The 72,089-nt window shown below is 41.4% G+C and overlaps 1 protein-coding gene and 1 non-coding gene across 2 annotated transcripts; one reads left to right on the top strand and one right to left on the bottom strand.

Annotated features, from left to right (window-relative positions):
• The first annotated feature begins 33,924 nt into the window (after positions 1–33,924).
• TEKT3 (tektin 3) lies at positions 33,925–69,629 on the top strand. Its single transcript, XM_025362743.1, has 8 exons — positions 33,925–34,047; positions 41,473–42,080; positions 45,277–45,360; positions 54,271–54,341; positions 59,175–59,318; positions 60,945–61,167; positions 64,617–64,771; positions 69,289–69,629. The coding sequence occupies exons 2-8, from the start codon at positions 41,502–41,504 to the stop codon at positions 69,503–69,505; spliced, it is 1,473 nt and encodes a 490-aa protein (XP_025218528.1). The 5' UTR covers positions 33,925–34,047; positions 41,473–41,501; the 3' UTR covers positions 69,506–69,629.
• LOC112610538 lies at positions 61,983–62,085 on the bottom strand. Its single transcript, XR_003116417.1, has one exon. It is a non-coding gene; the product is annotated as a U6 spliceosomal RNA (small nuclear RNA).
• Positions 69,630–72,089: the final 2,460 nt, after the last annotated feature.

The raw sequence follows: 72,089 nt of genomic DNA, 5'->3' as shown, positions 1-72,089 counted from the left end.
CAGGTCTAGATCCTACGACTTTTGCTCAAGGTGCTTCTTAGCACCCTCTCTCCCTAGAGTCTATGAAACAATTATTATCTTCTCAGAAGAAAGGAGAGCAAGATCAGGGTGTTCTCTGCCCGTATTCGTCACTCTGCCTAGTGGTGGTCAGCGCTTGAGATGGTATCTGAGCTCAGTTAATGCCTGAGTAGAAAAAGTACATCATTCATCTGACCAGCCACCTTCTGATTGTATGTAATTAACCCAAAGTGACTCAAAATGAATGCATCAGTGCAAATGCTTCCAAGCTGGAAAAGTCTTTCAAAGCTCATCCTATTGATCCTGGCTAGGCTTTTACTCTGTGGCCCTTGACACAATTGAAGTAGGTCCATTTGCTGTTCACCAAGTACCAGGTACTGTTTGTTCTACGCCTGCCACATCTTACATCATTAAATGCTTCCAGAGTCCTGTGCTCCAGTGATGTTGGAGGCACGACCGTCATGTCTATCATAAAGTCGGAAAAGACAAAGTACAGAGATGTGCTTATCTCATAGTTTTTGGGCAAATGAGGCAAGATTCGGCCCCGGGCAGTCCTACCACCATGCTAATATTTCTTTTTAGCAGTAAGGCTCCTGTGTGGTAATGCAGGTAGTGCAGGTAGACAGATCTGGGTTAGAATTTCAGCTCTGCCAGCTGACCTTCATCCAGGTACCTAAACTCTTGGATCTTTCATTTTCCCAGTTCTAAAACAGGAAGAATAATACCTACCTAGTGACCAGGTTTTACAAGTATATCTGTAATTCCAAAGATGTAACACAGTTTTAAGATTATTTAGCTGAATTCACATTTCTACGTGTGTAGGAGAGAACTAAGGATAGGCGTGAGGGTGAGATAAAGGGGGGAAGCGCTTTTCTTTGGCTATATCTATACACCACTAACAAAAACTCACCCAATTTTCTAGATACCAAGTTCTTAGTAAGCAATAAATCCTCAACCATAAAAATCAACTTTTCTGCAAGTGGCACCTTTTCTTGAGGAGGTATTTGCTTTCCTCCTCCTTCAATAGACCACGGTCCATGAATTCCTGGAATAGCTTCACTGTAAAAGCCAAAATCCGGGACATCTACAATCGACTCTCTGGACTGTGTCTGTGTTCACTCCCACTGGCTGGAATTTTTTTATGGGAGTTCGGACAAAGGCCATTTTGTGGCTACTCCCTCTGCCCCCTGCTCAGAACTGGCTCTCCTGGAATGCACTAATTGCAGCTGAACAAAAGGACGCCTTATGTCTCTCTGTACTCCACGGCTGTGCATTGATTCTTTATGGCACTGATATCAACACTGCCAGTGTTTCCTCTCACGGCACCAGAACACGTTGGTCTCCTTGCAGTCCCAGGAAAGTGCTTGAGAAGCTGCAGTCTGCAAGAAATGACAGGCTTCATTTATCCAGCAGCTTGTGGAGAAAAGCACCTTCCATGCGTTGTAAGGATCCTTTTTGTCTGTTTGGGCCCTTGTAGTTGTGAATGACTCAAGTGTGGAGAAGTATTCAGCACTAGTCATAAGTATGAGTTGTACCAGCTTGATGTGGAGCTCAGAAGCAACCTGGCCTGACTCGGAGAGCTTTCAAGAAGTCATTATGAAGAGCCAGGGAAGGGCACCACAAGGGGGTGGAGTGAACATCCAGATAAAAATGACTTGAAATATTAAGTTCATGACAGCACCAAGAAATAAGATAAGTACCATGAGTCAGTAAGGATAGGGAGAGGCAGTTCTCCAAGGTGGGGGCAGACCAGAAGAGCGGAAGATGTAAACCAGAGGGCATCCCAGAAAAAGGCTGCTGTGCAGATGTGGTGGGGCGAGGAAGCCCCAGGCCCAGAGTCTAGGTAGAAACACGGGCACAGGCGGAGTCCTGGGGCTTTCTTCAGGGCAATTAGTTGGAAGGTCAGGCGGCTAAGGCAGCCCCTTCCCCCAGTCTCAACTTCTGCTATGCAGCAAGAAGCCATGACTGCAGATAGTGTGGTGGGTAACTGGGGCTCAGAAAGAAGGAGGTACCCTGGAGCCTACTACTGTAGCCAAAGAAGGATAGAGACCTGTCCATACCCATTAAACCCCTCTGCACATTCACCAAGAGCAAGAGACATAGACAATAAACCGCATCCACAGACAGGCAAAGAGGAAATTTCCAATACAAAGAGAAGAGCAAAAATCACCAGACACTCCAGAAAAACAAACTCATGAAACAAAACCGCTAAACTGGCCGGATTACAATCCCAGCACTTTGGGAGGCCGACATGGGCAGATGACCTGAGGTCAGGAGTTCGAGACCAGCCTGACCAACATGGAGAAACCCTGTCTCTACTAAAAATACAAAATTAACTGGGCATAGTGGTGCATGCCTGTAATCCCAGCTACTCAGGAGGCTGAGGCAGGAGAATCACTTGAATCCAGAGGCGGAGGTTGCGGTGAGCCGAGATCACACCATTGAACTCCAGCCTGGGCAACAAGAGCAAAACTCTGTCTCAAAAAACAAAAACAAAAACAACAACAAAATAAAAACAAAAACAAAAACAAAAAACCCAACAAAACACCAAGCTTAACAAGGCGGAGAAGGAAATTATCTTCTAAGGAAATAGTGAAAATGACCAAATACTTTAAAGATTATTAACATCTTATGATGGGTTACTTGCCGGGAATCGCCACAAAATAAGAATAGTTGATATAAAACAAGAACCAAGTAGAAACTTTACAAATTTAAAATAAGGTGACTTTTAAGAAACTTCAGTATAGTGAATGAATAACCAAATGTGAAAACTAAATCAGTGGGCTAAATGTCCAAACCAAGAAAGTCTTCCTAATTTTTTCTTAAATTTAAAATTAAGCAAGTTTAGTTTGTTGTAAAATATATTACCACCTTAATTACTTTTGAGTGTACAGTTCAGGGGCATTAAGTACATTCATATTGTTGTGTGACCATCACCACCATCCCTCCAGAGAACTCTTCCTAGCTTGCAAATCCCAAACTCTGTACCCATTAAACAACCTCCCACCACAACTCAACCCAGCCCCTGGCAACCACCATTCTACTTTCTATCTCTATGAATTTAACTACTCTAGGTCTCTTATGTAAGTGGAATCATTCAGTATTTGTCCTTTTGTGGCTGGCTTATTTCACTCTGCATTATTCTCTCAAGGTTCAGCCATGTTGTAGCATATGTCAGAATTTCCTTTCTTTCTAAAGCTGAATAATATTCCCTCGTCTGAAATACCACACCTTGTTTCTCCATTCATCTGTCGGTGGACACTGAGTTGTTTATACCTTTTGACTGTTGTGACTATTTATGCCATGTCCCTGATTTTTATGCTATAGAACAAACCATTGAAAGAATATAATAAAAGGTAAGATACGTATAGATTCAGGACCTCCAAATATCAAAATTTGAGATGGTTTGAGGAGAGGTAGAAAACTTGAATAAAATAATAACCACAGAAAAATTGAAAAGGCAGTCAAAAATCTAACCCTTAAAAAGATAGAAGACTCGGATCCTTTTATGGACACATTCTACCAGAAGCTATGTGATATTAACTCTTCCAGAGCATAGAAAAAATGCAAACGTTCTCCATTCATGCCACAAGTGTAACTTTGAAACTGGACAAGAGTAGAAGGAAAAAGAAAACACCTATTAAAACATGGCAGATCAAATATCTATGTGTATCTTTTTCTTTTTCCTACTCTTCACCCAAGACCACTCTAACATAACATCATAGAAACACAAAAGGTACTCAAGCCCAGGAGGACTCAGAAGACAAGACAGGAGCCACCAGTGCATGAGAGATTTAAACCAATTTCTGGAATATGGAAAACAGATGGCAGAGAGCAACTGACTTAGCAAAGAGGCAAAAACTGCATTCTAAATTTAGTTGAGTAGGGGATACTGGAAGAAAACAGGTGACTTCATTCATAGAGTCCATAAAACTATTTAGAGAGTCTGGTCTTGAAAGCATCAGGTCCCACAGAAAGTGGGAGGCAAGCTAGGGGCTGCAGAAAGGCTACAGGAGCACAGACTTTCTCCAGAGTTGGGGGTCTCCAGATTGCTCTAGCCTGACCTCTGCTTCATGTAGAAGGTTGCAGGTTTATTTTACAGACAGATTAGATAGAAGGAGTTCTGGCCTTGGACATTTCAGGTACAATGAGGTGGTGTGGTACAGGGATGAAAATGGGTATGAAATGAAGCTCTGCATCCTTCTGCTCTCTTCGCTGACTCTGCTCACAATATGCCCACAGCCACGTACAAGGACGTGATTTGGAAAATTCTGACCCAGAGAAAATAGCTCCATTCACTGACACCTGGAGGTGCCCAAGTGTGGCAGCTGCTGCTTGACAAGTCTTGGCTGTGTATTTTGAGCCTGCAGTCCTCTTTTTAGTGCCCCTAAGACTCTGAAACATACATGGGCAATCAAGTTTCATCAGACATTTGGGGGAAAGGTCCAAAACAAACATAAGAAACCAGATAAGAAACTATGCAGGACAGAGAAGAAACCTTCAAAAATACTGTAACACTGATGTCTCCAAAGAGGTGAGAGGTGACATTGCATTCATACAATAAGAACCTCATTCTCAGAAAAAACAAATCAGACAATAAAGGTCCTTGGAAATTTAAAGTATCACAGCAAAATAAACAATAGAGGAAACTGGGAAATACAATTGAGAAAATCTTCTAAAATTGTAAAGATGTCATGCAAAGAAATGGAAAATCGTAGAGAAACAATAAGAACATTAAAAGATTTTTGTTTTTTTGAGATAGACTGTCACTCTGTCTCCCAGGCTGGAATGCAGTGATGCAATCTTGGCTCACTGCAACCTCCACCTCTTGGGTTCAAGTGATTCTCCTGCCTCAGCCTCCAGAGTATCTGGGATTACAGGCATGCACCACCACACCTGGCTAATGTTTGTAATTTTAGTTGAGATGGGTTTTCACCATGTTGGTCAGGCTGGTCTCGAACTCCTGACCTCAGGTGATCCACCCTCCTCAGCCTCCCAAAGTGTTGGGATTACAGGCGTGAGTCACTGTGCCTGGCCTAAAGCATCTATTTAAGAAAAACAAAATTCATCTAATGGGAGATCCAGAGGAAATGAACAGGAGGAAATTATCTAAGATATAGTACAAGAAAACTTTGTAGAACTGAAGGACATGACAGTCCAGGTAATAAGAGATAAGCAAGGATCGAGAACTATTACAAGTAAAACAAACAAAGTGAACAAGTAAAAACGACAACAACCAACTCACGACAAGTCTATCTTTTATTAAATTTCAGAACGATAGGAGTTAAGAAAAGACACTGAAAGATGAAAGAGGGAAACCAGGTCTCATAAAGAAAGAATTGGGAATCAATGTGGTTTCACACAACCTTGGAAGGCAGAAGGAAAAATATTCTCAAACTAGAATTTAATAGTGAGACAAATAGCTAATCAAGTGTATAAGTGAAGAATAATGACATTTTTAGAATACAGTTATTTGCCACATAAAGACATCCCAGTCAACAATGAACTTGCATATAACGGACGTCCCATAGGATTGTAACGGAGGTGAAAAGTTCCTATTACTTAGTGACATCATAGTCTTTGTAATGTCATAGCACAACACATTACTCATGCAAACCTATGATAAAAAAGTAAACCAGGCAAATCGCTATGAACATATTTATGAAAAGAGTTACACTTCCTCCAGAAGAGCTTCAGGCACGTCCTCCAGGAAGTATTTGAGAAGAAGACATTGTTATCATAGGAGATGACAGCTCCCTGTGTGTTAGTGCCCCTGAGGACCTTCTAGTGGGATAAGATACGGATATGGGGGACAATGATATTGATGATCCTGACCCTGTGTAGGCCTAGGTTAATGTGTGTGTTTGTATCTTAGGTTTTACAAAAAAGTTTAAAAAATTAAAAAATAAAAAAAAATATTTAAAATGGAAATTAGCTTATAAAATGAGGATATAAAGATAGAGAATTTTTTTTTTTTGAGTCGGAGTTTTGCTCTTGTTGCCTGGGCTGGAGTGCAATGGTGCGATCTCGGTTTGCCACAACCTCCACCTCCCACGTTCAAGTGATTCTCCTGCCTCAGCCTCCCAAGTAGCTGGGATTACAGGCATGCACCACCATGCCCGGCTAATTTTGTATTTTTAGTAGAGATGGGATTTCTCCATGTTGGTCAGGCTGGTCTCAAACTCCCAACCTCAGGTGATCTGCCCACCTCAGCCTCCCAAAGTGCTGGGATTCCAGGCCCGAGCCACTGCACCCGGCCGAGAATATTTTTATATAGCCATACAATGTGTTTGTGTTTTTAGTGTTATTATAAAAAGTTTACAAATAGTAAAGTGTACAAAGTAAAAAAAAAAAATTAACAGTAAGCTAAGGTTAATTTATTATTGAAGAAAAAAATTCTTTAAATGAATTTAGTGTAGCCGAAGTGTAGAGTGTTTATAAAGTCTGCAGTCACGTACAGCAATTTCTAGGACTTCACCTTCACCCACCACTCACTCGGCAACTCACCCAGAGCAACTTCCAGTCCTGTAGGCTCCATTCATAGTAAATGCCCTGTACAGGTATACCATTTTAAATCTTTTGTACCGTATTTTTACTGTACAGTTTCTGTTTTTCGATATGTACAGATACATAAATGCTTACCATTGTGTGACAGTTGCCAGCAGTATTCAGTACGATCACCTGCTATACAGGTTTGTAGTCTGGGAGCAATAGGCTAGACCATACAGCCCAGGGGTGTGCCAGGCTGTACCATCTAGATTTGTGTATGTCACTCTGCTATGTTCTCACAAGGACGAAATCACCCAACAACACATTTCTCGGAACCTATCCCTGTCGTTAGGCAATGGATGGTTCTACGGGAAATCACAAATTTTACTGGCCACAAACCCTTGCATAGGAAGCTATAAGGATTTATTCCACTAAAATGGGAGGAAAAAAAATGAACATGAAGAAGGCAAGGGAGCCAAGAAACAGGGTATTTAATAGAGAAAAAAAAATGGCAAGTGGAAATCCGTGGATGTCATCTGTATAGAGGCCTAATGAGCCTCAAGAGGCCCAAGTCTTGAGAACTTGGGACAAAATAGAATTGACAGATGATCTGATACATTGAGCATTTGGAACACACGGTTCACAAGCGTGCGGCAGATGTGAACAAAATGCAACAGAGTCATATAGGGAAATTATGTGAAGAAAAAATAAGCAAGTAAAAATAGGCAAGTTTAAATATTTTAATGTATTAAATCTACTACTTGGCTTTGCAGTGAACAATATTTGCTTAATTGAAATCATGTAAACATCGATTCTTGGTAATAAAATTCTACTGTGAGACTTTGTGGATGGGAAAGTGGTCCTGAAGATGTAAGACGCAAAAATCATCAGTTACTATTGCAGGACATCAACAAATCACACACAACATTGGCACATTAATTAACAGGTAGAACTGGGAGTTGAAAAGAAATGGGTAAAGGAACTGCTTTTCATTGTTATAAATCTTTTCATAGAATTTTATTTTGGGGCCGGGCACAGTAGCTCACACCTTTAATCCCAGCACTTTGGGAGGCCGAGGAGGGCAGATGACCTGAGGTCAGGAGTTCGAGACCAGCCTGACCAACATAGCGAAACCCCATCCTACTAAAAATGCAAAATTAGCCCAGATGGTGGTACATGCTTGTAATCCCAGCTACTTGGGAGGCTGAGGCACGACAATTGCTTGAACCTGGGAGGCGGTGGTTGCAGTGAGCTGAGATGATGCCATTGCCATTGTGAATGCCCACTCCAGCCTGGGCAACAAGAGTGCAAAAAGAAAAAAAAAAAGAATTTTATTTTTAAACTTTTTATAAACATGTAAAAGATAATTCCAGATAAGAATATTTATTAATGTATTTCACCTTATTAACCAAATACAAGTTAAAAATCAAATGTGTATGCTGAAAAGACATTTGAAATATTCAGTATGTAATCTTCCTAAAAACTCTTAGGAAAATGGGAATTGGTGAACACTTCCTCTATCGGGGGTCCCTAACCCCTGGTTGTGGGGGTACTGGTCCGCAGCCTGTTAGGAACCAGGCCGCAGAGCAGGAGGTGAGTGGTGGGCAAGCGAGCATTAGCGCCTGAGATCAGCAGTGGCATTAGGTTCTCAAAGGAGGGCGAACCCTATTGGGAACTGTGCATGCGAGGGATCTAGGTTGCATGCTCCTGATGAGAATATAATGCCTGATGATCTGAGGTGGAACAGTTTCATTCCCAAAGCATCACATCCCCCCAACTCCCCATTCGTGGAAAAATTGTCTTTCACGAAATTGGTCCTTCGTGCCAAAAAGGTCGAGGACCATTGCAGTTGATAAAATATATTAAATCCACCCTCACACCTAAGAGGATGCATGCATAGTGGTTCAGTGCACAGACTTGGGGCTGAATGTTTCCAGATTGTGGCGCACACAGAATATGGGCTTCTCAGGCTGGCTTAGTCCCACTGGTCACCCTGGGGCCAGAGGTCAGTAGCCATTTGCAACTCTGTGGCTCACTGGGTAGGAAACGCTGGTATAAAGAATGACAAACAAACAAACAACAAAAGACCAGCAACTCAGCAGAAAAGCAGACAAAGGATATGAACAGACAATTGATAAAAGAAAATAGAAATAGGCCTTAATATACTCAAGCTCATTAATTATAAGAGAATGATAAATACAACTACCTGTCATATTGCCAAAATTCTAAAAGTTGAATAACACATAATGTTGGTTATGGGTGGGGAAACATATGTTTAATTCAATCCCAATTACATTATTAACAAATTTGGAGGGAGTGGCAGGTGCAGGCAGGACCAGGAAATCCTAGAGGGAAATCAAACTGAAACAATGTCTTTAGGGGGGAAAAAGAATAGATATCAACATTATGAATGCACACTCCCTTGATACAGAAATTCTACTTTCAGAGGCTCACTCTACAAATATTTACCTAGATTTGTAACATAATTTTAAAGTTTGAAAACAACCTAAATATCTTTCAACCTGGCAGGTTAAATAAATTATGAATGAAATAGAGGAATAGAAAGAATGAGGCTGCTTTATACACATAATGGAAAAAGACTATCAGTCTGTGTGAGAATAAAGATTTGGAGTAGTATGTAGAGAACACTAATAATTGTGTAAAATATGTAAATAAGTAAATACTTATTGGGCTACCTCTGGAAGGACTTAAAAGAACTGATAAAAAATTGCCTTCTCCTTCAAACTGGGTGGATAGTGGGCAGGGAGACAGCTACATTTTGGATTTTGTACTATGCACATTTAGAATATCTTTTTTTTTTTTTTTTTTTTTTTGAGAAGGAGTCTGGCTCTCTCGCCCAGGCTGGAGAGCAGGGTGCAATCTTGGCTCACGGCAAGCTCCACTTACTGAGTTCACGCCAGTCTCCTACCTCAGCCTCCTGAGTACAGGCACCTGCCACCATGCCTGGCTAATTTTTTGAATCTTTTGTAGAGACAGGATTTCACTGTGTTAGCCAGGATGGTCTCGATCTCCTGACCTCGTGATCCACCTGCCTTGGCCTCCTAAAGTGCTGAGTTTACAGGTGTGAGCCAGTGTGCCCGGCCAGAATATCATTTTAAAAGTCCATTAGAATGACAGAAAGAGAAAACAGACGGTTAACAGTGCTCACCTTTGAGGAAGGGGGTGAGAGAGGAGGGGCAGTAATGAGAAAATTTGTTAGATCTTCTTCCACGAGCTTATGTGTCGCTTGACTTGCTGCAAGGAGGATACAGAAACGTACTAAATTTAAATTTAAAAAGAATTAAAAAGTCACAAGGCCAAGTTATTCAAGACAGGGCACCCTCTAAGTGCTTTTTAAACACATTTTATTACTCTGAAGTTTATTTCAAAGTGAACCGACACTTCATCCTCCCGTCATTTCCAGCTAGAGCTACACCTAGTTTGCATTGGGACCTCTTTTTGTGGAGAACTTCTTCAAGAAGCTTGTCCACACATTGATAAATCTGAAACTTCAGAGCAAAGCCTAGATGTCCATCCCCAGGTGTGAAGATGATGAACTCCCACACAGTCTTGATACCATCAGGTGAAGCTCACGTGTGCTCCACGAAAGGCACATTGGATTGGGCTGTGAATGTTCCACCCTGGAGTCGGGGTACCTGGGTTCGAGTCTAGATTCTTCCAATTGTGTGGCTTTAAGCAACTTGTTGAACATCTCTAAGCTTTACTTTGGTTTTCTCGTTTGTAAAGAAATGGGATTGAACTGGATGATTTTTAGTTTCCTTTGATTTCTAATATTCTTCGCTTTGTGGCACAAGAGGAAGAGGTCAGCGATTAATCTTTCCCAGAAAAAAAAGTGCAAGCATGTGTACTTTTCACTTCCTGGGGAACCAAATATTCGTGCCAGAATAAGACATTAATAAAAATAAAACCACTTGGCCTCCTTTCTAGTTCTAAAAGCTTATTATTCTTTCTGTTGTGTGAATAATCATCGACACTAAATAGAGGGTGGTCTATGTGTGTTGCTACTGTGAGACAGAACTAAGTTGAGAAAAAATGTTCTAATTATCAAAATATTCTAATTATCATCTTTCTTGAGGTCCTGAAATGACTATTCTGTGGCGTCCAGAGCCCCCTCTGGGGAAGCTAGCAGACACTGAGGCAACTGTACTAAATATATTAGCTAATATTGGCTGGGAGCGGTGGCTCACGCCTGTAATCCCAGCACATTCGGAGGCCAAGGAGAGCGGATCACCTGAGGTCAGGCGTTCGAGACCAGCCTGGCCAACATGGCGAAACCCCATCTTTACTAAAAAATACAAAGAACTAGCCAGCTGTGGTGGCAAGCGCTTGTAATCTCAGCTACTCGGGAGGCTGAGGCAGGAGAACGGCTTGAACCTGGGTAGCGGAGGTTGCAGTGAGCCAAGATTGTGCCACCACATGCCAGTCTGGGTGACAGAGTGAGACTCCATCTCAAAACAAACAAACAAAAAGTTAGCTAATATTTAATTCAAAAACATGTTCTTAAATATTATTTGTAGCCAAGCAAACACACTTGAGCAGAAAAGCAGGCAAAATGCCCTCTGCCTAAATATATACAAACTCTGAGCCTGTGATATTTCCTAGGTCATGTTAGTCCCTGTAGATTGGTGTTGCCACTTGGAGCCCTGTGTAAGAAGGAAACTGTAGGCCTGGCAAGGTGGCTCACGCCTGTAATCCTAGCAGTATGGGAGGCCAAGGTGGGTGGATTGCCTGACCTCAGGAGTTCAAGACCAGTCTGAGCAATATGGTGAAACCCTGTCTCTACTAAAATACAAAAGATTAGCTGGGTGTGGCAGCATGCGCCTCGGGGGGCTGAGCCAGGACAACTGCTAGAACCCAGGAGGTGGAGGTTGCAGTGAGCCGAGATGGTGCCACTGCATTCCAGCCTGAGTGACAGAGCAAGACTCCATCTCAAAAAAAAAAAAAAAAAGAAGGAACCTGGAACCTGTAGTTTTTGGTGTATAGGTTTTTCACATTCTCGATTATTCCTGGGTATTTTATTCTTTTGGATGCTATTGTGAACGGAGTTGTTTTCTTAATTTTCTTTCAGATTGTTCATTGCTGGTACATAGAAGCATAATGTGTTTTTGAGTGTTGATCACACCTGCAATTTTGCTGAATTGATTTATTTGCCCCAATAGGTTTTCTTCGGATCTGAGATTTTCTATATATATATATAGAATCATGTTACCTGTGAATAGAAATAGTTTTGTTATTTCTTTTTTATTTGGCTGCCTTTTATCGTTTTCTTGCCTAATTGCTCTGGCCAGGACTTCCAGTATAGTGTTGAGTATCAGTGGTGAAAGTAGGCATTCTTGTCTTTTTCCTGATCTTAGGAGGAAAGCTTTCAGTCTTTCACCATTGAATATGATGCCAGCAATGGGCTTTTCACAAATACCCTTTATCCTATTGGGAAGTGTTCTGAGCGTTTTTACGAAGAATATGTGTTGTATATTGTCAAATGTTTTTTAAGCAGCAATTCAAATGATCATGTGGGTTTTTTCCTTTCATTTTACTAATGCAATGGATTATCTCTACTGTCTTTTAAAAAAATGTTGAACCACCCATGAATTCCTGGGAGGAATCCCTCTTAATCATGGTGTATAATCCTTTCAGTACACTCTTGGAATTGGTTTGCTAGTATCATGTTGAGGATCTTTGCATCTATATTCATGAAAGACACTGATCTGTAGTCTTCTTTTCTTGTGACACACACACACATTTTACGTGTTATATGTGTTTGTGCACACAGATACTCTAACACATTTATGATTTACCAAAAATCCAAGCTGCTCCAAGTCATTTGAAACAGAATGTTTGCCCAAATAAGCATATTATTGTAGGACATCCCAGCAAGTATGGGCTTAGCAACTGAGGGCCTAGCAGAACTTTTCAAACCTTCGCTGTGGAGCTGTGCCACGAATGTGATCTCGTTTCCCTTGCCTTTATTGTTTCTTAGTTAAGATTCTCAAGGAAGATCGTGGTTGGCACAATTTTCTTCAAGTCCAGCTCACCCTGAATCTAATGAGCTAAATTTAGAGCAGTGATGCCATGTTGTCAAGTGTTTCTCAAACCTTAATGTGCATACAGCTCACTTAGAGGTATTGTTAAAATTCTGAGTATTGGCCGGGCGCGGTGGCTCACGCTTGTAATCCCAGCACTTTGGGAGGCCGAAGTGGGTGGATCACGAGGTCAGGAGATCGAGAACATGGTGAAACCTTGTCTCTACTAAAAATACAAAAAATTAGCCGGGCGTGGTGGCGGGTGCTTGTAGTCCCAGCTACTCGGGAGGCTGAGGGAGGAGAATGGTGTGAACCTAGGAAGTGGAGCTTGCAGTGAGCCAAGATCGCACCACCGCACTCCAGCCTGGGCGACAGAGTGAGACTCCATCTCAAAAAAAAAAAAAAAAAAAAATTCTCAGTATTTAGATCTGTCATCAAGGCAGAATCTCAGGTTCTGCAGTTCTTATGACCTCTTAGGTGAGGCCATTGCTGCTGGTGCATGACCCATACTTTGAGTAGAAAGAATGTAGCCATGGGGCTGCGCATGGGTCCATTATTGAAGGCAGAACAGGGGAGTTGCTCTAAAAATCAGGGCCTAGGCTGGGTGCGGTGGCTCATGCCTATCATCCCAGCACTTTGGGAGGCCGAGGCGGGTGCATCACGAGGTCAGGTGTTTGAGACCAGCCTGGCCAATGTAGTGAAACTCCGTCTCTACTAAAAATACAAAAAAAAAAGAAATTAGTCGGGTGTGGTGGTAGGCGTCTGTACTTGGGAGGCTGAGGCAGAAGAATTGCTTGAACTTGGGAGGCAGAGGTTGCAGTGAGCCGAGATTGTGCCACTGCACTCCAGCCCGGGAGACGGTGGGAGACTCTGTCTCCAAAAAAAAAAAAAAAAAAAAAAAAATCTGGGCCTATGCAGGTATCCCAAGGGATATCTACCACTTCTACCACAGTCAGGGAATATCTGTACTACTATTTGTGTTAATATCATTATTTCTAAATTTTCTGATGCTTTGATTACTAAATTACTTGTGAACAAAGTTTTCTAATCATGAAGGCAGCTACATGAAAGTGAAATTCTTTAGAATCCATGTGTGGACTATGAATAGGTATGTATGCCCATCAGCTGTGTAAGAAAAGCAAGTATCATAATATAGTACGCTTGTGACTCAGTGCATGACCTAAGCCACCAGTCTGTACAATTTCTACTTTCTTCTACCCGGTTGAGAACACAGAGGGCCAGGCCTCAGCAATCCAGCTGACAAAGTTTTCCTCCAGCATGTCCAACTTCTGCTTTTGGTGGCTTGTTTTGGTAAATGAAGGCCCCTCCCTGACCTCACGAGGCTTGGGGACTGCTGCCTGATACTTCCTGCTCCTTTCTCAACATTGGGATAGGTCTGCTGCCAGCCGGTTGCATTAGCGCTAATGTCCACTTTTTGGCAGGGGTTTTCACGTTGTGGCATGCCCCTGCCCAATGTCAGGCATGCAGTTTTGTCCTGGACCCATGCTTGTTTCCCTTCAAGTTGGATAAAGATCTTATGGTGATGGCCATGCAGTTGTCCTTACAGGTCAAAAGGGAGTCCTGACCCATGGTGACACTGGGGAGAAGGCAGGCTTGTCTGCAGGTGCTGGAGCCCCTGAGTGTGGGTGGAGGAGAGACACAGGCATTGGGAACACCTCTGTCTCTTCTCTCTCTGCTCTAGTTCCCACCCAAGCACAGGTGGATGCCACCTACCTTCTCCCTGCCCCTGAGTAATCTTTTTTTTTTTTTTTTTTTGAGACAGAGTCTTGCTCTGTCACCCAGGCTGGAGTACAGTGGCATGATCTTGGCTCACTGCAACCTCTGCCTCCTGGGTTGAAGTGATTCTCCTGCCTCAGCCTCCCAAGCAGCTGGGATTACAGGCATGCGCCACCACGCCCAGCTAATTTTTGTATTTTTAGTAGAGACAGGGTTTCACCATATTGGCCAGGCTGGTCTAGAACTCCTGACCTCGTGATCCTCCCACCTCGGCCTCCCAAAGTCCTGGGATTACAGGTGTGAACCACCGTGCCCGGCCCTGAGTAATCTTTTCTGCTACCGCAGATGGAGCTCATGTTTCCTAGGAACTACCCTTGTTTTGTCTAAAACCCGCACAACATTTTTGTCACCTCTCTTATCTCAAAGTTATGCCTTGAAAAGCAGCCCCGCAACCACACATATTATTTCTACCTTTTGTAGAAAGATATTGACCAGCAAGTATAATGTGAAAATGTGTCTTCTTCATTAATAGGATAGAACGATATTGACCAGTAAGTATAATGTGAAAATGTGTCTTCTTCATGAATAGGATATTCCTGGGCTAACATCAAGTCACAGAACGGTGATCAGCTGCCTCAAGGTAGAAAGCTAGGATGTGAACCCAAGTTCCCTGGGAGGCAGGAACAGGAGCATCAGGGACAGGAGGAGCCAGGTCACCATTATCTGGGTACATGAGAACTGCAGTCTTCAAAGTTTTGGGCTCTTGCCAACTTAAGAATTTTGCAAAGCTTCGTATTCTCTTTTACTTTTAAGTTTGTTTAAATTGTTTAAATTTCCGTGGATACATAGTAAGTGTATACATTTATGGGGCAAATAAGGTAGTTTGGTACAGATCTCCTTAAGCATTTATCCTTTGTGTTACAAACAATCCAACTATACTCTTTTAGTTATTTTAAAATATATAATTAAATTATTGTTGATTGTAGTTCCCCTGTTGTGCCATCAAATACTAGGTCTTATTCATTTTTCCTATGTTTTCAGTTCTTAAAGTTGACATGTAAAAAATGTTTTACAAGTTTAAATAGTTACAGAGGAATCATTTTCTATGTTCTGCAAATACTGGTATTTAAAACCAAAGCTGTTACATTACTCTTTTCAATGTATTCAGCTACATAGCATAGTGAATGATACCTACCACCATCCACTTAAAAATAAATGACCCACCTTTTCTTAGCAGTCAAAGTTTACATCATTCTTTGAATTTATTTTCTTATTCTACTTCCGCCACAGAATTTCATCTTAATAAAATATATATTTAGGCTTGAAAATCTCCCATTGGACAGCCTATCATAATTCTCTGCTGCAAAAATATGTATATAAAAAAAATCAAAAATATTTAATTCTAAAAAAAGAATTTTAAACAGGAGTCTTTAAGAGGCCTTTAAGTAAGGGACTAAGTGCAACAATCTAGTATTTTTCATTTTCAGTATATTCTGATCTCAAAAACATAAATTTATTTTATTAATAAATTCCCAAAGCAAAATTGTATTATTTACATGCCTCTCAATCTGATGGATGAGACATTTATGAATTTACTTATCACAGTATTGTAACATATCTCTAAACTACCCTTGCTAAACTGAGCTGTGTTTCAGTATCAATTCTACCCCAATGCCTTATTTTTGTAGATGTTGGTGCTTTGAAATTGCATTCAAACAGATTGGTAGACAGTAGTAGTATTATGTCAATGCTACTCAATTTAAAATATCACTCCTTCTGAGTTATATACCCCAAATAACAAGATCATCTGTTGTCAAAAATTATTTCATGAAAGGACAACCGTCTAGGTCTTCTTTCTGTTTTGTAGAAAACAAAGTAGAAACCATTTCATTGGCAAAAAATTTCATAACTAGTCATGACAGTGATATACTTTCTGAACCCATCACTAAGTTTTTGAATTGTTCCTTTGTTTGTCACCCAGGAATGCTTTACACCTGAGGGCAACTTGCAACCATAAGTGGGAAGAAGAGCTTTTGTGACAGGGACAGAGAACCAGGGAGACTCCTGACCCTGCTCCTCCTGAAGCAGATTAGATGTAGGAATGGATATGTACTGAATCTAAACTGTTGCTCCTGAACCTTCCCAGAGCCCCCAGGCCCCTTGGGAGGTGTTCCAGTACCTCCAGTGGCCTTGTGCCATAGCTCAGTAGTCTCCACTGGGCCGGAGAAGGGATGTGCACTGCGTCTCAGATGACTTCCCAGACCCAGCTGAGACTGCACCCCTTTCTTCTCGCTGCCCTGCAGTTCCTAACAACCATCCTCAAAGTCAAGGCAGGCTCATTGTGCCTCTGACCTTTGCAGTCTTTTCGTAGACACTCTGGATAAAGAGTATAGTAGTGGATAAATGAAACCTCCTGGGTATGTGTGTCAGGAATCAAGTGATATGTTTCCATGATTATGTACAAGCCGCATGCTTGGAAGTGCATATAAACTTTAGGAATATAGAACTGGGGGAAGAAAGATCAACTATGTGACTCACACCAGACCCTGATCTAAATTAGACCTTGGGCCAATCTGCCTTAAGCTGAGAGAAGAGAAAGGAAAGTGTTTTGTTTTTAAAAGTCTAGGTATTTAAAAATAGTTGTCACCTTTCAAGAATCCCTGGGTCATTTTCTGTAAGAACCGATGAGCTCATCCAATGTTGCGGCTGCACTACAGCCATGTATAATTAAGTTCTGTCTTGCCGTGGTTCAGCAGCGAGATGACACAGCCTCTCCTTCCCGCCACACTGCTGTGGGAGGAGGAGACCAGGAGAAAATAGTTGCTGTATGTGGCTGTGAAGGTTCACAAACGTCCCCCCGCTCGCCCCAGTTATTCCTCTTTTGTTCCATGGAAACAACAATATGCTCTACCTAGAGGAAGAGAGAGATTATTCTGCCCGTCTTCTTATTTCATTTGCATAGCAACTTGTGATGTTGGTATTAGTATCACAATTTTATAGATAAGGAAACTGAGTCTCAGAGAAGTGCAAATGGCTTGTTCAATGTCTTGCACGAGTAGGGGGCAAAACCAAGGCTACCAGTGCAGTAGATCTGTCTCATTCCTGAGCCTGTGTTCTTTCCTCTATGACACGGGAGCCTCCTTAGATAGAAAGACATCTCCTGCCGCCCTCGTCCTGCTGGAGCATGCAACTCCCTTGCTGCAGTGGGGACCCCAGATGGGGGACTGGGGAGTTGCTACACCAGGTGACTGTGGCCCTCAGGAATGCTTAGCAGATGCCCATCCTGGGCAGCACTTCCCAGCCCTTTCCACACCATGGCACATGGAGAAAAGGAAGCATTTAGTTGGCAGGTTGGGTTATACAGAAAAGAAGAAGTTGTTCAAAACTGGGCGCAAAGGGCTGACCTTGACCTGGGTGCTGAATAACTGGGGCATCCATAAGTCTACACACTTGTTGCCCGCCCATAGCGTGGAAGCTGGGGCTCTAACACACGGCAGAGGGTAGAGTGCACATGCACATCACTGTCTCATGCGGGCAGCCACTGTCATGTCTGGGCCTCTGCGGGACTAGGTTTTACAGGGGCTAAGCAGTAGATCATCCCTTTTGGAATTCACCTGAATGACACGCCTAGTGTCCTCAGAGCATCGGTGACTTTGAAGGATGGGGTAGAAGCAAGGAGAATGACACTTGGCTTGTGGGCAGCTATGAGGAATCCGCTTGGCCCTGGACACGGAGAGGTGGCATAAGATTGCCTACAGATCGTCACAGTGCCCCCTGTGTTTTCTGTTTATTTTTAAATTGAATGACAATGCAAAGGTGGTTGTGCTGGATGAGATAAGAAGAACTAATACAGTGTGGAGTTTATGACTCTTACTTTGGACTCAGACAAATAATTTACAGGGAAGTAGAGATATATATGTAGATATGTAGGTATGTAAGTGTGTGTATATGTGTATATACGTATATATAAATAACCATGGTATTTATATAAATACCTTTTATATATGTATATATAAAAAGAATATCTAGGTAGATATGCTCAGCAGATATGTGTAAGCAGGTCCCAGAGATTTAGGTAAATGAGAAACATTACAGTATTTTGAGGCATGATGGAATTTACTTTTTTTTAAACTTAGAATTTTGAAGGTTCTTCCTTAAGGAAGGCTATAGGCAGTGATGGATAGATCCTTTGTAGCAGATGGGAGATGGAGCTACCTGGATGGGGTGATTTCAGGGATAGCGCACTCACATTTGCTCAATTCGGCCAGAAAGTGTTGTTTGCAGAATGACACCAGAAATAAAATTCCAATGAGACTATTCACACCAGGCCTCCTGGGGATAAGAGTGAGACCAAATGATGTTGGAGACACTTGTCTCAAGCACTTGGCTAACTTTGGGCAAATCAATTAAACTTGTTGGCCTCAATTTTCTCATCTAATGAGGGGACTGAACTGGGGAGCTATTAAAATCCCCCTGGGTTTCACTCTCTGTGATTTGACCAACTTCAATTCTATTATCTGAAACCTCTTCTCAAAGACAATGTGTGCTTATAGAGCAGATGAGGGAGAAACAGGAGAGATTTGAAGATTCCTCTTAGAGACTTTAAAACATTTAAACTTGAATTAGACCTATAAATAACTACTTTAAAAATCTCACTAGCCAAAAATAGGCAACTGTTTATAAGTTATGAACCCATAGAAATATCCACCTCAAACAAAGGAAATCAGTAAAGAAGATAGTTTCTTTGCCTTTAAAAATCCTTAAGATTAACATACAGTAAGATCATCTGTATAAAATTTAAGATCTAGTATCATTGCTCAAATCCAAGTAAACTCCTCATTTGTAATAAAGTTTGTATGGGTTCCCAGACCCCACCCTTGGCTTACTGAGTCAGTTCCTCTTGGGATGAGACCCTGAAATCTACATTTTTAAAAGCTCTCTGGGCAATTTTGATGTGTCATGTCCTGCACTAGGGAATGTACTAGCAGCGGAGATATGTCTGTGTAGTGTGACTCTGATGAGCTAATTATTGGCTTTTGAGGAGCACTTAGGATTTTTATGAGTATTTCAGAGAAGTGCAGAGTGGGAGAGGGGGAGATGATGTTGATTCCAGGCAAACATGATTTTTATTTGTTTGCATGTGCTTGTGGATATAAAATATTGACTTTCCATTTTCAGTAAAGAAAATTGTAGAGTTGGTACCTGTCATTTCCATACCCGACCTGGCCTGATACCCCAAAGATTGTTCGACCTGCATTTCTGAACAGAATATCTGCCCTGAATTCCTGTCTCTTTTTTGCCCCTAGTGACCTGGGCTGGGTCAAAAGCTCCTTTTTAATCTACATAGAGAATAAGCCCTGGACAGCATGCCTGTTTCTGGTGTAGCCTGATTCTTTCATCATTAGAACTAAAGTGCTTTCTTGAGCAAAAGATGTTGAAAGACTTAAAAGGCAAGTGTAAACCCAAGGGCTCCACCACTCCTAGTGTAGAGCCTCTTCCCTCATTGTTTCTACTATCCCCTCCCCACCTTGATAGCCCCATCTTCGCTGCTGCAAATGAGAGGAAGACAGAAGATACGGAAGACAAAAGGAGGTTCAGCTGCTTTTTCTACCTCGGTTAAGAACACCAGTCTGCTTCCTTTCAACGTTTTAATATCTCAAACAGATTCCTCCTATCTTCATTATCCAACTTATTTGAATGCTAATTTGGCTCCACGTTGCTTCTACTCAAATCATTATGGCCTCTTTGCTAATTTCCAGGGCCCTTTCCCTAAATAATTTGGCAATGAATGGCCAGAAAATTGGGTCCTTCAATGAGGTGATTCCTAGCTCATATTTTAGGCTTTTTGAGGACCAGAGACATCCCATTACCTTGAGTAATGAGGACTATAGGAAGGAATCACATAGAATTAAGAAATGCCATGGAAATGGGAGCATGTTTGCAAATGGCAAAGTCCTTTAGAATGCAAGAAGGCTCCAATGAGGGTTATCTCACTGCTTCTTGGCAGACCAAGTCATGAATCTCAGCCAGAGTTTTGCAATATCAAATATGATGACTCAGCCACTCTCTGTATGACTCAATATCAAACCCCACAAGAGAGAGGATCTGCCTAGATTGGCTCTTGAGCTCTGCCACCTCAATCCACTGGCCAGTCCACAGAGGGGCCACCTTTGAGCTGGGTGTTTACCTGTGATCCAAATATTCATGGCCAATAAATGGGAGTGGGGAACACATCATATGAAACATGGCCACTGACTTAGGTCAGGTTCACCAGAAGAAGACTCCAAGGATTAGTGTGAAAGTGATTTGTCAAGAAATGTTCTACTGGGGAAAACTGGGAAAGAAATGGGGAAGTAGGATCTATTATAGAAGGGAAGTTGGGAGATGCAGGAGTGTGGTATCCAGCAAAGTCCCAGGAGGGTAACTTTGGTTCAGTCCCACAGGAGCTCTGGAAACAGGGTAGGTCATGCCTCAGAGTGTCATGCCTCAAGAGAAGAGCATTTGGGGTATTTATACTCCGGAACTCATTAGTCTTTGGTTATGGATTGGCCTGAGGCACAAATTCCCAGGCACTTCCAGGCTTTCTCGCGTAAGCAAAGTAGATTCTGGTAGCCTGAAGACAGTTCATCTTCAAGGAGATGTAGGAATAAGCATACGGGGAGTCTGTGCTCAGGAAAATTATCAAAGGGTCCAAGGAGACATGGGTTGAAGTGTGGACAGCGTCTGCTATAGCTTCGTAAAGAGATAGCTAGAGAGGCTTCCTTCCCCAGGGGCCCACAGTCAGCACCGACACCCTAAGCTGAATAGATTCTTCCATATATAGCCTGACAAAGCATGTTGGATGCTTGCACTCAGGTTGTGGAAGACTCAGCCCACTATCTGCCACCTTCATCTCCACAGCCTGGCAACCTCGGAACTGGCTGACTGAAGTGAACGTAAATTAGACAAAGACCAGCACAAATCAGACTCAAGTTAACACATGCCAGACTCTGGTTGCTTCTAGCTTATAAACAAAAGATAAACTATTTCCAACAGTGTCAACAAAAATAAATGAACTTTCTTATTAAATCACTGAGAAATGACATTTCAAATATTTTATAAAAATATAGCACATCTATCTATATCCAACTCCACTTTTGTTTCCACAAACTCTTGTCAGTTTAAAGATCTACACAATTTTCTCTGTAGCCCATAAATGAAAACTTTCAGGCTTTCCTGGCTGGCAGTGCTTTTTTCCTCTTCTGAGCTCCCAAGAGACTGGGTTTCTTTCTGATGGCTTTGACCACATCAGAGCCTGCACTGTGGGATTTTTGCCTACGTCCCACCAAATGTTAACCTCTTAAGGAGAGAAACAGGGGCCCATTCACAGTGATGCAAACATTTAACAGCTGAATCTCTGGGAAAAAATGTATGCATCTGTATATACATAAGTTTATTATATTTTAATGATAGTAAACAAATTTTTAGTATATCATTTATAAATAGCAATACAATATACAAATACTCTGTATTGTAAATTCCATATAGCCAGTTGGTTTTTACAGAATTATTTTGTTGATTTCTGCCAAACTCTTGTATCTCTAGCCAACCTGTAGTTGCAATTAATGAGTAAGCGGAGTTCAACATGAATGTTGGTTGACAGCTCCATTTACATTAACAAGTAAGACAAAAATGAAGATGTATATGGAAACTTTAACGACACAAGTGACTTCTCTGCTGAATCAGATAATTATGTTCAAATAGAGGGAGAATGTAGCTTCAATGTTTTGTGGGTATGTGTGTGTGCGTGTGTGCCCATCACAATTTCACGGCCACAAACCGGAGATACTTTAATGTGCATTATACTTTCCAACACTTTCTTGAGTCTAGATAATCAACAAAACTATAAATCAAGCCTTGCTTTGTGGCTGTGATCATTTCCATGATGTAAATACTCCCACTGTAATCATTTTCAAGCTACCAGTGTTGCTGATGTCAGAGTTAGGAAGAGATGCTCAGTAGTACATCATGATAGAGTGTTTCCATTATAAAGATACAATAGATGAAAATAAACTTAGGACATAAAATAGTAAAATACTGTGAAATAATTGGAAGGTGATAAATTTTGGGTGTCTGTGGCCATTGTTTTAATAATTTACTAAACAGTAAGTGTATATAATGTAGTTTTTAATAATGGCTGTGCTTAGTGAGCTTTCAAAATTCTTGAAAATTTAACAGTAGTCTTGCAAGCCAGTATGACCCAGTTCCAGTACACCACTGTCACTCACATTTCATAATTCATTGTCTTGCATGCTACTGAGAGTTTAAAAATGTCCGATGATTGCATAACTGATGGTAAATTAGAGATGTTGACTCTCTGATTCTGTTTGACATGCTCTGTCTTCTTCCTGAGAAAATTCTAACATCTTACTAGTGGTAGTAGCTGAGCTCAAAAGGTAATTTTTCTATACTAATAAAGGTCCTATTGGCTGATCTGGATGAAATGCCATGTATCTCTGATAAAAAATCAGCCTCTTAGACCAGTTTGTGTCCTTCTGTTAGTAGTAGTCAACGTTTCTTTGATCATAGAGAGCATATTATAAATGCCCTCAGATCTTAAAATGTCAGATCTTTTTAGGTAGCCTTGGTATCGTTCCTTGTTTTTTAAATACACAGTGCAAAATGCAATCTATAACACAACACTATCCATAATCCAACATTTACCACTTAATGACTCTTAACAACATTAAACCAAGCGTTTTCCCCACTATACGTATCCCATTTATGTCTCTATCTGCTTCTTTAGATTATAAGACTCTCCCTATAATGCTTAATATGAGTCATTTTTGTTGTTGACGATGATTAATTTACGACATAGGACTCTCAGTGAATAATACCAGGACCTTCTAAGTGAAACTTTAAGGTTAAAGTTCAGGGTAGTCCCGGATGGCATAAGAAAGTCTTCAGGCATGAAGACTGATTGTCTAGCCATCTTGGCTGCTGGGGAGGTTGTTGATTACTCATAACACATATCACCTGATAACTCCAACCTAGATTTCTTTTCCCTTGACTTATATTTCTCCCAGGACAAAAAGAGAAGCAGCCAGCTCCTGTAGAACTAGGTGCCATGCCTGATGGGCTCTCCAAGAACCATTCACCAGCGAGCATCCCAGCTTCAGTCTATTTTCTGGAAAAGACTTCAATAAAGCATCTGATTCATTATCTTCCCTTTGGACTAGTGAGGCATTATTGTTATCTTCTTATGATCCAGTTGATCTGGGGATTTGCCCAATACCACACCACCAGTAAGTTCCAGGAGGAAAGCTGGTCATCATTTCCCAAGCTATGGTTCTCATCCATCCATCCATTCATTCAATAAACACATAGCAGAAGTGCACCACAGGCCAAGCCTGATGGTCGATCAGTGCTAAGGACTAACAAGGAGAATGCACAGGAAAAACGTACAGCCATTTGAGGTAAGGGAAAGATCACAGGCTTTGGGGTCAGATATCCTAGGTTGAATTCCAGCTCTATCACCTTCTAGCTAATGCGGCCTTGGTCAAGTTACTTAACCTCCAAGTCTCTGTAAGAGAGAAATACTGTTATAAATCTTGTGGGGTTACTGTGAGAGATATAAGTGAGGTATATGAGGCTTGCACAGAGCAGGTGCTTCAAAAATGGTTCCTGTGATGAAGGCTGGAAAAACACTGTCCTTATTCTCATGGGGCTCACAGTCTAACAGGAGTGGCAATCTATGAAAACATACAACAATAAGATAATGACTCTCAGAGAAACATAAAGAGAGCACTGTGGAAACCCACCACTTTCTACTTGGTCAGGAGACTGATCATAAGCAAAAATGTGACTCTGACCTTGGGCATATCACTTAACGTCTTGAATCATAGCTCTTCCATCCACTAGACACGGGATAGATATTCAGATAAGAATAACCCTGACTGAGTTTACACATCTTGGCTCTCTGGACACATTCCCAGCAAGGCATGCCCTGCAATTTCATGCTCTGAAAAAGTCTATTCAATTGAAAAAGCTGACAGTGATACACACCCCTTTTAATAGCTTAGTAACATAAGCAAAACACAACCGTGACAGCTGATATCACCTTGCCGTTGTAAGTGATAAAAATTCTCAATGAATGCATTACATACCCGGTTGAGGTTCCTAACCAATCTCCCATGAAGCCCTTTTATGTAAATATTAATGTCATATTCTGCATGTTAAGTCCATTCAGATCCCCACATCCAGTTCATAGAATGACATTGCTGTTTCCAAAAGTACTGATTCCCAGCACAGAAATCAAGGAAAATAATACCATTGATATTGATGATGCAAATTTGAGTAAAATACCACTTTTTTTCTAAGTGATTTGCAACAACAATGATAAAAAACACATTTCTCGAACCTATATTATTATAAAATTGAGATGGAAAACATTTCTGTTACCTCTCCTACAATGCAAATATTTCCAGTTTCTCTGTTTAAATAGCTATAAATGTAAGTATGGACTTAAAGGGTTTTAGAAGAAATAAGCAGGTTAGAGACAGTTTGGCTATAAAGGCAGTGTTTTCTTTCTCCACTTCCTAAACATTCCCCTTCCACTCCTCACTCACACCCCCATATACCATCAGCCCTCCCCTTCCACTCCTCACTCACACCCACATACGCCATCAGCCCTCCGTATCTACATGTTCCACATCCTTGGATTCACCAACTGTGGATGGAAAACATTTTTTAAAAATAAAGACAACAATCCAACAATAAAAAACAATACAAATAAAAAATAAAGTATAACAACTATTTACACGGCATTTGCATTGTATTAGGTATTATAAGTAATTTAGATATGATTTAAAGTATATGGGAGGATATATGTAGGTTATGTGCAAATACTATGCTATTTTTATATAAGGGATTTGAGCATCTGAGAATTTGATATTTATGGGATCCTGGAACCAATTCCCCAAGGGTACCAAAGGACAACTATACCTCTTTCACCTCTCTTACTCTTTTTTTCTTTAATTTTCCATGAATCACCTTTACGCACGCACACACACACATGTGCGCACACTTCTAGACAAGGTACTTAATAGGGAAACTGTCATCAAATCACAATGGAGTTTTCTATATTGTGAAAGTCAGTTATTTCTATATTGCTTTAGAGAATGTCTGAAATTAGCTAGATATGGGCAAACGTTTCTCTTTTTCTGACTGAAATGTATTTTTAGGGCACGTTAATGCTAAAATTTGGAATTGTCTCATTATGCTAAAGCAGGTTCCTCAGACTGTGTTCCATGAGTGTCCTGGGGGATGTTAAAATGTTCTGAGTTTTAAAAACTCTGTGGTTAGAATTACACGGGAAAAATACAAATTGGCACATTACAGACTCTGAGGATTCTTGTGTTAAACAAACGTGTTTAACGTTTTTTTGTGTTCGAAATTCACAAATTTATTTGATGATGGAACTATTGTTTTATTAGCGATCGATTGATTGAATAGTTCAGGAAACACACTTCGGTAAACACCAATCTAATGCAGTAAGAATTTTCTTTTTCCTGTGCTGAAGAACGGAACTGGCTGACTCCATTTCAGCCCCGAGTACCGCCCCTCTCCTGATGGAAGCAGACTGTGCTGGGACTCCCTGCTTGCTTTCTCATCCACTTGCGTGTCTAACAAGCTTCCCATTCACTGACTCCTGCTCTGCCATCCAGAATGAGCAGAAGTTTTTCCATTGCCCTGTTAAAATCTTGCAGACCTTTAAAGGATCTCACAGAGTGATTGTGACCACCTTCAGCCATCTCAGCCAGTATTCTTGTGGTTCCATTGGACTTTGTGTTAACAGCAAACATCGCCTGTAAGGACTCCAGTCCTAGAATCTTGGGTGGGGCGGGGGAGCGGGGGGGAGGACGAGGGAGGGCGGCGGGGGCGGGGGCGGGAACGGGGTGGGGAGGGCGGGGGCGGGGTTTGTTTAAACTCTCTTGGACCAGCCACCTGCTCTGTGGCCACTCTGTGGACGACTCACTCTCCTGTCTGGAGAGTGTCATTATTCTGACTGCCTTTTTAAAGGTTTTTATCCCTACAAAAGTTGACTTTAGGACCTCCGAACAGGGGACCTCTGTCCCAGTACTGGCTCTATCTGCTGCTGTCAGTCTCACACAAAGTAATTCAACAAGCCATTAGTATTTATTGACTAGGTGCTGGTGCAACAATACCTACCTCTCAGGGCTGTTGAAAGAGTTGGAGGAGTTCATGGATGGAATGAGTGGTTCCTGGCAGGGCATAATCGTTAAAAGCTACTTCTTCATGGTTGGTGCTTTGCACTTATAGTATAGAGGTGAGGAGCACAGAATTTAAAGCCAGAAAGAAGTGGATTCAAAGCGCGGCTCTTCCTCTTGCTGTCTATGTGGCACTGGTCAAGCTACCTTACCTCTCCAATGGAATCTCCCCTTCATTTAGACAACGGAAATGATGGTGGCCTATCCTATCGTGGTATTGGGAGCCATAAATGAAATACTGTACGTAAAGCTAGCATAATATAGGATATATGGCACAGAGTGAGGGTTTAATAAATAGTAACTATGATTTGTATTAGTGCAGAGCAATGGTGGGGTGTGTGCATCTGTGTGCAGATGCAAGGATTGCTCACTATGGAGACAGAAATATCAGTAAATAAGTATAACATCAAATGGATTGTACATGCTACACAAACATATGCAGGGAAAATAAATTAATTTTGACAAACAAAACAAACATTTTGGAGGTAGCATTTGACATTGACATAAAAACATGAGTAGATTCTATAAATTTGGGGCAATATGAAGAAGGAAGAGGATGCTAGGTACAGGGAACAGCATGAGCAAGTCAGGGGTCAGAAAAATCACAGGATGTTAGAGGCTGAAGCAGGGTTGTGTGTTCACTCATGTTTGGGATCATGGAGTGGGGAGTGTGGACACGGGGCTGCACTGCCAGGCTAGGACCAGATCATGGAGAGCTCTGGATGCTGATCTGAGGAGTTGAGATCTCCTTTTTTAAACTCTGAGGAATCAGCAAAGGTTGGAACAGGATAATTATAAGATTCATCCCTGAATGAACTTGCTCCCCATCTCACCAGCAGCGCTGTGGTGGAGCCACTGGGGTTGTGACCCTACTTTGTTTCTGTTCCAGCAGTTGAAAAAGGGCCAGATGTGTAGCAAGGACGTCACATAAATGTATAGGGGGCTCCTGTCAGAACATTTGGGTGTTGGGAACACTGGAGCGGCTGTGACAGAGCTGGGAGCTTTCCTCTCATTATCCACATCAGGGTTTGGAACCAGAAAGTCTGGCTTCTAATCCCTCTGTTGAATTGTGAGCTCAGTTGTGGGAGAGGTGTTTTCGGTTTTCTGTTTTTGTTTTAATCCCCCTTAGGAGTTGTCAGAGGTGCAAGGGGCCTCCTCACAGTATTCTGCCCTCCTCAGCACCGCCAGGTGAACTGCTGAGTTTTCGGTGGTTAGCAAAACAGCCCTGCTTCCTCCCCTCCCCTCCCCTGTTGACACTCATATTCTGGAAGGGAACTCAGACATTAATTAAATAATCACACAAAATAAGTAACTGGAAACTGTAATGTCACAAAGGAAAGGAGTTAGGGGAGTATAGCAGGGCAGCCCAGTTGAATCTGGGTGACCAGGCATGACATCTCTGAGGTAATGACATTTGAGGGGGGAAGAGGGGTCCAGGCAGCGGGAACAGCACGTGCAAAGGCCCTGAGGTGGCAAAGAGCTTAGAGCATCAAGAAACTTGAATAAGAGCCAGTGTAAGCCAGGTGCGGTGGCTCACGCCTGTAATCCCAGCACTTTGGGATGCCGAGGAAGGTGGATCACCTGAAGTTGGGAGTTCAAGACCAGCCTGACTAATGGTGAAACCCCATCTCTACTAAAAACACAAAATTAGCTGGGAATGGTGGTGCATGCCTGTAATCCCAACTACTCGGGAGGCTATGGTAGGAGAATAGTTTGAACCTGGGAGGCACAATTTGCGGTGAGCAGAGATTGCACCGCCATTGCACTCCAGCATGGGCAACAAGAGTGAAACTCTGTGTCAAAAACAAACAAACAAAAAGAGCCAGTGTAGCTAGCACGCAGTGAGTGAGCGGGAGAGAGGCATGGGGTGAGGTCAGGGGAATAGGAAGAATGCGATGATTAACTTTAGTGCTGGAGGAGAAACAGAGAAAGCAGGCAGTGTACGTGAGTTGCTGTGAGGATGGGAATGGGGGTGGAAGTCCAGGGGTGAAGATGGCCCACACTTGGTTTCTGATAAGGATAGACAGTTGAAAGGGGCTGATAGCATCTTGATGAAGGGTGATGGCTGAGTGATAGGAAGACTCAGAGAGACTGGAGAGGAGGTTTGGTGACTCTAAATAGGGTGAAAATGTAGCAACTAAGGAAGTTATAAAAATGACTTCAAGTTACAAAAATGACTAAGGCAAAGTTATAAAATAGGCAAAATCTGCTTTATTGCTTCTCCATTTCTGTATCTTTGATAATTTCCTACCCCATAAGCATCACACTTCATGCTTTCATTCAACAAGCATTGACGGAGTCCCTTTTTCATGGCACGTGAAGCCCTATGCTAGGGATACAGAGATGAACAGAAACAGACACATTCCTGAACTTGTGGAGTTGCTGAGAAAGTAAGGTTGAATAGCTGAATCCAGGTGGTTTTGCTTTATTTTTCTTAATAAGCTTTGTAGGGGGTCTTCAGTATAGTGTAAAACAGAAGGGTGAGAATTAACCTCTTAATTCTGGCAAAGACTTGATAATCATGGAACAATCTTTTTTGAGAGGGTATCTAAATGATTTCCAAAACATCATTCAATCCTTTCTGTGGAGAGCAGAGTTGATCAATTTCACCTGAAATTTTAATCAGGAGGTTTTTGAAATTCACTGACTCAATGTGTCGTTGAAAAGATCAAACTCTGCTATAATTTCACCTGTTTATTTTTAAATCAGACATTGAATGAATTTCATCTTCAATTAGCAATGCTTTTGGGCATCTGGATGTGTGCAAAGCACAAAGACTGCTCATTATCTTGAAAGAGTTTGCGGGCAATTAGATCTACTTTAGAACGGTTGCCAGCCTTTTGGCCCAAAGAATGAACATGGCATCGTTTACTGTGCTGTCTACTGATTCTAGGCATCTGCAAGGCCCGTCCTGAATACTGAAAATACAAAATGCAGAACACTATGCATGAGAAAAAAGTAACAAAAAAAAAGACAGCTCAGAGTGAAATGTTTCTTAGGCTGAGTGTAGAAAAAGTTGCTGATAAGGAACATAGTGGGAAAACCAGTCAGGATTTGCAGTGCCCTGGTGTGGGGTATGGGAGCCTTGTCTAGTCTAGTCTTGTGTCCAGGCAAGTGAGTAGTCGCTGAGCGCTGGGTGGTTTCTGTGGTTTTCCTCCTCGGGGAAAATACTCTGGGCTTATCTCCACAGTTAGAGGGGTCGTGTTGCTTAATGTAAACACTTGAGGCAGCATTCTAACTTTTCTACTTTAGGTTCCCATGAGTTTGGTTGGCCTGACTCAGCCTCTGATAAACCCAGGACACTGACAGGACCAAACGTCTGAACTGGCAAAGCTGAGGACCAGCCCCCAACCTGAAGTCACTTCACTGAGGTCCCTTAGGGGCTGGGCAGCCTGCCTTATCCTGGCAAGTCCCTCAGCCTCACCCTTGGGTGGAGTGCCACACAGTGATTCCCAGAAAAGCCAAAAATAATTAAACTGAGGGCTTTATTTTCTTTAGCATTACTAGTTACTAAAGTAACTCAGTGAATTCTCTTGCTGCTTACACGGTTAGACCGCTGCCTCATGGAAAGATGCCTTGAAGTTTGACTGATTTGAGTTTTAGTGTTAGCTCTGCCCCTGAGTCACACTGTCTAAGTCCATTAACTTCTCGAACTTCAGTTTCTTCATCTGTACAATATAAACCCTCTTACAGGGTTGGAAAGAGCTTGCATGGATGAGCAATGATGTATGTATTTAAAAATGTGGATCAGCACCTGGAAGAAACAGTCAAGGGCTGCTGTTTACGGAAATACTTGCTGGAGAAAGAGAGGGAAAGCCCAAACCATTTTCTTAGAGTGAGAAAGGAGGGAAGGAACACTAGATAATCCGGTCACAGGAGAAGCCCTGCTGGAGAGAAGAGAGGCTTGTCAGGAAAGATGGGGGCTTGTCAACACCTAGGCAGGTGATAAGGTTCCAGGCAGCCCTGATGTGCCTTAGAACCGGCCAAGTTCTTCGCAGTTGGAAGAGTTCCAAATCAGGCTTCAGGGAGAGGCGGGGAAAGTACCGAAGCCTCTCTCTTGGGCTACTCTTCACCCCTTTCACCTCCCGGACCCAGCAGGTCTTCCAGAGGGCGAGGAGCCTCGGTTACTAAGCGTGAACGCGTCCATGGTAACCGCTGCCCGACTAGTTTCCCTCCCAGCCCGACAGCTCCCGCCTCTCCTCTGACTGGCCAATCAGCTCCCGGCGAGCCGCAGGGACGGCCGCTGAGTGGCCCACAGGCGCTGCTATCGTCACAGATAGGAAAGGCGGGGCCAGGGCCGGACTGGTCTGGGCCCCAGTCGGGGGCTGCAGGTGGCAGGCTGCGACCCCTTCCTCTCACCGCCCCTTCCCGCCCCTCGCCGGGCATCCGCCGACAGGTGAGTGGTCTCGCTGACTCCAGCCTGCCTCTAGGACGACCGCAAAGGATCCCCCTTCGCCAACCAGGACTCCAATCTCTGGCCTCCGTATCGCGGGAGGTCGCGGATACCCTGCAATTCCTCCCTCCATCTTCACTTTTCTTTCCAAATAAAAACCATACGAATCCACAGGCACCTCCCACCCAGACGTCTATTTCCTCGTAATTTACCTTTCTGATGCTTTTCAAGGTTTGAGAAGTTATTTCTAAACGCGGAACCAGGGAAGGGGCGTCCGAACCCCCTGCACTGTGCTAACTCATTTAATTTCTTAATTCTAATTATTACCCTTTAGCAGCGCTGTGCCTTCCCACTGCGGTGCTGGCCGCCCCGCACGGTGTTCCTCGTCCCCTCTGCTTCAGTAGCCGATCCTTCAGATCTGCAGTCACGGGGAGGAGAGTTCAATCACCTGGTCTTGTAGTCAGAGCTCCTGAAATTCAGATCAAAGCTGTTCTCTCACCGCCCAAAGCCATTTCTGTTTAGCTATGGCTGCAAAGCTTTCGGTTGTGTTTGGGCAGTTTAGACCAAACCCCTTTATGTTTTCTCCTGGATGTATATGGTGTTGTAGAGAAATAAACATCCTGGAAATGGGTAAAATTATTTGTTTGATTATTGTGAAAAAAATACATAGTTTTACTAATAGGCAAAAATGTTTTGAGGTAACTGACAAAATATTCTACTTTTTTCTTCTTTAAAATAAAATACTTCACACAATAAGTAGAGTGAACCCAGGGGTGAATCCATGTACCCAGTCCAAACTTAAACCAACAAAAAATCGATTACAGGCACAGTTGAGGCCTCTTAGGTAACCCTTGGAAATCCCATTCTCCTCTCTCCTTCCCTATTCCTATTAACAAAATTTAGCATTTACTTATGTTCTGCATATTTTTATACTTTTACTACTCATATGTTTATCCCAAACCAATGTATACTTTTTTTTTTTTTTTTTGAGACGGAGTCTCGCTCTTGTCGCCCAGGTTGGAGTGCAATGGCGTGATCTCAGCTCACTGGAACTTCCGCCTCCCGAATTCAAGCAATTCTCCTGCCTCAGCCTGCTGAGTAGCTGGGATTACAGGCACCTACCAACACGCCTGGCTAATTTTTTCTTTTTTGTGTGTGTGTATTTGTAGTAGAGACGGGGTTTCACCAAGTTGCCCAGGCTGGTCTCAAACTCCTGACCTCGTCATCTGCCCGCCTCGGCCTCCGAAAGTGCTGGGATTACAGGCATGAGCCACCGCACCCAGCCTACTGTTCCATTTTGAATTGATAGAATGGTTATGCTGTACGTGTTTCAGGTCATTCATTTGAACTGTTGTGTGGTGATTCTTGTATGAATTTACCGCATATTAGGTATGCATCCTCCTGTTGATGGACTTTTAGTTTGCTCCCTTTAAAAATATTAGAAAGGAATTATTGTACATTCTCATTGTAAACATATTTGAATATGTTTGAACATATTCAGACATATTTGAATATGACATTTCAACTTTACTGGATACCACCGTGTAGCTCTCCAATGTGTAATAATTTATACACCATCAATGAATAGAGTTCCTTAACCAAACTTTTTTTTTTTGAAGAGATGAAGTTTTCCTGTATTCTTATGTAATATATGTATAAAGAGAAATTAAACATTGATGTCTGATATGATTTCTTCTACTTCTGGTATTTGTTAGTGCATTGGCAGCACTGTTTTATTTCCGCTCCAATTTGGAACTGTAATTAAGTGGCTACAAAGGAACTAAAGGGGTTTGTACGTGAGCCATTCAAGCCTATGCTTGCCCCTGATTTAAGGCAGGGTGTGGAGCAGGTCATGTAAACCTGTGTCTTCTGCAGAAAATGGTCTGTAGATTTTTGTACTTTAAAATATCTATGATCTTCAAGTCTTGCTTAAATATGCTAATAAAATGTTTACCCAATATGTAGCCAACTTTTGGATTGCAAATAGAGCTTTCCGGTTCTTAAAATCTCTGTGTGATTGATTCTATATTTAGCATGTTAATATTTATAGAAGACTATTATAGCATTTTTTTCAGTATATAAATAACTGTTGACCGTAAATTAAGTGCACCTAGTTAAACATTGTATTTGACTTTGTAGCTCATGTCTCATTTCTTAAAATTCTGTTTGGTCATATGTCTTAGTTTTCTGCTACTATAACAGAATACCAGATACTGGGTGATTTATAAAGAACAGAGATTTGTTGGACTCACAGTTCTGGAGGCTGGGAAGTCCAAGATTCAGGGGCTACACCTCATGAGGGTCTTCTTGCTGCATCATAATATGGCAGAAGGACAAGAGAATGAAAGAGACAGAGACAACGGAGGTGAATTTATTATTTTATCAGGAACCCAATTCTGTGATAACTAATCCACTCCCACAATAATAGCATTATTCCATTCATGAGGTCAGACCCCTTATAACATAATCACCTCTTAAAAGTCTCACCTCTTAATACTGCACAATGGTAATTAAAGTTCAACTTGAGTTTTAGAGGGGAGCATTCAAACCAAAACATCATGATTAAATGTACAATAAAAAACAATTGCCTAATTTAGGGGATTTTTCCATAACTATTTTCAGTCATTTTTCCAAATAATTTGCTCAGTTTCTTTGCGAATATGAGATATTTATAGCATCAGTTAATGATCTAGTATGTGCTGCACATGCTCTCTTAAGAATTGACTGGAAGGGCATGGTAGCTCACGCCTGTAATCCCAGCACTTTGGGAGGCAGAGACGAGCGGATCACGAGGTCAGGAGATAGAGACCACCCTGGCTAACACGGTGAAACCACGTCTCTACTAAATAATAATAATAAAAAATTAACCGGGCGTGGTGGTGTGTGCCTGTAGTCCCAGCTACTCGGGAGGCTGAGGCAGGAGAATGGCGTGAACCCGGGAGGCAGAGCTTGCAGTGAGCCAAGATGGCGCCACTGCACTCCAGCCTGGGAGACAGAGTGAGACTCTGGCTCAGAAAAAAAAAAAAAAAAAAAAAAAAAAATTGACTAAGTTAGAATTTAGAGAGTAGGTTAATCATTGTAAAAGACGCACACCACCAAAGTAAGCCATAGGTTTTTAAAAACTGAGGTATTTCTTCCTTAAAAGTTTGATAGAATTCACTAGTGAACCCATTGGAGCTTGAACTTTTCTTTGAGGAAAGTTTTTAAACTGTAGATTCAATTTTTAAAAAATACTACAGGGCTACTCAGGTTATCTAACTCTTCTTTAATCAGTTTTTGTTATTTGTACATCTTTCAAAAATTTTGTCCATTTCACCTATGTTGTCAAATTTCTTGCCATAAAGTTGTTAGTAATATTGCTTTATTCACTTTATATAATGTTTGTGGGAATATTGCCTCTCTTGTTGCTGATATTAGTAATTTGTCTTCTCTTTTTAATTTTGATAAGCCTATCAAGTGGTTTATCAATTTTATTGATAGAGTTCTATTGTTTTTCTTTTCTATTTGTCTATTTTCTATTTCATCGATTTTTTTTTTCTCTTTATTATTTTCTTCCTTCTACTTTGGGTTTATTTTTTTTTTCCTAGCATTTTAAGATGAAAGCACAGATCACTGATTTTACCTCATTCTTATTTACTAATGTAAACACTTAAAGCTATAAACTTACCACTAATAACGATTTTAGCTGCATCTCACAAATTTTGTTATGCTGTTTTCATTTTCATTCAGTTAAGAATATTTTATAATTTCCCATGTAATTATTGACTCATGAGGTATGGAGTGTTGTTTCATTTGCTACTATTTGGGGATTTTCCAAATATCTTTCTATTACTGATTTCTAACTTACTTCTGATATGGTCAGTTAACATACTTTGTATAATTTTGATATTTTAAGTTTATTTAGACTTGTTTGTGACTCATGATATGGTCTACGTTGGTGAATGTTTTCTAAAACACTCTAAAGATGCAAATTAGGTCCAGTTAGTTGTAACGTTGTTCAAATAGTCTATGTATCAACCAATTTTTTGTTTACTTGTTCTATGATTTAGTAACAGACAAATGTTGAAATATTCAAATATAATGTGGATTTGTCTATTTCTCACTTTAGTTCTGTCAATTTTTGCTTTAGGTGTTGAAAGTTAGGTAAATGATTACATAAACATTTAATATTGTTATATCTCCCTGACTGATCCCTTTATCCTTATTTTTCTCTCTATCTCCGATAATATTTCTTGTTTAGAAGTCTACTTGATTTGATATTAATATAGCCACTTCTGTATTCTTTTGATTAGTGTTTAAACAGTTTATCTTTTTTTCATACTTTTATTTATTTTTTTTAATTTTTATTTTTTTGAGATGGAGTCTCACTCTGTTGCCTAGCCTGGAGTGCAGTGGCATGGTCCTCCGTCTCCCGGGTTCAAGCAGTTCTCTGCCTCAGCCTCTCGAGTAGCTGAGATTACAGATACTTGCCACCATGCCTAGCTAATTTTTGTATTTTTAGTAGAGTTGGGGTTTCACCAATTTGGCCAGGCTGGTCTTGAACTTCTGACTTCATGATCCACTCGCCTCGGCCTCTCAAAGTGCTGGGATTACAGGCGTGAGCCACTGCTCCCGGTCTATACTTTTATTTTTAACTTCTTTGTGTTTTATATTTAAAATGAGATTTTTCCTAGACAGATTATAGTTCAATATTGCTATTTAAAAACCATTTCTAACAATTTGTGCCTTTTAACTGGATTGTTTAATTATCAGTATAGTTGGATTTGTATTATTTTTCTATTTGGTTTTTCTTTGTCTTATTTTTGGTTCTCTTTTCTCTTGGAATAATTGAGTCTTTTTTGTCTTCCATTTTTTTCCCCTTCATTATTGGTTAAAACTCTTGTTTTTTAGTCTTAGATACTGCTCCAGGTCAGTGGTTCAAAAACACTTTTATCTCAGGACCCCTTTACATTCTTAAAAATATTGAGGACCTCAATGAGCTTTTACTTATGTGGATTATACCTATTGTATTTATTATACTAGAAATTTAAAACCATAAATTATTTTAAAATAACCATAATAACCCATTATATATTAGCATAATGTTTTTATTAAAATATTTTCTGGAACAAAAAATAATTTAGTAAGAAGTATTTAGTATTATTTTATATTTTTGGCATAGTGATTTTTAGCTTAGTAGCTGGGCTCTCATCTTCATTCAGTCTGTTGCGATAGTATGTATCATGTCGCCTCCGAAAAACTCTGTTGTAAATTTGTGAGAAAGGCAAATAGCATCTGAGTATTTACCATGAAAACCATTTTGACCATTTCACCTCCCAAGAGGTCTTAGGCATGCCCATGGGTCCTTAGTTTACATTTTGAGAACTGGCTACTCTAAAGTTTGCAATACATATTTTTAACTTATCACAGTGTATGTTTAAATGACATTATTTCATTTCAGTTATAAGACCCTTATCATCTAATATGGCCATGTAAGCCCTCCTGTCATTTGTGCTATGGCTACCATATAATTTACTTCTATTTTATTAATGCCACAATTTTTTAATTTTTACTTTCAATAATGGTCTTTTAAAGAAATTTGAAAGTTAGAAAGATTTTGTGTTTCTTATTAACACACATGCTTACCATTTCTGACATTCTTCATTTCTTTGTGTAGATCCAACTTTCCATCTGGTATAATTTCCTTTTCTCTGAAGAATTTCCTTTAACAGTTCTCTTATTGCAGGTCTGCTGATGATGAATTCTTCTGGATTTTGTTTTTATGAAAACATTTTATTTCAGCTTCATGTTTTGAAGGATATTTTCACTAGCTACAGAATTTGAGGCTTTACACTTTCTTCCAGCCCTTTAAAAATGTTGTTTGTCTTCTGGTCTGGGTAGTTTCTGACAATAATTCAGCACTGATTCTTATCTTTGTTCTTTTTTTCCAAATATGTCTTTTCTCTCTCATTTTCAGATTTTCTCTTTATCACTGGTTTTCAGCAATTTGATCATGAGCCTTGGAGTGGTGGTGGCAGCAGGGGGTTGTGTGTGTGTGCACATGTGTGTGTGTGTGCATGTGTGTGTGTGTGTATTTATCTTCTTGGAGTTTGTAGAGCTTTTTGACCTAGGTATTTATAGTTTTCAGAAAATTTGGAAAAAATTCGGCCATTATTTCCTCAAATATTTTTGTCCTTCTCCTTTTTTTTATGACACTGCAAAACCTTAATATTAGAACCTTTGCTGTTGTACCATAGGTTACCAAGGTGCTTTTCAATTTCTTTTTTAGTTAAAAAAAAAATCTCTGAGCTCACCAATCTTTACTACTACAATTTCTAATATGCTGTTAATCTCAAGTGGTGAAGTTGTACAAGTATAATATTGTATGTTTTATCCCTAAAGTTCATTTGGTTCTTCTTTAGTCTTCCATTTCTCTCTTCTCAATGTCCTTGTATCAAATACTTTAATGCAGTTTACTAGTTCCATCATCTCTGCCATTTCTAAGCCTCCTTCCATTGACTGAGTTTTCTTTAGGGGTTACATTTTTGTGCTCCTTATTACGTCTGGTCGTTTTTGACTGGATGCTGGACATTGTGATGTTACATATTCGAGTGTCTTGATGTTGTAAGGTAGTTACTTGTGGATTAGCTTGATATCTTTGAGACCTGTTTTCAAGCTTTGCTAGAGTGAGTCTTCATTACCTTCACTCCAGGCATAGTTAAGCCCTACCTCTAATGTATGGCCTCTCTGGTGTCTCCCCTGAATGCTCCAGGTGGTTGCCAGTGACCCTCCAATCTAGTTAGTTTGTGTTCATAATGTATCTCCACCCTCTGTCAGTTCTAGAAATTGTTCAGCTAACAGCTCTGCCATCGCTCTTTGCCAGGGTTTGTGGAGTGTTCCTTGATGCCTGTGCAGCCTATTCTCAGCAAAGACAAAGATCCCCATGTAGATTTCTGGATCTCTATGTCTGCATAGCTCACTTTATTCCATAAACCTGCTTTACAGTTTCTAGCTTTCTCAGCCTTCCCGAGTTCTGATCACTTTCTCAACTCACAAAGGCTGCCAGGCTCTGTTCAGTTTTCACGTTTTTTCTCATTGTCTGAAAATTGTCTTTGGGTACAATGCCTTGACAATCAGAGGGCTCACCTTATTTGTTTCCCTTCTTTCAAGGATCAGAGTCTTATGATGCCTGTTGTCTGAGGTCTGAATGCAGTTATTTCATATATTTTGTCTAGGTTTTTAGGTATAAGAAGCTAAGTCTGGTTTTTATTATTCTCTCACGGTTGGAGGTAGAAGTCAGTTTTCAGTTTTTAAGTAGTTTTTAGTTCATGACAGTCTTGGTTTTCTTGACCATTAATGGCCCAAAATGCATGACAGTGGAATACTTTGGTGAAACCATCCCCACGTGATGTCTTTTATTCAGTCTTCCTGAATGACGTACGAGATGGCTGGTAGAACTAGAACTTCAGTTGTGGCTGTAAAATATTATCTCTCCATATGAAACTGACTGCCGTACGTGAGAAATTCTACTTCTGTGATCTCTAAACCACTATGCTTTATGCTTTAGATCCCAGATTCTGAGACAAATCTCACCTCCAATTAAAAAACAAATCACCAGGTGCTTTTGTAAACTATATTTGTTTTTCTCAGTCCACTTATCTCATCTGGTGTATAAACCCTTGCATCTTCAGATATCACCCCCGGAGCAGATGACTTATGGTTCAAACATGGGTTGAGATGTCTCAAGATGCCAATATAACAAATGCTGGGAAAACTCAGATGGCATTCTACACGTGAAATTCCATGGTTGAAGGATGAAGTGAGCTACTGGTTTCTGGATCTCTCATTGTCAAGAATTCAGCAGGCTGGCCAGGATGGCTCATGCCTGTAATCCCAGCACTTTGGGAAGTTGAGGTGGGAGATCACTTGTGGCCAGAGTTTGAGACTAGCCTGGGCAACATAGTGAAACCTGCTCATCTCTACTAAAATAAATAAATAAAATTAGCCAGGCATGGTGGTGTGTGTTTGTAGCTCCAGCTACTTGGGAGGATTGCTTGAGCCTAGGAGTTCAAGGCTGCAGTGGGCTGTGATCATGTCAGTGCATTCCAGCCTGGGCAACACAGCAAGATTCTGTCTCTAAAAATAAAATAAACCAGCCCAGCGTGGTGGTGGCTCATACCTGTAATTCCAGCACTTTGGGAGGCCGAGGCAGGTGGATCACGAGGTCAGGAGATTGAGACCATCCTGGCTAACAAGGTGAAACCCTGACTCTACTAAAAATACAGAAAAATTAGCCGGGTATGGTGGTGGGCACCTGTAGTCCCAGCTACTCGGGAGGCTGAGGCAGGAGAATGGCATGAACCTGGGAGGTGGAGCTTGCAGTGAGCCGAGATCGCACCACTGCACTCGAGTCTGGGTGACAGAGTGAGACTCCGTCTAAAAGTAAAATAAAATAAAGTAAAATAAAATAAAGCAAAGTAGGAGTGGTCTATCACCACTTGAAGTTTCTTGCTAGAAGTAAACCAGATTATATATTGATCTGACATGGGGAAGGGGTTGAAACTGAAGATAATCTTAAGGACCCTAAGGTCTCAGTACTTTAAATTTCCTTTTTCAAAAAGTAATAGTTAAGTTTCAAATTGAAGCAAAGAACTGCAAGTGGTCACTAAGGCTTTTGTTTTCACCATCAGTCTGTAAGTTTGGCCAGTATAACATGGTTGGGGGCTGTAGGAAGAAAGAATTTAGCAGAAAGAGAACTAGGGTTGTATAAGCACAGGGCCATGGGTGGATATTTTATCATATGATCTGTGGGGATTGTGACTTGAGCACAATTCTACAGATAGATTATTTTGTATTTGGGTACCAAAGTCCTCAAGACATAGCTATTTTAGTAGTCACTAAAGAATGTTTATTTTTCTGAGCAGTGCATAGAATTGGATCTGATTGTATTTTTCCTTTTTAGTAAACAAGTCCATAGACATTAACCCCAAAACAGAATGACATTTAAATGCTAAAAGATATGTTATGATCTGTGGCATCCTTGACTTTCTGGAATTATAAGGATCAAAAGTTTCAGACAATGAAACTGGTAAAAAGAATGAAGTAGATCAGTAGATCTGTGTGTTCTAACAAGGGCAGTGGCCCAGAAAATATACTTAAGTTAAAAAAAAAAAGCATGATCTACAATGATATATACAATGATTAGGATAATTCAATTTTTGTATTAAAAAGCTTTATATACAGGTATAGATGGTATATAGGTAGAGGTATATAAAATATAAATAATACATATGTTGGTATATGAATAGGAAAAATCTGGAAAGATACAACTATTAATGAACTATTTAGTGGCTACTTCTGAGGAGTTCACCTTGCGAGGAGGAAGGATATTTATCTTTTACATTATCTACTTCTCTGAGGTAGCAATTTAAGAAGTTAAGATCTATTGCACACTTTCTATGTGCCGGACACTGTGCTAAGCCTTCTAAATACTTAGCATTGTCTTAGCCCTCATAACCCCATGGCTTCCCTAGGATTTCTATTATACGTTGGAGGTGCTTACAGGTTGCAGGTTGCCAGGAAAGGAGATCCAGGTACTTGCCTTGAGCTGTGTTTGCATATGAACCACACCATTGTCATCCAGAAGGAGTGTTTATTTAGGATGACTTGTGGGGGCAGGGGTGGGGAGTTGCCAAGCAATCCCCTGCTGCTACCACTGCTCACAACAGTCCAAAGAAGGAAGTGCTATTATTATTCCCTATTATTTATATATAGTGAAGCAACCAAGGCACAGAGAGGTTAAGCAATTTGCCCAATGTCACATAGCTAGTAAATAGGTGGACTCACCTTATTTGTTTCTCTTTTGTCATGGCTCAGAGTCCTGTGCTGTCCATTGTCCAATGTCTAAAATCAGTAGTCTAGATTTTTAGATATAAGAGGCTAAGTCTAGTTTTCACTACTCTATCATGGTTTGAGACGGAAATCTATTTATTTATTTATTTTTTAGACGGAGTCTCTCTGTAGCCCCAGGCTGGAGTGCAGTGGCGCGATCTCAGCTCACTGCAATCTATCTGGCCCCCACCCCTGCCACTGGGTTGAAGCAATTCTCCTGCCTCAGCCTCCTGAGTAGATGGGATTGCAGGTGCCTGCCACAACAGTTGGCTAATTTTTGTATTTTTAGTAGAGACGGCATTTCGTCTAGTTGGCTAGGCTGGTCTCGAACTCCTGACCTGAAGTGAGAATGCTGTTTTTTGAATCCCTATCCGTTAAGATGCATAGTTTAGGCTCCTAATTTGAATTTGTTACAATAAGACAATATTACTCTCATAATTTTTATAAAAATTCAAAAGTTCAAATGGCCAATAAAAATGTGATCTTAATACATTCTAGAGACACGGAGATTAAAAAAAAAAACTTTGTTGGACTATATTATCAATGGTGAATGTGAATAACAAATGAGAACAAGCATCTAATGTGTTCGGAGCTGTATGTTTCACCAGAGATTAATTTATGTGACTGTCTTATTTTACTTTTCATTTTTTAACAGGAGAGATTTACAAATAGTGTTTTGGCATCATGGAACGCGTAGGTTGTACTTTAACGTCAACTTACGCCCACCCTAGACCAACACCAACCAACTTTCTACCAGCCATCAGTACCATGGCCTCAAGCTACAGGGACCGCTTTCCCCACTCCAATTTGACCCATAGCCTGAGCCTTCCTTGGAGACCCAGCACATACTACAAAGTGGCCTCCAGTTACCCAAGCGTGGCCCCGTACTGCACCAGATCACAGAGGGTGTCCGAGAATGCCATGCTTCCCTTTGTTTCCAACAGAACCACCTTCTTCACAAGATACACACCAGATGACTGGTACAGGTCCAATTTAACCAACTATCAAGAGTCCAACACTTCCCGACATAATTCGGAGAAACTAAGAGTAGATACATCTCGCCTGATTCAAGACAAATATCAACAAACAAGAAAAACCCAGGCAGACACAACCCAAAATCTGGGAGAACGTGTCAATGACATAGGGTTTTGGAAATCTGAAATCATTCATGAGTTGGATGAAATGATTGGAGAGACAAATGCACTTACTGATGTGAAGAAAAGACTGGAGCGGGCTTTGATGGAGACTGAAGCCCCTCTTCAGGTGAGACCTTAGGATAGAAGGCACTGCAGTTTTATGATTTTAACCCACTGGTTGAGTTACTGTGGTTATTTATATATTGAATTATGTTTTAATTCTCTGTAGAAGCCAACTCCCGTCAATAAATCTGCGACTGGTTTCAGCAATGGCAAAACCACGTCTATTTTTTTTTATGCATTATACACTGTAAGAACAACCACTTTAAGAAATAATTCTGAATGCAAAGCAAAGAAGGCCAATTACAGAGACACCATTAGGATACACAACGTTTTGAGGTGAACATGCCATCTGTATTCTGCCATTCTCACATTGCTATAAAGAAATACCTGAGGCTCAGTAATTTATAAAGAAAAGAGGTTTAATTGGCACCTGGTTCTACAGGCTGTATAGGAAACAGTGGCTTCTGCTTCTGGGGAGCCCTCAGGAAGCTTCCAATCATGGTGGAAGGCAAAGGAGGAGCAGGTATCTTGAAGGGTCCAGCGGCAAGAGGGAAAGGGGGAAGGTGCCACACACTTTTAAACAACTAGATCTCCAGAGAACTCCTTCACTATCCTGAGAACAGCGAACAGCGCTGAGTGGATGGTGCTAAACCATTCATGAGGGATCTACCCCCATGATCCAATCACCTCCCACCAGGCCCCACCCCCAACATTGGGGATTACAATTTGAATTGAGATTTGTGCAGGGACACACATCCAAACCATATGACCATCTTATCTCTTAAATAGGCTGCTTCATCACTGTTGTCCCTAAATTAAAATAAACAATATTTGATTATTTATACAACCAAAAACTTTATTTTACAACCAAAACTTTATTTATACAACCAAAAACTTAATTTTTTTAGTCTGTATCATGAAATGCATCCTGTGTATGTGTTACGATTCCCTTTCAAGACGTAGTGACATCATCAAATGAGACCATCTTAGAACATGGAATTTGCTTGACTAAGTAGAAAAATGGGGCTGAGATTAGGCCAGTTGCCATAGTAATGTAGGGAGCATTTCAGTTGGTTACTGGCCTCTGACCAGGCTTCTGAATGGGCTTAAGTCACCTCTAGCCCTCAGGCTATGCAATGGGCCCTCCAGCCCCTCTCCACCCTCCTCCATTGAAAGAAGACATTCATGGTGAAACCCCGTCTCTACTAAAAATACAAAAAACTAGCCGGGCGTGGTGGCGGGCGCCTGTAGTCCCAGCTACTCGGAGGCTGAGGCAGGAGAATGGCCTGAACCTGGGAGGCGGAGCTTGCAGTGAGCCGAGATCACGCCACTGCACTTCAGCCTGGGTGACACAGCGTCTCAAAAAAAAAAAAAAAAAAAAAAGAAAGAAGACATTCCATGTTTGAAGATGTGCAAATTATAGAAATTATTTTAGAAGTATACATTTTGATGAGCACAGCTAGCACCATTTTTCTTCATGTTTGCATGACTTACTCCCATGCGATGAGCACTTCCCGTAGGTCTCTACCATGGCGTCTGTAGTAGAAGAGTTTAGAGAATCAAGGAACTGGAAGTCTGGTGGGTGGAGGAGTTTCTTGGGGCACTCTGCGCACTGTCACTTCCTATTGCAACCCCTCCCCACTATACAGAAACACACACAGAGGCACACAATCCCCAGGAATCCTGAGAACAGTTGATAGTTCACTAATGATCTTTTTGAATTAGTTCATCATAAAATTTTGTTTAGAATCAGAAGGGATTCTACACCTTCCCTGAGCCACAGATTCTTCTGAAATATTGATTTATTCTACAGTTCATTCTACCCCCGATTGCCTTTAAGAATTGAAAATATCCTTAAAATGATAGCTACTTTCTTAATTTCCAGTGCAGATTCAGTTTCTTCTCTTAGTAACCCTTTCAGTGATGACTACTTTCAGAAAGATGGTTCTAATTGGAATTTTTTCTGCAGCTTTTGTGCAGATGTTCTGTGTGTTTGAAAATTTATTGTCAACACAGTATTGGAAAGTCCTTTTTAAAATGAGTCACATGAACAGATAAGCTTCCAAAGAGAAAATACAGGCAATCAACAAATATAGGAAAAAATGTTAAAGCTTAATGATAAAATACAAATTAGATCAATGAAATAACTACCTTTGGCCTATCAAACTTGCAATAATGAAAATGTGTAACATTTAGAGCTGCCATAGGAGGAGAAAATGGACACTTTCATATATTACTGGTGGGGCTATGGATTGGTAGAAATTTCCTGGAAAGCAGTTTGGTAATATATATTAAGATAATCAGAGTTTCCCTCTACCTTTTAATTCTTCTTCTGGTAAGTGATACTATTAAACAATTAGAGATTCGCTCAAAGATTTTGTTCAATGATAGTATATCTGGATTATAGTATACATATCATTATATTTTATGCTTTTAAAAATTTAATATTATTTGGGAGTCCTAAGTGATGAAATAGTCTTTGAAAAAAGCATTTTAACTGCTGCATAATGTTCTTTCATACATAATTTATCGTTAGAAATTTAAGCTGTTTTCCATTAGAGCCACTAACATACTTTGTCTCAAAGAATATTTCATGATTTGGGTCTACTATTTAATGTCAATACTAAAAAGCATAATATAAAGCTGTATGAACATTATAACCTCTATCTTGTTAAAACAAACAAACAAACAAAGTAGTAATAGGAGTATGGCTAAATCATATTTTCTACTTTTCTGTATTTTTTCTCTTTAGTGAGTAAAGGCATATTATTCTGATAATTGGGAAAACAATAAATGACACTTTAAAAATAGTCACTGGAACTTTTGGCAACACAAATATTTTGATGTTTTTAGAGATAATCATTCATTTCTACCTATTCTCAGTAGAAAATATTTAGAAATAATATCTTGAAGACTTGTGTCTCATGTTATTGAACTGTCTCACCTGAAGAAACTAATGCCAACTAATGCCCTCAGATGCTAATTTGTGGGGATCAAGTAAATGCCATCTGCTTCGTTTTGTCAAATTTCCAAATTAGGAATATTTTCAAACTATTTTGAAGAGCTACCTCTTTAACTTTGAACTAGTAGCAGAGATTCATTTAGTTGTTACAGTCTGTTTCAGGCTAGATTTTCATAAAAGGGCTGGAAAAGTTGGTATTGGAAGTATCTATTGCCTTATTTTTGAAACAAATTATTAGAGCTGCTAGTCATGGATTGTCAATTTTTATTAGTGCTTTCCATTATCTGTGTATCTGTAGGTAGCCCGGGAATGTCTATTTCATCGAGAAAAGAGAATGGGAATCGATCTAGTTCACGATGAAGTCGAAACACAACTGCTGACGGTAAATATGGGGGAAATGCATCAGTCACAAGCAGCTTAGTTGTAAATGTGTGTTGAATATGTAGAAGTAAAAAAGGATGTTACATAAAATGACTTATAAGTAAAGCATTATCATATCAGATGTTGACAGCATTTAGCAAAGACATGTTTTTCTTGGTTATAATATATATTCATTGAGAATATGAAAAATGCAAACAAGAGTAAATAAAGATAAAAATCACTTGAAGCTGTATTAGACAGAAATCACTATTAATTTTGGAGTATTTCAGTTTTTTTTATTAATCATGCTTTTTTCCCTACCATTCCGTTGCATCTTTTTATTAATCATTCTTAGATAGGCACCACCTAATTTATACAATGATGCTCAGATATGTCTTCAAGACTCGAATCATTGTATTTATAAATTTGAATAGTGTATAGTCATCTAAATTTATATTGGGGTAATTTTTACTATATCATTAGATATGCCTTCTTTTTTTTTTTTTTTTTTTTTAAGACGGAGTCTTGCTCTTATTGCCCAGTCTGGAGTATGGTGGCATGATCTCAGCTCATTGCAACCTCCGCCTCTGAGGTTCAAGCGATTCTCCTGCCTAGCCTCCCAAGTAGCTGGGATTGCAGGCACCTCCCACCATGTCTGGCTAATTTATGTATTTTTAGCAGAGATGGGATTTCGCCATGTTGGCCAGGCTGGTCTTGAACTCCCGACCTCATGATCTGCCCGCCTCAGCCTCCCAAAGTGCTGGGATTACAGACGTGAGCCACCACACCTGGCCTAGATATTCTTTTAAGACATGATTTTTAATGGTTATGCAGTGTTCTACAATGTAAAGGTGCTATCTTTTTTTTTTTCAATCAATCCTTTCTTATATAGTTAGACTGTTTCCTTATTCCACTCCTTTGTTTTCCTATTTTAATGGCACTGCAGTATACAAAAATATTATTGATAACTGTAGGTACTTCTGATTGTTTCCTTAGAATATATTTTGGGAAGTGTAATTGATATGCCAAAGATTCTATGCATTTGAAAGCTTTTGATATATAGCCAAATTGCCATCCAGAAACTCACAGTTGCATCTGCACTACTCTGCTGATTCTCACACTAATCTGTCTTCCACCTTCCACCAATTAAATCTGGTTTAGTTCTAATTTCTCTAATCTTCACTTCTTAGACTTGTTACCACAGATCTCTATCATTTCTTAAGACTTCAGGGATCATGTACCTGGAGCCCTTCCCAATCTCTTTTTTCAGCCCAGGCACTTTATAAAGCATTAGTTCTGCGTTCCTAAGTACTTGCCAAACATTTTTTAGTTTGGTAACTTTTTTTTTTTTTTTTTTTTTCTGGTTCACATTCATAAAGCCTGCTTAGCCTATTGCCTGTCCCTTTCTATTGATGGTACCAGTGTTCCTTCATCATCATGGCTTGCTGCCTGTTGTCTCCCAAACTCCTTTCATCAATTTCCAGCTCTTTTAAAAAAATATCTGGTTAATAAGAAATTCCAAAGCGCCTTTCCTTCCCCAAGTTTCCCTTGGATCTGTCCTATATATTCTCAAGAGTTTCTTCCCTCTGCTACGAATTCTTCCTTGACTCCCTAATTTCTGCAGGAGAAAAATCCGCTAAGGCCTCCCTTGACTGACTCCCTCATTTCTCAGCTTCATTTCCATCTGAATCACAGAATTTCCACTGGAGTGAATCCATCTTCTCTGTCCCTGAACAAGCTTTGCAGATTCCTACCTCTTTGCCTTTTTTTAATTGGTCCTTGGTGAGAATTGAGTCCTTGGTAGGAAAGTAAGTATGACAAGGTAGCAGCCCAGTCCTCAGAGTAATTTTATCCCCACATGGCATCAATGCTCTCCTTTAACATCACTTAAATTTTCTTAGTGACCCATGACATTAAAGATGACAAGCAGACTTTTTTTCTTTGCTCTCTCCTTTCCTCTACTGTCTGCTTCTCTGAGAGAACTCTGAGTTGAAATAATATACTCGGGAAAGCTTTGGCTACTACCGAAAGGTTTTGTAAATCTACTGTAAAAGTCACTGTCCCTGTGGCTGGACAGGAGTGGTTAGAAATAGAACATTCTGCAGTGGGCTGTGATCATGCCAATGCATTCCAGCCTGGGCAACACAGCAAGATTCTGCCTCTAAAAATAAAATAAACCAGTCTGGCATGGTGGCTCAAGCCTGTAATCCCAGCACTATGGGAGGCCAAGATGGGCAGATCCCGAGATCAGGAGATTGAGACCATCCTGGCTAACATGGTGAAACCCCGTCTCTACTAAAAAATACAAAAAACTAGCCGGGCGCGGTGGTGGGCGCCTGTAATCCCAGCTACTCAGGAGGCTGAGGCAGGATAATGGCATAAACCCAGGAGGTGGAGCTTGCAGTGAGCTGAGATCCGACCACTGCACTCCAGCCTGGGCGACAGAGCGAGACTCCATCTCAAAAAAAAAAAAAAAAAAAAAAGAAATAGAACATTCTGAATGAAATAGTTTTGCAGTGATGGGTCTCCGCTCTCCTCTTTCTTCTTTCCCAGCCTTTGATGAATCTCACAAGCCTTAAAATAATCTGTCATCTACTTTGTCATCCTAACTGGATAGGAATTTACCATTGTCTCTCCTTTGGCCTTTTGTTCTCACTAATCCTGAGATGTTCTGTATGAAATAAATTTTAAGGCAGTTCTAACAGCTGAACTTCATCAGCTTGCCCACAAACACACTATGATATTTCCAACAGATATTTTGTTGGTACTTGGCTACATTTAGTGTTTCCATTACTTGAGTAGTGGCTCTCAAACCTGGCTACACATTAGAATCACCTGGCAAAGGTTTTAAAAATATCAATGGCTGGGTCCCACACCCAGAGATGCTGATTCAAATCTGTCGTGGGGACTAGGCACTGATCTTTTAAAAATATCCCCCAACTAATCTTAATGACTAGGCAGAGTTAAGAACAAGTTGGGCATATCATGTCTATGGATGGGAACATCCATAAACCTGGATGTTCGTGTTAAGATGGTAATATTTCTCAACTTGATTCATAGACTCAGCACAATTCCTGTCAAAATCCCAGCTGACTTCTTTGTAAAAATTGGTGACCTGATCCTGAAATTCATATAGAAATTCAAAGGATAACGAATAGCCAAAATAATATTGAAAAAGAAGAAAGTTGGAGGACTCACACCTCCTGATTTCAACACTTACTATAAAGCTGCAATGTGTAAGACAGTGTAGTACCTGCATAACAATAGACACAATTTGAGAGTTGAGAAATAAACTATCACATTTACCATCTATTGATCTTTGACAACGGTGCCAAGGCAATGCAATGGCAAGAGTGTCTTCAACAAATGGTATTTGGACAACCGGATATCCACATGCAAAAGAATGAAGTTGGATTCCTACATCACAACATACAAAATAGTTAAGTCAAAAGGGATCAAAGACCTACACATAAGAGCTAAAACTGTAAGACTTTTAGAAAAGAACATAGGCATGAATATTCGTGACCTTGGAATAAGCAACAGTTTTTTAGATGTGATATCAAAAGCACAAACAACACAAGGAAAAGCAGGTAAACTGGACATCATCAAAATTAAAAATGTGGTATGTTTTGAAGAACATTAGCAACAAAGTGAAAAGACTTGTGTCTAGAATATATAAATAACTCTCACAATTAAAAAAATATCAACCCAATTAAAAATGGGCAAAGATCTCACAATGAAATATGACGGATAGTTATAATAGAAAATAGAGAAAATAACAAGTTGGCTGGAATGTGGGAGGAATTAGAACCCTCATACATTGCTGATGGGAGTGCAAAATGAGGCAGATCCTTTGGAAAATGGTTAAGCATGAATGACCCTGTATGATCCATAGGATCCAGTAGTTCTACTCCCAAGCGTCAGCCCAGGAGAAAAGAAAACATATGCCCAAACACAAAAATTTGTGCATGGGTATTTATAACACCATTATTCATAGCAGCCAAACAGTAGAAACAACCCAAATGTCTATCAACTGATGAGTGGATAAGTAAAATGTAAGATAGCCATACAATAGGTTATTCTGCCAAAAAAACAAGTAATGATGTGCAGATCCGTTGCTATAACATGGATGAATATTGAAAACATTATGCTGCATGAAAGAAACCAATCACAAAGGACCACATATGGTAATTCCATTTATATGAAATTTCCAGAATAGGGAAATCTATAGAGACTATAAGTAGATTTGTGGTTGCTTATTATGAAAGGAGACTTGGGGGATTGGAAATTGTGGGTGACAGCTAATGGGCACAGGATTCATGATTTCTTTGGAAGTTGATGGAAATGTTTTAAATTTGGTTCCGGTGATGATTATACAACTCTGTGAATATACTAAAAGCCATCAAACTGCACATTTTAAACAAGTGAATTATATGGTCTATGAATTATATCTCAACAAAGCTGTTTCTTAAAAACAAGAACCACTGCATGAGAGGTTTCTGGTTTCTAGGTCAGTAGCAGGGGGGGCTTTATCTCAAAAAACTGAATGTGCAATTAGAGTAATGGTTCATGAATTGAGAGAGGTGCTTCGGTCATTGCCAATCAATTCAAGTACTGAATGTATTCTGTGGCTTACTCAAGGTAGTGACATTGGCATATGTTTTATTTTTTTACCAAAATAGGTCTTAACTTTTAGAATAATTAAATGTGTATTAGCCAAGGAAAGAAGTAGCCTTAAAAGGCCTACTTTTGAAAAACATGGATGCAATGAAATATTTTCTTACGAATTCTGTTGAATTCTGTTGGCTATTATATTCAGTCAGTGATAGTTGATGCATTCTTACAGAATGGCTTCTGTTGGGGAGTCAATCATGGTACTGTCTTCTTAGCCCTCCCAGACCGTGCTGACTCCTTGGACTTCGGAGCCAAATGAACCTGCAAAGTCATCTACCCTGCAGCCTGCCCTGGTCCGGCTCTGGGATGGGGGCTGAGACAGCTGCTCAGAACTCAGGCTGAGGCTCTGGGCCTGGCCCCAGCTGGCCAGTTTCCTTCCCACAAGAGGCTTTTCCTTCCTCCGTGTTGCAGAAGCAGAAAGCAAAAATACTCCAGCCTCAGAGATTTGTTGAGAATGCAGTCAATGAGTTCCAGAGATGGCAGACCTGCTGCTGGAGAGTTTCAGCATTTCAGCCCAGTCCGGCCCAAGGACAGGACTGAATAGAAGCCCTGCAACCAGCATGCAGCCCAGTCCAGCCCAAGGGGCTTCTCCTCTAAGGCAGGATTGAATAGCAACCAGCACGGAAAGAGGATCTGGGTGGGCTCTGACCCCCAGCAATAAGAACTACCCTCCTCACCTAGGTTTCTGCCTCTAAGCAGGTTGTGGGACCAGAAGCTTCTCACCTGCAGCCATGCCAGAAAGGGTAGCTGATAGGTCACCTTGGCCGAACTCAGGAACAAATACTGAGAATGCAGATCTCTAATGAAAGGAAACGGCTCTTCCCACTAAACTCAAGGATAAATGAGAAGACAAGAATATTTGGTGAATCTATCATTAAAAAGCATTGTATATGGAAATGAACGGTCTGCACCTATATGTGGTATTCGCTTATTAGCTAGATTCAATTCAGGCTTGCAGCTTGATTTTGAAGATTTGATTTCAGTAGCCCGTTCACCTGTTAGGCTGGCAGTTTACCCACTTTCCCAAAACTTAAAAAGACTCAGTTAACACAGGTAAACAGAACCACATATAAAGCGTCAACCTGTGGAAGCAGGGTCTGAGTTTAACAAGGACATCCGAGTAATGATTTTATATCCACAATTCAGACCACAGCACAGGGTCAGCACTCGTCCATATTTGTGGCTGAAACTTATAATGTTCCTGTGATGTGGTGCATATTCCTTAGCTGAGAGTAGAGCAGAGCCCACATCTTACATGAGGATTCAGTTCTAAAGTCATGAAAATCACCCATGTTACAAAATTACGAGACCTAATGCTTACTGAGCACTTCGCATGTGCTGGGCACCTAATTATCTACCCAACAGCCTGGAAAGACGGGTATTATTACCATTAGTTCATAACTTGCCTCTGGTCAGGTTTAGCAAGTAGCAAAGATGTTCGAACAGGGGCTGTCTGATGCTGAAGCCTATGGCTTTTGTTAACATTTTAATTTTGTAAAAAATGTGTATGTATTCATGGGGTACAAGTGCAGTTTTGCTTCATTGATATATTGCACTGTGGTGACATCAGGACCTTCAGAGCATCTATGACTGGAGCAACGCACATTGTAACCACCAAGCAATCTCCCAACATCCCACCCTCCTCCCTCCCCTCCTTCGAGTCCCACTGTTCATCCTTCCACACTCTCAAGACATATGTTTTCAACCCTGTTCCAGCCAAGACCTGGGAGTGTGCACGAGCAGGGATTTTCACTTGAGGTGATGGGAAGTAAAAGGCTGTAAAGTCTCTATTCCACCTCCCCAAGTCCCACCTCCCAAGAGGTGTAACAACAGATGCTTCATGAATGTTTCAGCCGCTCAAATAGTAGGATGCATTCCACGTTCTTCAAACAACTGGACGTGATTCCATGTCTTGTTTTCATCCGAAGCCCCACAAGTGAAACTGCATTTTAATCACTTTGGCCATTGCAATCTGAGAATCTCAATGAAGTCAGTGTGACCTTGTAACTCATGGGGCCTGTAATTTCTCCCTAAGTCCAGGATCTGGAAATGTTGGACCCACCTTTCAGGGTCCTAAATGTGCATTTCACTTCCTTAGGTGTGAGGCAGCGGCCAGAGATCTAGTTAGACGAAGGCTCTTCCTACGCTTCTGCTTTCTGTGTGTATCCACCACCTTCTTGCAAACTTTCTTCTCATGGGCAGGTGAGGGAAAGATTTGTCCTGCTTTTGCTCTACTGTGGTATTTCAAGGCCACCTCCATGTATGGGTACAGATGGATGGATAAGTTAGCATTGGGGACAGTGTCAGAGACCTTTGGCTTTGGGCTTTTTGTATTCTCATGAACCCTTCTGCTCCCAACCATCCGACATTCATCATATGACATTATTTAAATTCACATACAAAAATTATTGTTGTAGAAATTTTTTACAGCAAGAATCCCACTAAATGCATTTTTTTTTTGCACTAAAAGTCCTAAGACTTTCCACTCTGTGCTTTGTGTACACAAAGGATGGAAACACAATGTGGGGTTTTAAATGGTCCTTTCTGAGCAGAACTCCGTGCATCTTTTGTTAAAACCTCATCAAAGTACACACAGGCACATGCATACACGAGGTGTTGAGAAAGATAAAAACTAAACACAAAAATTCTAAGACTGATGCACAACCCACTCTGAGGCTGGGAAATCTTGCCTGCTTGTCAAGGCAGGGAGAATGTTGGTGTCAGTGTGTGAAGGGAATTTAGCTCTTCCTTTATTCCACTAATTCAGATACCAAACACTAGACACATTTGATATTTTTATGTTAAACGATTAAACAATAAAAGAAGACGACTACATAGGTGAGTAATACTTCATATTGGAGTGGTGAAGGTCTTTATTATCTAAATGACAAAGGCAGAAACCCAAAGGAGATACCTTTGATAGATTCGACATCATAGAAATCAGAAACATCTATATCAAAAGCACCACGCACATGTATAAAAGCAAAGGCAACTTGATAAAATATTGTGACATGTATGATAAAAACGATTGAATTTTAAACATGCTTATAACGCTCACACATGAAAAAGAAAAAAATAAATGACAGAAAAAGCGGACAAGCACATGAACAGGCAGTTCACACAAGCAAAAAAGGCAATGGCGAACAAATGAATACTCATAATATCAGCTTGCAAATTTAGGCAAGTTTGCTGTTTTCGGTGGGGCGCTGGGGATGTGGTTCCATCACATTGGTGAAGATGGAAAGGAGTGACAGTGACCACTTGCTGGGCAAGACAAGAAAACACATGTTCATTTGTTGTTGTAAATGCGTACCACTTTTCTGAAGGGCAATTTGGCTGTACTTGTCAAAACCTTTGAAAAAGGCATAATCTTCGGTGATGTCTAAATATTGATCAAGGTCATTCATCACAGTGTTTTTTAATGTCATGGGAAAATGTTCAAGTTGAAAATGCCCCAAAACAGGATGCATAGTATGACAACTTTTTGGCTGAGAAAATGATAACAGTAACGATGTGCACTTTTGAAATATCTTGGTGCTATTTTGAGTTCCCACATTGGCTAATGTGCATCGAAATTTCAAGGGGGAAATAAATGTTGATTTAATAGTCTGACATGTTATGGACTAGTGGATACGTCCTAGCAGCATCAAAAGGCAACGTGTGTGGTCCAGTAGAGAGGCCTGGCTAGCACAGGTGTTTGTACAAGCACAGACGCTGGGCTGCAGTACACAAGCAGGACCGGAGGGCGACCTCCCAGGATGGAAGTCAGCCTCTATGTTTGGACCCAAGCACTGTCTTCTGGAGGATACATGTACTGCCAGAGAGAAGCTTCTTTTGATTATGCTTTTTTCCTCCCTGACTTACTTTGTCTTGGAAGCATAGCCATTATAGAAGAAGCTATGCATTTAAATTTGACCTTGTATATTACCAGAATTTTGATTTTTTTTTTTAAATTTCTGTTTTAAATAAGGACAGGGATAAAAAGAGAGAAAAATCCTAAAATTTTAACCATGTCCCCACTAGTTCCATAATATAATTTCCCCATAGACCTATAAAGGCTGCATCTTAGTGTGATCTTTAGATTGCAGTATCACGGAGCGTGTAGACAAATAAGTGGATGCAACATTGTTTTCTTGTTTAACGTCACAGTATTTTAAGAAACAAAATTTTCCTTCATTGGTGTTTTGTTATATTGCTGATTTTGAGTGTTATATTCAATAACGAAAACATTAATGTGTTTTTTTTTCCAATTGAGTAGGAAGTTGATACTATTCTGTGTTGTCAAGAAAGAATGAAGCTACATTTGGATAAGGCTATTGCCCAACTTGCGTAAGAGCTTTATGTCTCTATACAATTCAAAATCTATCAGTGAACTATACTTTCATGCCTCTCATTCAAATTTCTCTTGATTTCTTATAAGGGCACACACACACACACACACACACACACACAGGCATATACACACATTTTTATTCAAAAGCTAAGATGATTACTTGATACCCCAGCTACTCTGATGTGATTCTTACACGTTGTACGCCTGTATCAAAATATCACATGTACCCCGTAAATGTATATACCCACTATGTACCGGTAAACATTTTTAAAAATAATACAAATAGACACTTTGGGAAATTAAGGCAGGAAAATCGCTTGAGCCCAGGAGTTCAAGCCAGCCTGGGCAATATAACGAGACCTCATCTCTACAGTTAAAAGTTAAAAATTAGCCAGGCATGGTGGTGGGTGCCTGTGGTCCTAGCTACTTAGGAGGTTGAAGTGGGAGGATTGCTTAAGCCCAAGATTTTGAGGCTTTGAGGCTGCAGTGATGGGCTCTGATTGTGCTACTGCACTCCAGCCTGGGCAACAGAGAGAGACTCGGTCTCAAAAAAATACTTTTTAAAAAAATAAGCACATGGAGTACTTGCTTTAATTTTTTATTTAAATAAATAATTCTGAGATGCAGAAGGATTTCTGCCTTCACTTGAGTGTAACTAAGATTTCTTTTAGCTCAAAAGACTGGCATTTTTTTATATAAGAGATGACTTAGAGTTGTTCAGCTTTAACATTTGAAAAAGTAATACTTGAATGTTTATTTTCCATACCTCCTTAAAGATCCGGTCTCTGTGACCGGGCGCGGTGGCTCACACCTGTAATCCCAGCACTTCGGGAGGCCAAGGTGGGCGGATCACGAGGTCAGGAGATTGAGACCATCCTGGCTAACACAATGAAACCCCATCTCTACTAAAAATACAAAAATCTAGCCGGGCGAGGTGGCGGGCGCCTGTCGTCCCAGCTACTCGGGAGACTGAGGCAGGAGAATGGCGTGAACCCAGGAGGCGGAGCTTGCAGTGAGCCGAGATCGCGCCACTGCACTCCAGCCTGGGCCAGAGAGCGAGACTCCGTCTCAAAAAAAAAAAAAAAAAAAAAAAAAGATCCGGCCTCTGCAATGATTACACGCTTGCAATGCTCCCTGCATCCCACAGCATTGTAATTGTTAACCCATCCTATTCCTCACTAGAATACACATTCCTCCAGGGGATGGGCTCTCCTTTCTTGGCGATAGTAGGTACTTAATATTTATGGTTGGGGGTGGGATGAGGAGTGAGAAGGGGTAAGAATAATAATAAAGAAGGTCTCAGGCAATGATCACAGCTGTCAGCATAGGAAAAGTATTGGCTGAGACTGTTGGTTAACATTAAGTAGAAAGATCAGTGCCATTTGCTTATGGCCACAGAAGGAAGTAGTGTCGAATATGCCACCCAATAGGAGAGAGGTGGTTATGTGTGTTATAAAAGCATCCGTGCTGCCCATTTCATTTGCCCACCCTGTGCGTCGGGATCAACACCACGAAGGTTGGCGAGGTTTGTATGCTGAAATTCTCTTGAGCGGTGACTGGAAGGGTTTTTTAATTTGGAAATTGGTGAGGATAAGCAAAAAAGTAGTTGAGGATGACTGCATATGGTTTCTGCTCCCCAGGAATTTTAGAAACATGTTTAAGAGTGGTTCGAAGCATTGATTCTAGTTCCTAATTCACATTTTATTTCGTAGTCTAAAATTTGCTGCCCATCTTTTGCGTTCTTGGCCTAGAATGTTCTACCATGGAACAGCCTCATCTGATATAAATCCCTGTTACAAATCGCCTCAATACTGGCTGTATTGCAGACCTTTGCAGAAAGTTCTGTGTGTATGTACCTGTTTGGAATCTTCGTTATTGATCCTTTAAAGAACTTGGCTTTCCTTTAATACACAGTGGGTAAAATGCCTACCTCACTTCCTGGGATGGCTTCTCCAGGATTTGTGGGGGGCCACTGTGCTCTGTCCAGGGCAGGTGACTAGAAGAGAGTTTATCAACTACACTTGTTTCAGAAGGAGCAATGAAACCCTCAGCTTGGATCTCAGCTTAAAATAGAATCTCATTAGGCACTCACAGGGCAGCCAAGGTCTTCTCATCTTGGGCTGTAAGACGTGTTGATGGGATGCTGCCTTAAATGCCTGCCCAAGCAGACTCTGAGGCCAGATCAGAGGGCATCCAGGCAGCCTCAGTTCTAAAGTCATAAAAATCACCCATGTTACAATATTATGAGACCTAATGCTTACTGAGCACTTAGCATCTGCTAGGCACCTAATTATCTACCCAACAGCCTGGAAAGACGGGTATTATTACCATTAGTTCATAACTTGCCTCTGGTCAGGTTTAGCAAGTAGCAAAGATGTTTGAACCGGGGCTGTCTGATGCTGAAGCCTATGGCTTTTGTTAACATTTTAATTTCGTTAAAAATGTGTATATATTCATGGGGTACAAGTGCAGTTTTGCTTCATCGATATATTGCACTGTGGTGAAATCGGGACCTTCAGAGCATCTATGACTGGAGCAACGCACATTGTAACCACCAAGAAACTTTCCAACATCCCACCCTCCTCCCTCCCCTCCTTCGAGTCCCACTGTTCATCATTCCACACTCTCAAGGCATGTGTTTTCAACACTGTTCCAGCCAAGACCTGGGAGTGTGCACGAGCAGGGATTTTCACTTGAGGTGATGGGGAGTAAAAGGCTGTAAAGTCTCTATTCCACCTTCCCAAGTCCCACCTCCCAAGAGGTGAACTGTAACAACAGATGCTTCATGAACATTTCAGTCCCTTCCCTAACAGGGTCTCAGCTTAAGACAGGAAGCTTGTGGGACATCTTGGTCCCAGACCAAAGGAGAAAGGCCTTCTAGTCCTAGAATTTCAACATAATCACCTAAGGCAAGTGCCTCAGCACAGAAGTAGCAAGGGAAGGGAGCTTTCTCATTTTTCATCCTTCGCGCTTGTATACTGTCTTAGAATTCACAAAGTGCAGATCATTTGCATGCTGCTACTCTCATTTCCACTTTACAAATAAGAAAAACAGCTTTGAGAGGTCAAGCGATTTGCTTGAAAGTACAGGCTAAGTTGAGGGGAACCTGCAGCTAGAATGGACTCATTCCATTCAATGCAGCCTTTACTGAGTGAATGGCTTTGCTCTACCAAAACCGTTTTTAGATGCTGAGAAAACAGAGAGATTCCCAAGCTCATTCAGCTATCCTACTTTTTCAAATACTAGTTATCTGCCAGTGGCTCTCCACTTTTATCTCTAGCCTAGACGTCTCTTTCAAATTCCAACAACCTCCTTCACGACTCCCATGTAGATGTTCAGTGAACACTCAAGTTTACTATGTCACCTGAACTTCCATCTTCTCCCCTAGCTTCTCCCTCCCCAGCCACCCCCCCTCCTTAGTTGATGGAATTCCATTATTCCAACAACTCAAGCTCTTTTTTTTTTTTTTTCTCACTGATGTTCAATTTAATAGGATATTGTCTTGGTTCTATCTTCAAACCATATCCAGAATCTGAATACTTCTTGCTTCCTTCACCTTCATCCTCTTGGTCCAAGCTACCTTCATCTCTCACCTGAGTAACTGCAGTGGCCCCCTAATGGTCTTCCTGCCCCCGGCAGTCTGTTCTCAGCCCAGCATCAGAATGAGGTCCTTTTAAATTGTAAGTCAATGGCCTCTAATTTTACTCGAAGGAAAACCTGACTCATTCCCATGTCCATTAGGGCCCTGCATGATCTGATTCCCCCTTTTTTATGTCTTTGCTCACTGTCACCTGGTGAGGCCTATTCTGGCCATCCTCTTTAAAATCATAACCACAGTCCTGGTCTCTTTTTTCCTGCTTTGCTTTTTTAGCATTGTTCTTCAAACCACACAAATTGCCCATTCACTGAATGTGCTGTCTCCTCCCAGAAGCATGTCGGCTCCTTAGAGAAGCAATGTTGGTGTTGTCCACTGATGCATCCCAGGCTCGCAGAATGGTGTCTGCCATATAGGAGGCACTCAATAATTATTTGTCGAACGAAGTATTCCATGTGGCTCACCTGTCACCCATGCCTGCCCCCAGGGTCTGTCTTTGGTAATAAGCTGTGGGTCCCCCGTCTGCCTGGCAGTGCAGGCAAGACCATGCATCTCAGAGCTCACCGAGGCCTCTTCCTTCCAGCAGGGTGGCTGCTGGAGTGTGTGAGCCTGGGGGGACCATCAATTCCTGATCTCTGTTGAAGTCCTCTCTCACTCCTGTCCTAGAGGTTAATTTTGACTCTTGGTTTTTATCTCCTGGCAAACTTCTGAGCCGCAGCATGACCACAAACCAAGGTTACCAATGAATGGCAGGAGGCTTGGCTATAAAGGCCTCATGATTTCTTGGGGGTTTATATTCAAATAACAGAGAAAAAGGGAGCTGAGATGTAGAAGAGAAAAAGGAAAAGGAAAAGGAAGGAATGGAAGGCACAGATGTGGACAGATTACTTTGAACCTGTGTCCTGTCTGGAAGACTGTGTGTGTGTTAGGAAGATGGGCCCCAGCTGGGGCTGCAGATCCTAGACCCCTGTTTATCTTCACCTGCTCTCCCCACTTCCATCCCACCCTATGAAAGGAGAAGTGTAGACATGGTGGGAGTTAGGGTCGCAGTGACGTAGATGTATGGCCAGATCCAAAGAGTGCTCGTTTTGACTGAGAAATTGAACATTGTGTGAAGAGGGAGAGATGGCGAGAGCAATAGTGAGAGAGGTCCTAATATGGAAGGGCACTCATGTGTCCTTGCAGGACATTGCCACCTGAGTGTGAAGCTCCACTTCCCGACTCTGTGTTGCAGAGCCGACAGAGCGTCCCAGCATGAGCTGGAGAAGGACCTGAGTGACAAACAGACAGCTTACCGGATTGATGACAAATGCCACCACCTGCGCAACACGTCAGACGGTGTCGGCTACTTCCGCGGAGTGGAGAGGGTTGATGCAACGTAAGTCAGGCACACGCCACTGCTGTGATTTTGATGTCATTTAACTCTTTCTCCTTTCAAAAGGACACAGCTTACAGGTTAAAACGGAAAGCGTGGTAAGATATCTGAAGGTGAGAAACACACCCAGCTTTTGACAAGTCTCCAGGAAGCAAGCACGTTCTGTGGTCAGACCTTGATAATCACATCCTGAATTCTTTTGTAAAGGAATATTTGTTGTTTATATTTTCTAACTATGAAAATAACCCTACCTGATGCAGAAGTCCTAGAAAACCACAGACAAGGCTGGGCACGGTGGCGCACACCTGTAATTCCTGCATTTTGGGAGGCTGAGGCGGGAGGATCAATTGAGGTCAGGAGTTGGAGACCAGCCTGACCAACATGGTGAAACCCTGTCTCTACTAAAAATACAAAAGTTAGCCAGGCGTGGTGGTGGGCGCCTGTAATCCCAGCTACTCAGGAGGCTGAGGCAGGAGAATCGCTTGAACCTGGGAGGAGAGGTTGCAGTGAGCCGAGATTGTGCCACTGCACTCCAGCCTGGGTGACAGAAGGAGACTCTGTCTCAAAAAAAAAAAAAAAAAAAAAGAGAGAGAGAGAGAAACACAGACAGGCCACACGTTGCCATTGTATAGCATGCCCTGGATGCTGTGGGATACAGGCTGAAAATAGTTCGATGCCTTTCCTACCACAGCTTGCTCCACTTACCCCATCACTGGTTTCTTTGCCAGGCCCCTGGATGCAATTTTGGGCAGGATCCATGGTCTCTTCCAGCCACTCCCTTAAAAATTTTAACTTGATTGAGGTGAAATTCACGTACCATACAATGCACCCAGTTGAAAGTTGAAATATAGCCTGTCTGATTTTTCAGCAACATTGTTTGTAAAATAAATGTTCTACTTTAACATGAATTTGCCTGGTATATGGATTACTTTTTTGAATGTACCACAATCAACCTTTTTGGTTTCAACTTCTGAGCATTTAGATTGTTCCTCATTTTTCAGGGATCAGCATAAATATGGCTGAAATGAATGTCCTCACACATACATCCTTGGATACATTGTTTCCTTATAATACATTTCTAGAAGTGGAATTTCTGGGCTTTCCACATTTGAATGACAGTCTCTTGGTTTGTGCTACCTTTTTACCCTCCAGGAAGGTTGTACTAATTTAACATTCTCATCTGTAGGATACCAGAGAAACTTTTTCTAAATATGCTCTCCAGCCTTGCTAATGATCGTTCTCTCTACTCGTGCTAATATTTCCTTAGTAGGCTGTTTTCATTAATGCTTCTTTGATTACCCTTGAGGTTGAATATTTTGTCATATGCTTATCGATGTGATGTGTGACACATTTGTAATGAACCTACACATTCACATCATTCATTAATCCTTTTGCCCCCTGAAACTGGCAGAAGAACTAGCTTATGCTTTAGATATATAGAAAACGGATTAGCAGTAAAATAAGAAAGAATTAAGAAAAGTTTAAAATAAGCCTCACTCTGATATTTATATAATGAAGCTAGGATCAGCGACCTGGGGGTTTCTCTCTCACAGGATACATGGTTGCCTAGCGATCCTGTAGGCTGATTCATCACTCTCAGGGTTGTCTGCTCCTGCTTCTCTTTTTCAGTGTCTCAGTGCCCGAGTCCTGGGCCAAATTTACAGATGACAATATTCTCCGCTCCCAGAGTGAAGGGGCAGCTTCCGCTAAGCTAAGAGACGACACTGAAAACCTCTTGGTTGTGACTGCCAATGAGATGTGGAATCAATTCAACAAAGTGAACTTGTGTTTCACCAATCGCATTGCTGAGACTGCAGATGCTAAGAATAAGATTCAGATGCACTTAGCAAAGGTAAATCAACCACCAGTGGTACCTCTTAGCTGACCTGGACAGAGTGGTGTGCTCTGGGACCACAAATCTCTCACCACTCCCAGAGAGGCACCATAGGCATGTGACAGCTTGGCCACACAGAGCAAGAAAAATTTAAAACAGCACAAAGCATGCCATTTATTTCAGCCAGGTAGCCAGGTGTCAAAATGAAATTGGAATCCACTGGTATTTGGAACACAAAGAAGGCACTATGTAATGAAAGGTTCTTAGTCTTTAATAGAAACAAAAATATTATTATTAAAGTTTAATGAATCACCGTATATAACTAGGAAGTGAATTTATTATTAGAACATATGGCAGAAATGTCTTCTGTTAAATTATTTCAGACCCCTTTTCTGTAATACAAAACCAAATACAGGAAACTGTTAGGTAGTTCAAAGTGTTTCTGATATTGAAAAATTTTAAGTGCTCTAAGCATAAGAGTTTTACAATGACCATAAAAAGAAGGAGTACAGCAGAATTTGTATGTTTCAAGATAAACGAGGAGCTCTTTCTTTCCTTAATATCAGTCTTAGAGCTCTTACTGTTTTTGTGGATTATGCTGAATATAGTTTGTTGTGTCTTTTTTTTTTAAATTGACAAAAAAAAATTGTACATATTCATGGGTGGACAGTGATGTTTTGATACATTTAATGTATGGTGATCAGGTCAGGGTAATGAGCGAGCATATCCATCCTCTCAAACACTGATCATTTCTTTGGGTTGGAAACATGCAATATCCTTCCTCTAGCTATTTGAAACCATATAATGTATTGATGTTACCTACAGTAAAAAAAAAAAAAATGGAACGTTTCATGAATTTGCATGTCATCCTTGCTCAGGGGCCATGCCAACCTTCTCTGTATTGTTCCAATTTTAGTATACGTGCTGCTGAAGCAAGCAATGTTGTTTCTTATTTTTAAGAACCTTGAAGCATGAGCTATGTTGCCTACGATGGTTTTACCTAGTTGAGGGAACCCCATTTTCTCAGGCTGCAACGATTTACCTTTCCTTCTCGTGGTGCCTGCTTTAGGCGACAAATATTAATTGAGCCAGACAGTGTGCTCCATACTGTGAAAGGTGGAGAGAAGCATCAAATGTAGTTTTTGTTCTTAGGAAGTTTACATTACAGAGAAGAAATACTTGCATATGAAAAGCTCATAAACAATATGAATAGAATAGAATATTACAAATCGTGATTATCAAATAACAAATACAAAAGTGTTTTTGGGATTTGGAGGGAGAAGTGAACATTCCAGGTGGGGCCACATCTTGAAGAAAGCCTTGGAGACAGCAAATCAGAGGATGAGTTGAGGCCTGTCAAGAGACTGGTGTGTGGCTGGTGTAGATGGTTTGTGTCCTGGGAGAGAAACGTGGAAAAGTAGGTTGAAGACAGTTTGTAGAAGACATTGATGAGAAGGTTAATGGGGTCAGACGCTACGAATTGTAAGAAGACATTCTAAAGGCCTTTTTAGAAGGCCGGTGTCACAGAGTTCCTTCTTTAACAAATTTTTATTTACTGTTATGTTAGTTTGCCAGGGCTGCCCTAACTCAAAGTACCACAGACTGTGTGGCTTAAACAGTAGAAATTAATTTTCTCACTGGAGAGAGAGAAAATTAATTAACAGAGGCTAGAAGTTTGAGATCAAGGTGCGGGGCAGGATTGATTTTCTCTGAGGCCTCTCTCATCAGCTTATAGATGGCCACTTTCTCCCTGCGTCTCCACATCATCTTCCCTCTGTGTGTGTCTGTGTCCAAATTTCCTCTGCTTATAAAGACACCAAAGTCGTATTGGATTAGGGCCACCCTAACCACCTCATTTAACTTAATCACCTCCACAAAGACACTGTCTCCAAATATGGTCATCTTCCAGGGCACTGGGGATTCGTACTTCAACATAGGAATTTTTGGGGAAGAGGCACTATTCAGCCCTAACAGGTACACTCAAGGTATTGTGCTAGGCACTCAGGGATGTACATATGTCTCATGTCTTAGAGACGAGACATGCACATAGAAAACAGGAAGTTGCATTAGAAAGGTGCAGAAAGAACTTGGAAACACAGATGAAATGTGAATACAGTTTACAAGAAGGAGCAGTTGTTTCCACTGGCAAGAGATCAGGATGGTTTCATGGAGCACATAGTATCTGAAGAAGGCCTTAGTGACAGAAACAGGGAAATGATTTTTATCTTGGGAGAGAGATCAAAGCTCAAGTGACAGATTGAAGAGTGCCTGGATTACACAAGTGCTAAATCTGTGATTGCATGAGGTCTCTGTAGTGTAGAAAGGATATTGCACAGACATCACCCAAGGACAAAGCCTTGCACTGGAAGGGAATGAGGAGTAGTTGGAAAGGAGGGAGTTGGAACAACACTTGGCCAGAGAAAACAAGATGAGGGTCTCAAGGAGAGGGAGGTTTCAGAGAGGTCTCAATGTCGGCTTTGAAACTGAAGTTTCATGACAGCAACTAGGGCCAGAGACAGAATCCAGGGGCCACCAGGAGACTGGGTGGGTGGGAAGTGAAGGGAGTGGGCACAGCCGTGGTTGAATACATTTGGCAGAGGACTCAGTTGGGACTGGATGGGAGAGTGGTGGTAAAAACATAGGGTTTCAAAAAAAAAAAAAGATGATTCTTGGTTGTATCTCCAGGCCATGGAAGGGAACCCAGAAAGAGGGACAGTAATGGGGAGGATGTAGAGTTACGGGAGTGCAGAGATGTGAGGAGAAGGGAGGCTTTTCAGAGCACAGGACAGGGACTCTCTTTACAGAGAAAGAGGAGGGGGAACCAAGGAGGGAGCCATGTTTACGCAGTTTGGGGGAGTGGCCTCTTTAAGAGAAAACGAATACAAAATCAGGAATACAAAACTGCCAGTATTCCTCTGTTGTAAGTAAGGTACCCTGAAGCTTAAGCCTGATTCGCTGCAAGGGAAATCCTCTGTGAGGAGGAAGGCAATGCTCAAGTTGGCAGGAAGAGAAAGTGGGAAGAGACGCATGGACATATGGATGTGAGGAGGGAGATCAGGGCCACTCAAAGCCTCACTTTTACCAGAACACAGATGTGTGCTGGTCAGTAATTAACAACGGCCATTGGGGGTGGCATGCAGGGAGCCCTTGATTTGTAGTATTTGCCAATTTCTGTGGTTGAAATACTCCCACCTTGGCTGATTTCCAGCTACCAAAATGAGGTCACTGAGCCTGGGGTTGGGGAGAGAGGCACCGCCCACTCTCCAGAGCAGGTGCATGCCAGCTCCAGTGAGACACGTGGGTTCCCTGGGGCAGGGCTGGGACGGACAGATGGTCTTGGTGAAGCGACCTTCTCATCAGCGAGGTCGAGGCAGGTGCTGGTCATGGAGTGGACAGGCAAGAGGTGGGAGGCGGGTTGTTGAAGGGACCGCACCAAAGCTTCAGGCAGTTGCTTCTCTTTGTCACAGACCCTGCAGGAGATTTTCCAGACTGAAATGACCATAGAATCCATCAAGAAGGCCATCAAGGACAAGACTGCCTTCCTGAAGGTGGCTCAGACCAGACTGGACGAGCGCACAAGGCGGCCGAACATTGAGTTGTGCCGAGACATGGCTCAGCTACGGTAAGGTGGGAGGGGATGGCTCGGGGCTCGCTCGGAGGGCCACCAGACTGACTGTGGCGCTGGGCTCTCTAGAAAGCTGCTCTCTGCCCATACACATCGTGTAGGAGCCTTCTGTGAGAATGGTAGCAATGGGGAGATGTTGAATGGGGAAGAGTTTCAGTGTGGGATGATGAAACAGTCCTGCAGATGGATGGCGGTGACGGTTGCACCAACAGTGTGAATGTGTTAATGCCACTGATCTGTACACTTAAGATTGGTTAAAGTTTTATGTGATGTATATTCTACCACAACTCCTTAAAAAAGGAAGGGACATCAACACTACGCACAAAAAAAGTGCTATTAAGCATTTAACTCATTCAGGGAGGCAGCGTGGTGTTTGGGTTCTTTTACATGTCCTTGGAGTCTTCGGAGCTTCTAGAACTCCTGTCTTATAAGCAGCAGTTTGTGACTTTCTGTGTAGTTCTCAGCATGGGGGACCTGACAGAAAAGGGACTTTCAGTGCCAATTCCACTGACCCCTGTCTACTCATGTGCTGTCTTTGTGACTGAGGGTCTCATTTAAGTTTACTTCAATGTGTTTCATTCTCAGTAGCAATCAAAGCCAGCTGGTCTTCATCGAGCACAGCTCCTATATATACACAGCAGGAGGAATCTGACCCCACAGTTTTATCTACCAAACACTACATGAGTTTTATTATTATTTTCACTTTGAAGATTCATTTTTGGGATGGACTTGTAAGGAACTGGCCAAGATTCCCTCCCCACCCCGGCCACAATCTGGCTTCATTTCCAATTTCCCAATACCTGTGAGTCTGCCTTTTCTGTCTGGATTTCATCATTGCTGTTCTTAGGCCTTAAAATGCTCCGTGCAGAAGTAAATCAACCTGATAGCAACTGGAGGAGCCACGTGGCAGTGCGTGAACTCCAGAAACCTTTCTGGTGCAGTGGGGGAGATGCCACTCGCTCTGCTTCCACGATAAAATTCTCTCATCTTGAAGGATAGATCCTAAGGATAAAATAAAGAAATAAGTGGTGGTTTGAGACAGTGGATTTCCTGAAATGGAAGGAAGGGGGATCTTGTGAGGCCAACATCGATGATAATAATAATAATAAAGGCAATGATGGCGATAATCAATGCAATGATAATAATAGCTGCTACCATCTCTTAATCTGACTCTATGCTGAGCACTGCCCTAAGCACTTTATACGATCTCATTCATTACCTTCATATTACAAGTGAGGAAACTGAGGCAGGAGTGGGCGAGTGGCTTGGCCCAGGCCACATTTAGTGGTAAGAGAGAGCTGCAGTTTGAATCTTTGCCTGTCTCACCCCAGAGTTCTATTCCACCAAGCCATTTGCTTCTCCTTCTCCTGTCTTTTACGTCGTGTAATGCTTTTACCACTCCCCTGTCAGGTATCTGATCTCATTTGAGAAGAGTTGGCAAAGTAAAGGCTGCATCCTCATCTCTCTCTCACACAGAGGATGAAACTGGAGGTCACAGAGGAGATCGTTATGACAAAACACCTTACATATGTAGCACGCATGTTGTCTGCGTTGAGTGCCATGAAGCGTGCTTTAGGTTGTACGCACATGATCTTCATTTCCAGGATGAGCTGCATTTCTTCTGGTGGAGCTGTTATCTAGGCCATAGCCACAGAGGAGGTCACTCAGGCTGCATATTTTTCAAAGTGGGTTCCATAGAGCCCCTCTTCATGCACAGCTCCTTATTCAGGATAAGCAGCTCTCCACTCCAGAGACTAGATGGGTCCCTAGACAGCCAGCTGGAGGCACCTCTCTGCTTTAGAAGAACCCAGCAGTGAGTGCACACCCACTTGGCCTATTAGGATTAGATCACCAGTTTTGACTTTATGTAAATGTTATTAGGAGAAGCTGAGCTGATGTTTCATTCTCCAAAAATCGCTGCAGAGTCATCAAAAGTGGAGATGGGAACAAATAAATTGTTTATACTGCCGTTAGACAAACACAGGGTTGCTTTTAGAATGGGTTTTGGGTAGTGGTCTAAGAGGACTTTAGAATTATCAAACAATGAGGCATTCACAGCTTCTCCTCAGGAGCTGAATGATTTTTGCTCTTTTTTTTTCCCTTTTCCTGGCTATACAGAATTTGCTTTTCTTTCACTTCCTGCCGACTTCACAGTATGTCTATTTCCTCTGCTCCTTCACTGACTTTTGAACAAAACCTACTTTTGTTTCCGTCAAGTTTTCTTGTTAAAATATCTTTGCCAAAAATCTTTAGGATTATTACTGGGGGAGGGGATTACTTTCCTTCTTAAATGGGTCATTCTGAAAGCAGCCCTTTGGCGGTCTAGATTTAGAAAAACTAAAGATCATAAACTCAGGGGAGTGGGGACTGAGAAAAATTGCTGTTTTCATTTCAAGACTTCTTTTATTTAAAAATGGTCTAAACGAGTTATTTCAAAAGTGATTCTAAACATTCTTGGCATTTTTGGTGGCAGGTCAGACAGACCAGGCTCTGCTCTACTTAAATAATCTATCCATCCACACATATATTTATATATATTAGTTTTAACATATATATATATAAACTGTGGTAGCTTTATTTGTATTTGAATGCAAGACGTTTTGTGGTTTCTGTAATTCCAAAAAAAAAAAAAAAAAAAGAAGAAAGAGAAAGAGTGACTCCAGCAGAACAACTATGCAATCAGCCAAGAACAAGGAAACTGGGAGTGAAATAGGGCCTTGAAGATGATGAACAATATATTTCTAATTAACGCTGAGGGAAGTGGAAGCGTGTTATTCTCTAGCTGTGTCCATGCAGCAGTGTGAAAACAAATACTCTAGCTGCCTACGTTCTACGTCTCTTGAATTATTATTATTATTATTATTTTAGCATTAATGTTTTGACATGTATATTTTCAAACCTTCCCTCCCAGATAAAATTTCCACTAGGCTCGTATTTGGCTGAAAGGAGTAAAGACTCGTATATCATCCTACTCTGTTTCCCATGTTGGGGTTCAGGGTTCCTGTTGAAGCCAGGAAGGGTGGGAGGCAAGAGGCAGGCCCCCTGTGATTGTAAACAATCCACTACCAAAAATCCCATTACCAGCCAGCTGCAGCAGCCTTGCCGAAGATCTGTTTCTTTGCTAGTGATGTTTTATACCCTGGGATCTTTAAAAAGCCTTTCTTTTTTAATTCAACTCGACCTAAACAATAACAAGAAATTTGCTTTCCGATGAGTTCTCAGATTTAGTATTTACTGTCCCCAGACAAAACCAAACTTTGGCACTTAAGCTTTAATTCTTCCTCTCCCCACTGGAAAGCAGAAGACAGTAGAGCTTGTAAGAGGAAAGGCGTTGCACAGCGTGGATATGTTCCCATGGCCTGTTGTTGCTTCAATGAGCACGCATGGGGGCCTTTCCCAGAGCCTTCCTCTTCTTAGGCCACCTACAAGTGGCTTGGAAGCGAATGCTCCAGGCTCCGTCCTGCCTTTCCTTCCTTTTTATTGCCTTGGGTCTGGGTCTTTTTCTTAGTAGATCCCATGGATTCAGACCTTTGGGCAATTCCCTACCTCCTAAGACGTCCTCCGTTTCACCGAGGGCATGAAAGTTGGTCTTCACCCAATAAGTAATTTTTGCACACCTGTATTTTTGCAGGAGGGGCTGTGGACGCAGCCCTGGGCAAGGACAGCAGATGCTGCAAGCAGACAATCACAAGACCCTGAGTGCCGTAAAAGGCTTGGTCCTCTTGGAGGTCATGACACAGGGCAGCAGATGGTTTCCGGGTTAAGGGAGGGACTTCCGGAAGAAGTGTTAGTTCACCTAGGATTTGAGGAGGGGATAAATTAGCGGGATGAAGAATGGGTTAAGAGCATTCTGAGCTTGGGGGACAGCAAGAGTGAAGGACTTGATGTCCGAGAAATTGCAAGCATATTCCAGGATGTGTCTGCAGATGATGAGATGGGTCTTCCCGGGTCTCTGCTTCTACTCTTCTGTCTCAAGGCGCTGAGAGCGGAACAGGGCCAGGAATGGGACCCAGTTTCTTATTCTGGCCACTGAAGCTCTGTATTTCCTTCTTAGCTTTCTGGATAACCAGGTACAGCTTACAAACACATGTGGGCCCTGTGTCGAGGAGAGGGCAGCATATGAACCCCCCGACCTCTATTTCCTAGTCTGTAAAACAAGAAAGTTGGGCTTGGAGACCTCTCTAACTTTGTTTTCCAGTTGTGAATTTCTGTGAAACTATAGAATTGCCTTAGAATAATGATTTTAAAATGGTCTGGATATTTTTCTATAATTATGAAATCCTTTTCTGTCTCCTGGGACATCTACATTCCCATTGGCTCATTGTCACCATTCTCTTTATATTTCTTTATATTTTATTAATTTCATGCACCCCTCATTTGCTGATAAATATATCCTAAAGTAAAGAAAACGTGAGCTTTGCATCACTGGTTACAATGTGATGTACTTGGAGTTGCGTAAGCTACAGAAGTGTGACCTCTGCTAACCTAACCATGCTGATTCCCTTATGCTGCAGCCTTGTTAACGAGGTACACGAGGTTGACGACACCATCCAGACCCTGCAGCAGCGCCTGAGGGATGCAGAGGACACCCTGCAGTCGCTGGTCCACACCAAAGCCACCCTCGAGCATGACCTGGCTGTCAAAGCCAATTCCCTGTACATTGACCAGGAAAAATGCATGAGCATGCGCAAGAGCTACCCCAACACCCTCCGGCTGGTCGGCTTCTGCTAGGGAGCCCACCGGGTGTGGTTTTGATACCCCTAAGGTAAGGCTGAGCCAGAGCACTGTCTCAGCATTTGAACCGAGTGCTAATATAGTCACTTATTAAAGGATTATGCTGATGGAAATGTACCAACGTCCTGTCTCAGAAAGCCTTTTGTTCGAATCCAAACCTTAATTTTCTACTATTTACTAGGCGTCTGGGTTACGGGAAGGATATGAAGAAATATAATCAATCTAGTAGAGAAGGTAAAAATGATAACTGGTGTGATTCTTGTCATTGTGTGTGTAATCCGAATGGACTGGAAAGGAGGACTGTATTCTCTCGGAGGCAGTCAGGAATCATGAAGAAGTTGGTTTCTGAGTTTTGCTTTAAACGATCCACAGTGAGAAGGGGAAAGGCCATTGGGCATGAGGTAGTTGGGGTAATTTGATCAAAAACAAAGGTAGAGAAATACAGAGTACCTTTGGAACAATAGTAGGTAGGGCCAGCTTGGCTGTGATTCATAATACATAATTCTTAATGTGTTCTGCACATCTCTTTTTGTTCCACTCTCATCTCTCCAATTCAGACTTTCATTACTTGAGCACTGCTTTCATAAAGCCATTTCCATGGTCAGAGATACTCATCAGTTCCCCAAGTCCCTGAACCTGGAGTTGAACACCCCCTGCCCCACTTCTCCAGGCACCTCGTATTTCTTCATATGTGACACTTTTGTCCTATGTGCTGACTATATATTCTTTTATATGTTACTTTACATTTTGTTTATGGTCTTTTTAAAGTACAGAAGTAAAAATGTGTCAGTGTTTTCTGTATGATTTATGCCTTTGGAATTATGCTCAGAAAGCACTTCTGTATCCCAAGATAATGTATTTATAATTTATTCTAATTCTTTTGTGTGTTTAAAAGTGGCATTTAATCACCTGGAATGTATGTTTCGATGGTGTAGAAAGCATGCTAGTGTTGAATCCTTTTGGTCTGGGAGCTCGGAAATGGGAAGATGAACCAGGAGGGGAGCAACGTTTTCTTTCTTTTCTTTCCTATTTCTCACGCTTGTGTGTGTCTCTCTCTTATTAGCATTTCTCTCTGTATCCTTGTGTTCTCCTTGCTCTGCCTTAACCACTGTCCATTAACCCCAACTCCATTTCCTTCTCTCTCTCTGTTTCTTAAAAGTGTTTTAAGACCTTGGTTAGTCAATTCCACAAATCATCTCAGAACGCCAGAAGAGCGGACGTCCAGATGAGAAGTTTGTATTGGGGTTGTGCTGTGGTCTCAGTATATCATTTTAGAAATCAAATTGTAGGTTTAGTTGTTCTGTTTTTGCCTCTAATGGAAACAAAGGTATATAAATGCCACTAAAATTTTTAGCAATGAGAGTAACCAAATGTTGGTAGTTACGACTTTTAGACAATAGCAGGAATAAACTTAAATTCAGCATATCTCTTATTTGTTATGTGTCTGGGGCAAAACCTTTCTGACTTTTTTCATGAACTATATTTTTGTCTTTAGGAATATATGCTTAGGTAGTCCTTTTACTGAAGCATATATATTCCTGGCATTACAAGACTGTGATGGGAAGGAAATGTAATTGAGACATAGCAAAGTTTTTTTGTTATTTTGGTAAACCGTGGGCAAAACTAAATTCCGCAAATAAACATTTGGTTTCTCATCTAAAATACTGCAGCTACTCCAGGAGGGTAAATATTCTAATGCTGAAGCCCAAGAGCTCCAAGGCTCAGAAGCGTGGTCCTGTCTAAGAATCTTAGGACTACAAATACTGGCTCGTGATCTGGCTTTATTTATTTAGGCCCAAACTATCTTTAATATCATGTGGCTTTAAGAAGGGCTGCTGGAATGTCAAAGGCTTCCACTTACCCAAGCATCATTCAGATTTAGAAATGTGTGTAATTGCCCCTAAATAACCGAGTCGGCTATAATTTTAGTAATTTCCATTTATGTCTCTGGAGAGTGTTGTCATAAACACCTCACCTGGCACTTTTGAGTCCCGAGTTCGTGCTGTAAATAGCTGAAGTGTGGGGTCTGGTTTTAGGTTATAATTTTTGTTTTGCACCAGAAACAGGGGCGGATTCCTTCCCTTTGTGTGCAGGGCTGACCCAAAGCACAGAGGAGGAGGTGAAGCTGCTGCTCATCTTTGTGGCTGAGTCTTCCCTTGCAGCTTTCCTCCTTCTAACCCTGGCCCTGAAGCTGTTCCCAGCAGGGCTGGATTCATTATTGGCACCAACTGCCAAGACCGGCCTTCTGTGCAGAGTGCTCTGATGGTATTATCTGAGCTCTATATTAATATATATGGTCTGATAGGCATTCATGCATTAATGGGGAAAATAAACAATACTCAATCTCTTCCCCAGGGATGGTGAATCCATTCACCTTGCGGGCCAGCCCTAGACCACTGGGACTGTTTATTTGGAAGGCTGAGTTGAGAAGGATCCTGAGAGGTCAATAGATAGTGCCACATGAAGCGGGTGCTGTGGCTCACGCCTATACTCCCAGCACTTTGGGAGGTTGAGGCAGGAGGATTGCTTGAGGCCAAGAGTTCAGGACCAGCCTGGTTAACATGGGGAGACCCCATCTCTC

This window comes from Theropithecus gelada, chromosome 16, assembly GCF_003255815.1.
Source record: "Theropithecus gelada isolate Dixy chromosome 16, Tgel_1.0, whole genome shotgun sequence".
NCBI classification, from domain to species: Eukaryota; Metazoa; Chordata; class Mammalia; order Primates; family Cercopithecidae; genus Theropithecus; species Theropithecus gelada.
The sequence above is the reverse complement of the archived record's forward strand: the minus strand, read 5'-3'. Positions and strand labels throughout refer to the sequence as shown.

Coding starts and splice junctions, on each gene's coding strand:
- TEKT3 (XM_025362743.1), top strand. CDS start 41,502: ATGGAACGCGTAGGTTGTACTTTAACGTCAACTTACGCCCACCCTAGA. Junction 45,361..54,270: donor TCGAAACACAACTGCTGACG/GTAAATATGGGG, acceptor CCAATTGAGTAG/GAAGTTGATACTATTCTGTG. Junction 54,342..59,174: donor AAGGCTATTGCCCAACTTGC/GTAAGAGCTTTA, acceptor TCTGTGTTGCAG/AGCCGACAGAGCGTCCCAGC.